Below are 62,223 nucleotides of genomic sequence, written 5' to 3'. Positions count from 1 at the left end.
GAGCCACGGATGCTGTGCCAGGGGTCCCATGTGCTCCACTGGCCCCGAGTCCCCGTGGAGACACAGCTGCAGGCACCGGGGCTGTGGTAGCTGCAGGCAGCAGTGGTCAGGCATCCATGAGCACAAGCCTGGCACTGTTCAGGTGTTGGTATAATTTTTTCCTGGATCAGCAGATTTAAAACTGCACTGTGCCGTACGTGTTAAAATTAAACTCAGAGCTGATGTTAAAAATGCCACTGCTCAGTCATGTATCCTGCCTGGTTTTTGTCTTCCTTTAAAGAGCATCCCCACGGCTATGGGATATCTAGGAAGCATGGGTTTCTTTGGGAATCCGAGCTTTATCAAATACTCAGTACACTCTTAAAATATTTCGTGGTTTGGAAGTGGCCTTGTATGGCTAATGGGTGGACACTGGGGACAGAGAGTTTGGGGACACATGAAGCCTGTGTTCCCATTCGACAGCCCACTCAGGAACACTAACACAGCAGAGGAACTGCTGATGGAGCAGATGGGGAAAAACCACCGACACAGACCTGGCTCACAGGCATCCACCAGCCAGAAATGGAGGACGACTCTCACCAGCAAAATCCCTCCGCTGCAAGGCCTCACATTCCTTGTGCTTTACAGGTAAAATTGGACGTGTGATAAATGTAAATTTTTTGATTGCTTGCAACACGCTGCTGAGCACAGAAGCCGAGCAGGCCAGCCTTTCCCTGCCCTGTTTAGAGCAGCTGGGCAGGAGCCTCCTGAGCTTTGCAGAGTGTGAAATCACTGGTTCAGGCAGCTGAGGGTGCCAAGGTAGGAGCAGAACCACCGCAGATCAGGACTTGTTTGCGATGCATTAAAGTGTTAATAACCATCAGCAGTGCAGGGCGCATTCCAGGGCGTGAGCTCTCAGAGCACCTTGAAAGCACTTCCTGAATGCTCAGGGACTTCTCTTTCCCCCCAGTGCCTCCCAGAACACCTGAAGATGTGTCTGGGTGGCTGCATGTGCACCTCCCTCGCCCGCTCCATCCGACACTTCGGCAAGTGCCAGCCTGTTTGTGTTCTGATCAGGTTCCTTTGGGAGGGCAGCTCTGCATCTCAGGGAACCAGGCTCTGCACCTCACTCCAGTCCGGGTGGGATCTCCAGAGGGAAGCCATCGGATGCAGAAGTCAGCACTCTGTCCCTCGGATTTCTGCTCTTCATTGACCCTGCAGATCCCGGTGTTTTTAAGGAACGCTCATTGGAAAGGTAATGGCAGAGTCTGACTAATGCTCTTTCTGGGTATCTATTAAATTGTGGAGTGACTGTTTAAGATGTTTTCTTCCAGGCATTCAGAACCTCCTCAGACTTGACTTTACATCCTTCTCTCTCACTTTTCATCTCATTTTCTGCCATGCCTTTGTCTCACAGCTTCACCCTGCAATGAGGCACGCGGGCTTTAGGCACATGAATAGTGGAACAGCTGGAGGTGACAGACCTCATGGCTTGCTTAATGCTCTTAACTTCCAGCACGTCTCTTCATTATCCTGTCTTCTCCCAGGGCTTTGGAGAAGGACTGGCTAGTCCATACTGGTTAGTGTGGACACAGGTTTGTGTGCAGTGTGGGTCCTTCCTCAGCCTTCACAAGTACACGAGGGCTGTGTGAGACACTCAGGTGGTACCAGGCAGAATATTCTTTACCCCTGTAAATGCTAACCTACATATACAACTACTACATCCATTTTCAGGGCGTGGGGAATGGTCATTTGGAAGGAAACCAATAGGAATCGATTAGCCATTAAGAAATAGTATTTGGTGTTTAGGGTTGGAGTTTTTTTGAATGATAACCTGAAAAAAAAAAAAAAGTAGTCCAATAACAACTCATTTGTTTCCTTAATGAGTGCAAAATACTTATGTAAAGCACAAGAGTTATCAAGCAGGATTCTCTTGCCACAGAACAGGTACAGCACAGACAGTAGGATTTAAATTTCCTTCATGTTGTCTTCCTGTCTTGAAAATCAACCTCATTCTCATGGGAAACACTTTTAGTTCTCATCATCACTTTTAGCTCCTCAGAATGCAGTGGTGATGAGCTGCTGGGAGAGGAGGCACTGGGGGCACTTTGCTCCTTCTGAAGGTCCCTGCAGTGACCTTGCCTGCAGAAGAAAACACTGCAGAGCTGAGCAAGCAAACACTGGGGCAGTGATGAGCCCAGGAGAGCAGGGACCGGTTTCTTGGTCACTGAAACTGGATGCATCTGTCCTCAGTTTGGATCTCTGAATGCATCTCGCTGAAGTCTGCTTTTATGATCAAGAGCAACAGGCATGCCTGGGTTGGCACCAAAGGTACCCACATAGAACACAGCTTCTCTGGCAAGGCTGGTTTCCTGTGTGGGCTAGAAAGGAAGTTTAAGGTGGCATCTCCTTACAGTCACATTTTGATTCTACCACTGCATTCCTTAATCCTAATCCACACTTGTGCTGCCTTCCCTACCTTCCACATCTATCAGCAAAGTCCTCTGACGTTTTCAGAAAATCTCTGCAGAAGCTTTTTCCTCAGGCCAGGCCTCTGACAAAGGATCTCTTCCAAAGCCTCTCTGGTCCTGCTGTAATCTCAGCTTTCCCCATCTTTTCCCCTCTTTTACCATGGATTTTTTTTCTCTTGGGAAAACAAGCACAACCTATCCCTCAGGTGTGGCCTCTTCATCAGGTGCTGAGTGAGCTGCACCTTTCTGATCCCTTATCTCTCAGCAGCTGCTCTTTGCCCTGGGGGGTGAAGGGCCTGCACTCTGGTCCTGCAGCAGGCTCTTCTCTCCCTGGAGGGCTGATTGCCATGTCTTTGGAGAGCTTGGAGAGTGGTGTCCCCCTCTCTTGGGATCACTGCATTGGTCTGCCCTGCTGAGCTGTGCAGGGGTTAATGAATTCGTGCTTATACAGCTTTTTGAAGATGAAAAGTGCCATGGAAGGGCTCTGTTATTGTTACCATGTATGAAGAGGTCTGTACCAGACCCAACCGTATTGTGTTTGGCCACTGGATGTCACAGCTGCTCAACACACAATGCAGAAAGGAAAAGTGCTTACCCAGCAATGGGCAGCAGCAGTTTCCAGAGCCTTTCCTTGTTCTGTGCACTGTTTGTTTGTTAAGGGGCTTGGGGTCTTCTCCTCTGTTTGTGCACTGCTGATGTTGATTTTCAGAGATTGAGCAGCAGTTGTGCTTCCTCTGCCTGCCATTACACCGTGAGATCAGGAGCAAACTGAACACTTTTAAGGGGAGCAGTGCAGATAGGTGTAATTCACCAATAGCACCGTGAACAGGTATTGGCACACGCTGCCAAGCTGCTTTGTCACAGAGTCATTCCTCCTCTATCCCATCCAGTGCACAGCACAGAGCCCTGGGATGATGGAAACATTTCTCTGAGACCCTCTCTCGACACAGCTCCTTCAATCCTCACACCCAATGCAGTGGGAAGTTTGGCCTCCCCCTTCCTAATCCTCCCTTCATGCTTTGCTTTCTTCCAAAGTCTCAAGCAGAGATCCAGAACGTGAAATCCCTTTCAGCAAAGTCTGTAGAGCAGCTCTAAAGAGGCATTACAAGAGCTGTATTGACGTTTCCTGGAAATGGAAATGAAGGGGGATTATTTGACCGTGTTCTCTCATTTTTATAGCATCACATTGTCCTTTCCTCCACCTTGGGGAAATGGCACTGAAAGGCTGCTCCTGCCCATGGTACAGCGAGGTGATAACCACCCCAGAAGTGATGTGAACATTAAAAACAGAACACTATTTTAAGATAATCCAGGGGTTATAGCTATAACTAAGAGTAATTGGCTGAAACTGAGCAAAAGAAAATTTAGGTTGACAATGAACTGCAGGTAGCTAATGCTGAGATCTGTTAGACCGTGAAATGGAATTCGCAGAGGAAACCTCTCTGCTTTCAAATGGGCAGATCCTGCCTTTAGGAGCACTGGTGTAGATCTCTGTCTCTGACTGCCTCAAAGCCCATTTCTACCACAAAGCTTCAGCAGAATCAATAAAGGTGTCTGAATTTGTATCAGAAGAAAGTAAGAAGGTGTCCCTGCCCATGGCAGAGGGTTGGACTAGATGTTCTCTAAGGTCCCTTCCAAACCCAACCATTCTGTGATTCTATGATTAAATTTAGTCAAATACATCAAAATATTATATAAGATGAAGGAGGTCTAAAGGGATTGTGTGAATTGGAGAAATGAATTCCAGCGCTTTTCTACCTCTGTGATCTCTGTATGTACTTGAAAACCAGGGGCAAAAAGGGGGGGGGAAAAAAAAAAGTGGGCAAAATTTCAAAGAAAAGAGGGCCAGTTTTGGAAATAAGATGTAGAAACATTACAGGAATTGTTGAATAAAAGAATCTCATGTTTCAATCTGCACAGCTATTGTCAGCTTTCCTCAGGGGTCTGGGCCTGCCAGCACTGGCTGATCTTTGTCTTTCATAAAACTTGTGTAGGCTCTGGATACTTTCACTCATCCAGCACAACCTCAGCAGAGAGGGCTCTGTTTGAAGAGGTTTTAGACTCACTTAGAAAAACCTGGATAGCCTGACTGAAGGTACTCTGTCCATCTCATTTCAAACAGCCTGTTCCTGGTCAAATGTTTGCTGGTCTGGGGAGTGATGCAGCTCTTACTGCAAGCCCTGCCCGAATTCCTGCTGATGCAGAGGCAGAGGAGTTAACCCTTTCAAGTTCTGGGTCAAAGGAGCACTGAGGTTTGAGCCAGCTACTTCAATGCCCTGTCAAGGTTTTAATGTGGCCACCAATACTCAGAATGTCAGACTTGAGCTGAGCTTTAGGCCAGTGAGGACAGAGAGAATAGCCTGGGAGAAGCAGGATTTAAAAGATGGCAAAGAGTCAGGGAAAACTGTAGAGATAAAAGTGAAGTGCATGGAAGCCAATGATGTGGGATAAAAGGCTTATTTCCTACTGCAGTCGAGGTGGGAGGGGGAAGGCTGGAGTCTGTGTGAAAGTTCCCTGCCCTTGGGAAGAAATCATGCCAAGAATATTCATGGCTGATATATACAGCATCAGATTTTATCACTGGCTAAATCTCAGCGCAGAGTGAGTCCTGTTACAGTCTTCACCTGTGAACCCCCAGTTCACCTCAGGCATGGAGTTCCCAGGCACTTGGTCCATATTTCTCTCTAGCAATTATATCCAGGTAGCAAAAGAGCTGACCAAGACAAGCCTCAGGCCAGCCAGGTTTAACACCACATACATTAAAAAAGCTCCAAGATCCAGTAACCAGTGGTGGACATGGGCAATACGTTATATGGGAGAAGGACTTCCATAATATTCAGCTTGTAGTTAGAAGCTTAATATCCAAATACATTTAAATCACTTAATTAGAATTATTGTTCTGTCCTAACCCCAAAACAAATTCATGCTTTGTGCCCTTAGTAAATCCTTTCCACAGACTGCTGTCTTCATAGAATCACAGAATGGTTTGGGTTAGAAGGGACTTTAAAGACAATAATTTGAGCTAACAGAGATGTGGGGTTTGGATGTGCTGAGCACCCACAGCTCCTGCTGATGTCAAGTGAAATGTCACAAATGTTGCAAAAGCTCCATTAAAAATTAATTCACTGTCATCTCCAGTTTCCTGGCACTGGTACATTCCCGAGTGGGCTTTAGTTCAAGTCCTTTGTGCAGACTGGGCTGGCTGATCAATAAAGCACAGGCAAGGGAAGCAGCTTGTCACTGTGTGACATCCATTTCCACTCCCCTGGTGCCCTCACAGGCAGGTGACAGGAGAGGTGCTCCAAGCAGAGGTGAGCTCCTGTGCCTGACTCTTCACACCCTCCTGTGCTGCTGTGCAGAATCCTGAAGTGCAAAGAGGTATAAACCCCCAAAATTTCACCCTCAGCTAATTTCAAAGCCTATTTACACAACTGGATACACAAGGATTAAGAAGTGCATTGCAGGGCATGTTTGCTTAGTTTGGTCCATACACAGTTCAGTGCAACCGTCAGAATAAATGACTTCTTTGGAGGAGAGAGGGGAAAAAACACATTTGGTTAATCAGCTCAATATTGCAGCAGTTCCCAAAGATTAAATAGGCACTGCACCAACAGCAACCCAGGAAAGGCCTTTTAGTGTTAACAATTCACTTGCAAAGAACAAAATTTTAAGTAGAAGACCTGCTTCTGTTCTGCAGCACAGAAACCTGAGTTCCCATGGCACCTGTAGCTCACCTGTGGCTCTTAGTGTTGAATTGCTGTTATTATTCATAGAATGGCTTGGGTTGGAAGGGGATCCTGAGGAGCAGCTTGTTCCAACCCCCCACCATGGGCAGGAACACCTTCCACTATCCTCAGTTGTTCCAAGTGCTGTCCAACCTGTCCTTGGACACTCCCAGGGATGGGGCACCTGGGGCAGTTGTGCCCCAGGTACCAACTGTGAAGAAAGAAGTGAATGGAGGGTGGTTCATACTCAGGGAGGCAGAAAAATCTTTCCTCACCCACCTCACTGCCCCCAACTGCCTGTGCTGCAGCATCTCGGGGCCTGTCCTGCCCAAACTGCCACCCAAACTGCCCCAAACTGCCCCAAACTGCCACACCGGGCCTGGGCTTGGGACCCTTCTGTGCAGCTCAACTGACCCTCACCCCTAGACTCACCTGAGTCACCTCGCTGAGTGACTGAAAATCACCTTGCTCCTGAAAATAATTGCCAATTTTATAACAAGGGGCAGGCACACTGCGAACAGAAGTGCTGAAATATCACTGATCTGAGCTGCCTTGCCTTGTGTTTAATATTGCTGCCTGTCATCTAAAACCAACAGCCAAGCTATGCTGCTTTTGTTGGAATCTCTAGTTCTTTTCCATAGAAGGTAAAAATTCCATTCCTGGGGAGATTTCTGCTCCCCTTTTGTTTTGGAACCGTGGGTTTAGGAACTGGGGGCCACGGCTGGGAAGAAAGGGCTGGCAGCAGTGTGTCATTCCTGGAGGGAGGAGGAGGTTTTTCAAAAGGAATGGCATTTGCCTGGTGACAGGATACAAAAAGGCAGGCAGAGAATCCATGGTCTGTTCCCTGTTCTGCCGAAGGACTTTTACTGGACCATAGACAAGTATATGCTTGGGACACATTTTTAAGGAAATCAAGTGTCTGAAGAGATACAGAAGTCCACAAGAGCATTTAGACACCTGTCACCTGCTCGTTTTTATTTGCATTCCTGTATGTTTTTTGAAAAGCCATCAGGGTTTCAGTCTCTTGTATGGTGCCTGTATCTTTCAAGTCTAAATGGTTTTTGAGAGCTCTGAGTTTTTCAAAGGTTGCAAATCTCTCCCATTCAAAACTGGATTTTCAGTGATGAGGGAAGGTGCTGAAAGTTGAATGCTAAAGCTCAGGGGTGTGGAGTGCTTTTAAACGCAGTCTCAGGAGTCTGATTTTCAGACAAGCTTATAAGTGTCCACAGTTTTGATTTCTGGTAAGATTATGAATGCTCTGCACTTTTGAAATCCAGTCCTCTAAATGCCTTGGCTCCTTGCTCTGTGTAAAGGGAAGCAGGTCGGAGAGCCGGGCTGGGTATTTTTGCTTACAGAGCACTGCTGCACCGGTACTTGCAGCGAGCAGCTTTTCAGCCCATTCACGGGGAATGAATGGACAGGAAAAGCGGGCAGAGCTGTGCAGCAGCCGGGGTCAGACAGCGACCCCGAGGGCATCAGCTTTGGCCATCGGGGGAAACGCGTCCCCTCTGCAGGGCCAGCTCAGTCAAGGGGGTCAGCAGAGCTGACTGGCCTGTTGGGGAAGATGAAACAGGAAAGCCTTATAAATATGATTGCCTGACAAAAGATTTTGGGAATATGAAAACTATAAGCGACATCGAAATGAAAGCCACCTTTTGAGATACCAAGTCTTAGTTACTGAACAACTGGAAAACAATGGTATGGCCGACTGAAGGTAATCCCCTCTTGATTGAACAATACCCTCTGCTTGCAGGCAGGTCCAAGGGTCAGAGCAGACCCTACTAGCTCAGCAGAAGGGGTCCAAAGAGTAGTTTTTAGGAGTTAAGATGTAACACTCTATGGTAATATAAGAACTCTTATAGGCTGTATGTAAATGCTATAGGATTTGTATCTTGTATTAGATTGGTTAGTGACAATTAGAATATTCGGTACAGAAGATGATTTATTGTATTGTAACCAGGACTTCACACTCCACTCTACTTACTCCCTTACCCGCTTACTCTCTTATTTACCTCCTCTTCGCTCACTCTTACTCCACTCTGACCTACTTGCTCTTACTTTTACTCTCTTGCTCTCTTGGGCCTGCTCAGAGCTGCCAGCTGCAGCTCTAAGCAGTGCCCCTGTACCCACGCCCTTTGCAATAAACCGCATGTTCCAAGATCTGACTTCAGAGATCTCTCGTCTCCGTCCGTCCCGACCCTCCGACCCACCCAAGCTCCTACACTGGCCCAACAGATTGTCTGCGGGCATCGTTGGTGTTACTGCCTTGGGTGGGCGAGGAGAAGGGCAGGAGGGCTGCTGGAAAGGCCAGACCCGCAGTAAATCAGCATTTAGTGGGGGGTTTGTCAGCATGCTGAGGGTGTTCTGCAGCAATCACTCCCCTGGGCTCTGGCTGCAGGTACAACACGGACATGCTGATGGCAGCGCTCCTGCTCCGCCTGCTCCTGGCGCCTCTCAGTCACACCCACGAGGTGCCCTGGACATACAAAGGTAACGAAAAACGGGGCTGCTTTGGGGCTGCTGCTGCTCAAGAGGCTCCCTTCCTTCCCCTTTGTGCTGCAGAAGCAGCTTGGCTGTCCCTTAGCGAGAGATCACAGAGCAGCTAATTTATTCCACTTTATTGATGCCTCTGTGTCTTGAAAGTGATTCTCCTCAATGTCACCTCTTTTTACTCCTTTGTGTGGTTAGGACACATTATCAGGGTTGGCAGCACAACGAGGTTCAAACAATGGGGGAAACCTTCAGAATGTGTTAGAAGAAAAGCTGCCCTTTGGGTGATCCTGCAAGGAAAAGCTTTAAATACTGCCTGCTTCTTATTTCATTGTCATATCCCAGGCAGTACAGAGCACTGAGAAGTACTTATTTAGGTATTTATATTTTTGGGGGGAAATTTTATCTAAATTTCATTTGTCAGGGGGTTGTTTGCAGAACTCACTGAAGTAAGTGTTAATCCTTTTATGATCTTCAGTGGGCTAAGCTAAAACAAAGGATATTGCTGAAGAGTTGCAATAATGCAATTGCTCTCTCTGGAGTTAAAAATAACTAATTGCTGTCAGTTCCTGATCCTAAGCTGAGCCTTCCTGCCTATTGCTCTGATCCTATTCACACACTAGTTAAGAAGCCAATTCCACACCTCTGGCAGTCGGGACCCGTTTAAATCCCCATTTCCATGTAAACACTGCTCCTCTTCTGCTGGAGGTTCAGTCTCCAGCCATCACTGAGCTGCTGCTGCAATGCAGGTTTCTTACTTTGCAGCACAGTTGTCCTGCAGACACAATAACGTGCATTTTCACTCTGGGGAAGGCAAAGCAACCTTTCATGGCTGCAGTTCCTGGTGTTACAATAATTAGATTGGCATTTCCTGCTGGCAGGTGAGGACAGTTCTCTGATTCCTGACTAACAGCACTTCCCCCCACGCCCCTGTCACCTCCCTTGCCTCCCCTCCAGGAGAAGGAGAGCTGGACGAAGAGCACTGGGGACAGCACTTCCCAGACTGTGCTGGCAAGCAGCAATCTCCAATCGACATCCAGAGGAGAAAAGTGAGGTACAACCCCCTGCTGCTGCAGCTGGAGCTCGGTGGCTACGATGGGCCCTTGCAGGGGCAGTTCAGGATGACCAACAATGGCCACTCTGGTAAGGCTGGGGGGTGTCAGGCTCAGGGCACTGCAGGAGCAGATCTCTTGTTTTAGCTATGGAAATGCACTCACAGACAATGCCCTTTTCTTGAACTCACTCTGCCATCTCACTTCGTTCTGCTCTCTTGGGTTTGCTGTTTTCCTCACTCGCCCAGGAAAGCTCTCCAGAAATATGTAAATAAACCAGACAAATAAAAGGCAGTTAGGTCTCTGCAAGGTGTTTTCTCTGTTGGACATGAAAAAGGGATAAAATGCATCTGGAGAATTCTAGATTGACCCTTTCCTTTAATGTGCTACGAGACAACAGGACTGCAGCAGTGAGTGGTGTTTGGGCCACACTGACTCCTCTGCATTCAGAAAAATGCATCTCTTGGCCTGTATGTTAATAAGAAGTGACAGGAATGGAAACCTTTGCATCCCAGGTTTCGTTGGATGTAGGTCACCCAGAGTACCACACAGAGCAGGATCCCTCCCTCACAGCCAGAGGATTGGTATTTTGGGGCTCAGGAAGGGAAATTGAAGCACAGCACATGTTAAAAGCCTGGCCTTTGGCTGCACAGTTTCAGGGCAAGGCTTACAATTTAGGAGATCCCAGATTCCCCTGCTGCAATCTGTAATTCTTTGCCTAAATAATTCATCAGCTGGTACTGTTGGGATAATGCCTTTGGACTACAGATAAGCAATGAGAGAATTTTCTGGCGGCTGCAGTGGAGAGAGGATGAGTGCTTTTGGGAAGGCGTTGGGAACATAAAGCTGTCGGCTCTTGAATGCTGCACAACAGCTCTTCCTTGCTCTCTGTAACAAGGAGGGAGAAAAACTGTGTGAGGGCAGGGCAGTGGAGAGGTGAGACAAAGTGCCAGCAGAGGAAGACTGTTGTGATTGTGTTCCTGAAAATTGTACCTCCTTTTGTGTTGCCACACAGACTCAGCGTTCAGCTCGAAGCTCTCCTGTCAGCACTACTGCCCTGCCTGCCTAGACATTAATTCTTGCAGGTTTAGCTTTTTTGACTGCGTGTGTGTATTTGCCCATTCTTTTGTTAACTTCCCAACAATGATTTTCTGATGCGGGGCAGTTTCCTAAAGCACAAAGACAAACGAGTGTCCCTATTCACAGCTCCTGTGAGTCAGGCTGGGGTTTTCTATTGGCTTCAGTGAGATGGGACGGGGCAGCAGAACCTCTCAGGGAAAACACTCAGCAGATTTGAAAGGGACAGGCGAGGGATTTATCAGCAGGACTCTCCTTACAGGCTCTCAGAGCCAAACCCCAAATGTCTTACCCAGGAAACCAGGTTCATTTTCTCTGTAGCTGTGTTAGCACCAGGCTAAACCCCACCTGCTAAGGCCTGTTTGCTGTGGTGTGAGTCTGGGTGCAGACACTCACACACAGAGCCTTGGGTTAACAAAACCTTTTGTATTTGGACCTTTCTTTTCATTTTAAAGAGGGTTGGTCCTCCAGCTGGTAGCGAGGACAAGCACAGCTCTGAAAAATTAAAATATCATCTATGTGTGCATCTTCCTCCAGGGGCAGGTTTAACTGGGACCTGAAGTGTGCCCCTCGTTCACTCGGCCTCCTCAGGGGCAGAGCTGGGCAGGCAGGCTGGCTGTGTGCACTGTGCCTGCAGGGCAGGGGTGGGCAGAGTCCAGTCTGCAGAGCAGGAACGCTGGGGAAGGCTCAGCTGCACTCTCACTGCACAGCCCCAGTTCATCCTGATGCCTTTTCCTGGTCTTAAAATCAAGAGGCACACACGGTTAGAAGGGGAAAAGGGATTTTACCTTGGTATTTATTTTTAAGGATCCTTAGGTGCACACGTCCAGGTCATGTGCATCGAGATGCACCCCGCCCAGTCTGTCTCTGTCTGTGTCTCTGTGTCTCCCAACATTGGGTATAACATTCTAGGTGTTACTAATTAGCAGATCTATCAAAGATTCCCCAATGAGAGGCTGGAGTGAGCCCCCCTCCCCAAGGAACCTTCCCCTGGATGGTTCTATCTTGGTTTACAGGATGTGTTCTGGAGAGGACCTTGGGCTCTGGGGCACACTGATCCCTGGCTAGGAAGCTTCTAAAATGTTGAGTCTCTGAGCTTGACAAACGAGTCCAAGAATGGAGGCAAAAAGCACTGGGAATACAGAAGTTGTAAAAAGGTATAACAGGGGTATAAAAGAAAAGGCAAAAGTCTTCATGGCATCAATCCTCCACCACCTGGCAGAGCCAGAGCAAAGCAGGAGCGAGGCACTGCCAGCTCAGAGCAGTCACACTTCCCACTCACCTCCACATGGGTGAAAAGTAGCAGCAAACCAGGCTATTCCCTACCTTCGTGCTTGCAGCAAATATTTGCTTAGAATATCTTAGAGGAGCCTTAAGCTTGTTACAAACTCACAACACGATCCTGGCTGTGTTTTGTAGAAAGTAGAAATCCTGGTGAGGTGCTTGAAGTAAATAACCCTCATTATGGAAGGCAGTCAGCAGGGAACTTGTGGAGAAGGTAGATTTTTTTTATCCCTCCCACTCTAGACCCTTTGGGATATTACAAGGAAGCATGCTTTCATCTTGTCTGTCTATAAACAGTTCACAAACAAAAGCAACTCCTCAGAAACCCAAACTATGACTAATGAATAATGTGCTGGGCTGCATTTTGCAAGGAGGGTTGCTAGTTTTTATGACATGCTGGGGGCCTCCATTTAGATGAGGCAATTCTCCACTTTTGCTCCCAGGTTTATTAACATAATCTATGATTTGTGGCAGGGAATTAGCAGAAGACAAAGGGTTTGTGACTACTCCTTGGCAAGGAGAAGAAAAGAGGTTTGTCTCCATGAATCCTTCAAGCAGTGACACAGCCTTTTCAAACCTACAGGGCTCTCCCAGAATGGCTGGGCCTCAAAAATGCAGAGTCCAGAATACTGGGAATTATGGTGACAGATGAGGCCACGCACTGTGTTGATTCCTATTCCCCTTTTCTGCCTTGGAAAGGAAGTGGTTAACAAATGTGTGCAAGATGCAGTGTGAGAGCTGAGCATTAAAGCCTTTCATTCGTGCCTAATGCCAAACCCAGAGCTGCTCAGGGAGAAGGAGTCTGCAGGCACTGCTGAGTGCCCAGTCCTGGTGTGCTGCACGAGCCTGAGCCCAGGAAAGGTTTTAAGCACACACCCAGCTTTAAATTTCAGTGTTTTCCCTCCCATACTGGGGTCGTGACTGTGCCTGCTCATTTCAGGGGTGCCTCTGGCACTGCAGGAACCACCACAGGGGTGGGTAGGGCTGCACACTCTGCTGTCTCCAGTGCTGTTGTTTTTCAGTTCAGATCGATTTGCCACCCACCATGAACATCTCCAGAGGGCTCCCAGGTGTCTATACAGCTGTCCAGATGCACCTGCACTGGGGTGGGCTGGACCTGGAGACCAGTGGCTCCGAGCACACCATTGATGGGATGAGATACTTCGCCGAGGTTCGTGTGGTACAGGGGCTGCAGGGAGGGGGCTCTGGGCCTCTCACACTGGGAAACTGGGAGCTGCAGGAAGAGCCTGCAGGAAGCAGTGCAGAGGCACGGGGGGAAACCAGGGCTCCCACAAGGGTGGGTGGTTGGTGCAGTGGGAGGGCTGAGCCTGATGGTGCTGGCACAGAGGGCTCCAAGAAAAGCCAGGGCAAGAGCACTCATGTCCTTCAGAGCTGGAGCTGCTCCCCCAGAGTCACCACAAACCTGTTAAACCAAAGGTCCCTTTGGCCTGCTAGGAGGCACAAACAGCAGGAATTGGGGTGGTGAATGTCCCTTCAGTTTGTTCCTCTAAAGCACCCAGAAGCCATTCATCACTTTTTGGTAAAAGACTCTCTGTCCCGACAGCTGCACGTTGTCCACTACAACTCTGCTAACTACTCAAGCTTTGAGGAAGCCAAAGACAAGCCCCAGGGGCTGGCTGTGCTGGCCTTCCTGTACTCGGTAGGTGTGACCCCGGGCTGGGGGCAGGGGGCACTGGCTAAAACCTCCCTCAGGCACAAGCAGCCGTGCCACCTTTGTACAGCTGTCCCAAGAGATGGTGCCTGACACCTCTGTAGGAAGCTGTGCTGCTTCCCCTGGGCCGTCTGGGCTTCACAAGCACCAGCCAATACCACTTGGGAGCCCCAGAAAACTCCCCCATAACTAGTATTATATACATATATATATATATATATATATATAAAAAGCAGTATCAGGTGTGGCAGCTGGGGTTTCCCTGCTGTGCCTCCCGAGCCTTGCTCTGCTTTGCAGTGGGAACACTTGATTCAGTGTGGATTTAAAAGTAGTGAAAAAGAGTCCTGTTCACTGTTCTACCCAAGCTGTACAGGGCTGACCACGCCTTGCATTGCCCGGCCTATCAGGAGATCTGTGGTGGTCTCCCGGTTCATCAATTAGCCCCTCCCAGCTGATTAGCAGTGAGAAGGACAGGCAGGTCACGCCTTTTGACCAAGTGTCTGTGCTGTGTTTAGGATGGGCACTTTGAGAACACCTACTACAGCGAGTTCATTTCCAAACTGGCAAGAATCAGGTTTGCAGGTAAGAGCTGGGAACGCCCTTCTCTGTCCCTGATGCTCTCACAGCCCGTGTGTACACGCTGGGGCTGGGAACATCCTCAGCCCTGCACAACTCCAGCCAGCCCAGCCCATCCCAGCCCAGCCCAGGGCGGTGGGGAAGGTTCCCAGGGCAGCAATAAATACATCCTGGAGGTCTGTGCACTGCACTGCAGCACCAAATATCAGCTTCCTGCAGCCTGCACACCCATTAATGCCTCCTGGGAGCACCCCCAGGGACTGGCAGAGCACTGAGAGCAGCTGCCACCATCCCCGGGACCCACATATCTCTGACTGACAAACCACAAATCCAGAAAGGGCCATTCATTCCTCTCCATCTCCATCCAGTTGCACCAAAGGTCTAATGAGCCAGTGCTCTGGGCAGGGGGATGTGCCAACCCCAGCTCTGAGAGCACTTTCACCTCTCTTCCCTCCCCATTATCTTCTAATACCATCTCTCTGCTTCCTTTTGAGGTCAATCAACAATGCTCAGTTCTCTGGATGTCCAAGCCATGCTGCCAGAAAACCTTGCACACTTCTACAGGTACCAGGGCTCCCTGACCACCCCCCCGTGCTCCGAGAGCGTCATCTGGACCATCTTCCACTCCCCAATTGTCCTGTCACATGCACAGGTCAGTGCTGGCTGTCACCAGCTTCTCTTCCCTCCACACATTTCCTTTTCTGTCCTCCAGGGATCTTGGGAACAGAAGAGCTCTTAGGGCATCTCTCATACAGAGCTTTTGGGATGGATTCCTGAGCAACTGGAGTTACCGGTGGCTGTGATTCTACATCACAGCAGGGTCAGGCTGTGTAGCAGGTGACCCGAGGTCTGGTGACTGATAACAAAACTCTCTGCTCAGTTAATCTCAGGCACTCTGAAGCACTATAAAAAGGAAGAGACCAGTGAGAATTAACAAGGCAAAAACTACTGCAAGAGAGTCCCCCTGAAAAGAAAAAAAAACAAAAAAGAGCCATTCATAACATTAAAATAATTACAGAATAATTGGCAGATTTTAGAAGGTATTTCAGGGGGTTTCCTTGTCTAGACTTACACTGAAAGTAATGCTTTAAAGTTAATAAATAATAAAGAAGCATCAGAAACATTTTCTTCCAGGAGAAGAACAAGATAAAACTGAGACCACAGTAGTGGGGGATCACAGTGTGCTCTCTTTGAAAAAGAAACACTCTTTTTGGCAGGGAAGGCTGCAAGGCACTTGTGAGAAAGGTACAGAATAGCAGCAAAATCTCCATCCATGCATATCATCAGGCAGGTGTTCAGAACTCCCCCCAGGCCAAATGCCTTTATCATGAATTACCTGATAAGAGCCTCACGTTCTGTTCCTTTCCCTCGCTGCTACTCAGCAAGAGACCCTGAGGACTCCTCTCTAACGAGTTGCTCAGCCTCATCCCGAGCTGCAGGATGTGCACTGCAGCTCCAGGCAGAGCTGCTGCTGTCCCCAGCCCTCTGTGATGTCCCTGTGGTGTCCCTGTGCCATCCCCAGATCCGGCTCCTGGAGAACTCCCTGCTGGACTGGCACAACCGCACCCTGCGCAACGACTACCGGCACGTGCAGCCGCTGCAGGGCCGCGTGGTGGAGGCCTCCTTCCGAGCCCACCGTGCCCAGGGTAAGGGCCACAGGACCCAGCACACCTGGGGAAGGTGGTGAACTGCAGATGATTTCAGCTGGATGTGCTGGAACCCCCCATCCCGGGAGCAGCAGTGTCCCTGCTCGGGTGGAGGTGCCTGTTGTGTTCCTGATTGTCCTCAGGTGACCCCATTGTGTTCCTGATTGTCCTCAGCTGTGCCCATTGTGTTCCTGATTGTCCTCAGCTGTGCCCATTGTGCCCCCAATTGTCCTCAGCTGTGCCCATTGTGTTCCTGATTGTCCTCAGGTGTTGCCCATTGTGTTCCTGATTGTCCTCAGCTGTGCCCATTGTGCCTCCCTGCTGGCACCCTGTGTTTAAGGTGTGTGCCAGCCCTGCCTTTTGAGTGTCACACACCTCCAGGGTCGCTGGTGCTACCTGGCACCACATCAGGACCCTCAGCTGAGGCGTGTCTGGTGCTTGGACCATGTGGGAACAGCTCTGGCTGAGCAGCCAGGCACCACACAGAGGAGAGAAGCTGCATTTTAAAACTAAGGGTTTGCTCAGACTAGAAAATGTACCACATGTAGGCCCCAGGCTTCTGTAATTTCAGCTGTCTGATTGCTCTAGCCCAGTGTCATCCAGAGGAGTTCACCCTCAGGCTGGACCAAATCCAGATGCAGCTCCAAGACATGAAGACAGAGCTGCTGAATGGACTGAGCCACACAGGTGAGAAACGCAGGCTGAGTCCAGCTTACCTTGTGAGGATGAGGAGCCTGTGCCCTGCCAACCCTGGTGGCCTAAATCATTGACAGGTTTGGTACTGACACCCACAGGTAGAATTTTGTCCCATATCTGGGCCTGCTGATGGAAATCCTATATCATGAGGGCCAGCCCTAACCCAACTACTCCCAAAGCAGCTGCAGCTTTCTCCTGCCACATGGGAGCCCATTTTTACAGACAGTGAAAAATTTCAGCTCACAGTTCCCCCGGGATAAACAATCATCCTCTCTATTTTACACAATATGAGAAAAGAGGAGGAAGGAGGATTTCCCTAAACAGTTTGGTGGGGGAGCTCAGCACAGCTTTTCATCATTTCCAGCCCCTTCCCTGCTGGCACAACACACACCAGTAACTGGAAAGCTCAGACTACACAGCCCTCAGTTCTGTGGGTGTATTCTCCAGGATTTGGACTTATTTACAGGAAATGTAACTGCTGGCTTTTTGGTTATTTCAGGTACGAAATCCAGCACCTTTCCAGCTTTCTACTTCCCCGTGGAAAACATTGAGAGCTTTGTGGAGGTCCATCCCCTCCGTGCTGTGTCCCTCCAAGCCTTCACCCTGTGTTTCTGGAGCAGAGCCCAGCCCGCCGGCAGCCAGACCATCCTGTCCTACTCCACTGGGGAGAGTGACCACGAGCTGCTGGTGACCGTGGGCGCAGAGCTGGGGCTCTGGATCGGAGGCCACTTCCTCAGCTTCCCCCTGCAGCACGGGGCGCAGGACTGGCTGCACCACTGCGTGACCTGGGCCTCCCAGGCGGGAGCGGCCAACCTCTGGCTCAACGGGGCAGCTGGCAAAGCACAGAGTGTCCAGAAGGGGTACGTGAGCCAGGCTGGGGGGACACTGGTCCTTGGCAAAGACAGGGACGCTCTGCTGGGGACGTTCTCCAATGGTTTTGCAGGGTGGATGACGCAGGTGAACCTGTGGAGCCGAGTCCTCAGCGCCGCAGAGGTTCGGGCGCTGGCGCTGTGCAAAGCAGGGCAGCTCAAGGGGGATGTCATAGCCTGGGGACAGACCCCCATGGCCCTCCTCGGGGGGGTGCTTCTGCAGAATGACACCAGCTGCCACTGATCCCAACCTCTGGGGTTTTTTTGTTGGGAAAACTGAGAAAATCTGAGATTGTTTGCTTGTTTCTGCCCCTGCTTTGTGTAGGCTCACTAAGCACTTCCTGGTGCTCTGGCATGTTTTTCCAAGAGAGCAAAGCCTCCATCAGTGAGATAGAGGCAAAGAACTGCAGGATTTGGCACAGTCCAGCACCCTGGGTTGTTACATCCCTGCCAAGGGGTTGATTTAGGTCCCCATATATGGATCTTTCTTCATGCCAAAGAGCTGCTCTCTGGTCAAAGGAGCCACTTCCTCAAATAAAATTTCTCTCCCATCCTTCACGCAGTCTCAGTGTCTCACCATCTTCCCTGCATGTGTCCTTCCTTCCATTTGTCACCATCAGCTCACCACCCCTTTCCCTTGCAGTCGTATCCCACAGGAGGGGGGGATGTAAAGCCCTGGCAGGACAGGTCTTGGGACAGGCCCTGTGCAATCTCTGTGTCTTGGCTGAGGACATGACTTTGCCTCCTTTTCTGTAGTGGATGTAGAGACAGAGCATAGAAACAGCTCCTTTTCCAACATTTACATATCACAAATTTGAGGGCAGAGATATAATATATATAACCTAATTTTCTAAGGTTAAAGCAAATCATGTGAAGGATTCTCTATCAACCACACCAAATCTGTACCAGGCTGTTCAACATTTCTGCTTTTTTCAAAAAAGAGGGCGGCACACTGATATAACAAATTAAATTTAATTTCCCCTTGCTGGACCCTCAAACACACAAGTGCCAATTCCTCAGAGGAATTTAGTGCACTCCTTACACACGACTGCCCCACACCCAGCCCAAGGGCTGGCCTGTGTCCCCCAGGACGTGTCAGTCAGGACACCAGGGACACACATCACCTCAGGTCATCGGCTGCTTGGTCACAGAACTGAGCTGGCTGAGGACATTTCCCTTTCCTTGGGACAAGAGGAGGACTTGGCAGCATCAGGTTTTCGGCTGGGTTTGATTTTAAATGTCTTTTCTGGCCTTAACAGTTCTGTGATTCTCAGATCAGCATCAAAGCAGGAATCCCTGTATTTGTTTTCCTGCTGAACAGATCGTGTCAGGCCAAACACAGCTGGGTCACATCTCAGTGCTGGAGAGTGCTTCCTTTTCCTCCTGCTTGCCTAGGGGGATGGAATCTTTAAGCTCTTTGTCTTCCTGAATCTCCACTTTGTTCCTCTTGGCCATGATCCTGTTGATTTCCATGAAGGTTTTATTCTTGGTCTCAGGAACAATAAAGAAGATGTAAATCATGGTGGAGAGGCAGATGGCACAGAAGATGAGGAAGCTGTAGGGCCCCAGCCCAGCCTAGGGCAGTGACAAGAGAGAGCAGGGATCAGGGCAACATTCCAGGTGGGAATTACCTGCTCTGGACACGCAGGACCCTGCAATGGCTACAGAAAATGCAGCTCATAGTTTGAGCTGAACGACTCAAAGTTGGGGTGGGTCTAGATTCTGTCTTCTCAAACCACCAGCGTGGGTTTATTGGGAACTGACTGGGAAAGGAGGGTGAGGGCCTGCTCCACAACTCAAACCCAACTCAGCAGCTCCCTTTGCCCAGGTTAAAGTCAGGGACTGCAGCAGTTTATGGGTTACTTCCTGGGGGCAGTGTGAACTGGGCACCCAGATTTCAGAAGCTAAAATTGTCCCCCCAAGGCACATCCTGCAGTGGGAGATGGGGAATTTGTCATTTTTTCCACGCTCCTGAGCTCAGGATGAGACATTTACCTGGCAAAGAAACTGCTTTCTTTCAAAGCCTGTGCAACAGCCAGGTGTGATAAGAAAATGCTGATGAACATCAGTCTCTTGCCCTTAACACAATCCCACACACAGGTTCTGGGAACCAAGGAGTGCCTTTACAGCTCCTCAAAGCCTCTCTGTAAGAGCACAGGGGTGAAGAGGCCGATTTTCAGATGAGGTTTTGCCCTGTGGTTGGTTCTTACCTCCATGTAGAGGAACAGCAGCCCCACGGTGAAGTTGCTCAGCCAGTGCACAGAGCCCCCCACCATGAACGCCGCGGGCCGGGACGACTGCAGGAACATCTCCGTGATCATCACAGCAGGAATGGGACCTGCAGGGCAGCTGCAGGTGAGGAAATCCCAAAGGCAATCCCCTCACTTGGAATTGCTAATCAGACAGCTCATTTTAGTGGCAAACAGTGGTTTCTAACTACCAGTGTTTAGAAGCACCCAGCAAATTAAACAAAGATTAAATTCAAAGAAAACAGCGGGGCAATGAAATGACTTGCATGGGGCATGGCCACACAGAGATGAAATTCAGCCTCCCTGGATGAGCTGCACAAAGGTTTTGGTTTGAAACTGAACATACCTCTTGGCTTTACTCGGCTGGTGGGGGAGACTGGGCAGGCTGTGGGTACTTACTGGGGCCAATGGCGTGTCCAATGATGTAGATGATGACACAGGCTATGCTGAGGTAGGACATCCAGGAGATAGTGGACTGCAGGGATTGAGTGACAGGTTAGACGTGGTTCCTGTCTGAACATCACCAGCACACTCGAGGCACTGCTCCCAGTAAGATGTGAGGGCATTCTGAAGGCAGTGCCACCCTCCAGTGCCAGGTGTGTCCACGATCAGACACAGAAATCCCAGCCTGGGTATGATCCTTGCTGCCAAAGGGATGCAACAGGGACTATGAATGTGACATCCTGGAAGGAGCATTCAGGCAAGCAGGATCACAGCTTTTCCTGGCTTTTCTCTTGGTAGATACACAGGTACAGAGACCTTTCATATTGTCCCCTCCTCCCCAGGGTGTAGAACCACCCTCAAAATATTCCAATGGCCTGCCCCCTGGGAAGTCCAGAAATCATGGCTGGGACCACCTGAGCCATTCAGACACACCTGGAGATTGAGAGCCAGGGTTAACACTGCACAGGAGGCAGAGCACAGCACAAAGCCAGCCAGGAGAAGGATCCTCCTCCCCAGGGATTCCACAATGAAAACCTGGAAGAGACAGGAGAGGGATGACACCAGGGGCTCAGCACTTGCTGCAGATGTTTTCATCCACGGGCACCACAGGGCATCTGTCGTGGAAAGCATCTCCCAGCAAATAACTCTCTACTGAAAGGTTTTGGGATGAGATGATCTTTAAGGTCCCTTCCAGCCCAAACCATTCTGTGACCGTAGGATTCCATGAGCACAACCTAATTTAAACAGAGGCAGGGGAGACTGCACAAGTCTGAACTCAGAGAGCCCCAGCACAAACTTACAGCAAGCAAAGTCATGACGACGTTGATGGCACCTATGGACACCGTGACGTACTGAATGCTGCTGCTGTCCACTCCTGCTGACTCGAAGATTCTGTCTGCGTAGTAGAAGACCTGCAGCAGAACCACAGCTGTGTCTATACGTGGCCAGAGGCAGAACATGGGAACCCCCTTCTGGCTGCTTTAAATCCTGGCACTGGTGCACAGAAGCCTGAGGACTGAATGAGTCCCTTTCTGGAGACACTGGTTTGGACGTGGGCACAAGCACTTCACTCTAAAAGCATTCCAATCATCCTAAACAGGGCAGCTCGACCCTGTACCTCGTCCATGGATTTGGTACTGGCCAGGGTCGACCCACGCCAGTGTGACACTGGGTGTGTCCTGGGTGAAGAGGCACTCCCAGGTTTGTCTCCTGTGTCAGCACTGCCCCCATCAGCCCCTCTGCAGCCCCACCCCTTTGTTTGTACCCCCCCGACCTTCCCCACTCACCGCATTGACCCCCGAGAGCTGCTGCCCCATCATCATGACGATGATGGAGATGAGCTGCCACCTCAGGCCCCTGAAGGTGAACAGGCTGAGCACAGAGAACTGCCCCTCCTCCTTTTCTGACCGGTCCTCTTGGTACATCTCCTCTATCTCATCATCCACGTCCTCCCAGCCCCTCAGCCTCTGCAGAGCTGGTGGGGAGAGCACAGGGAGTTGTGAGCCCCAGGTTTACAGAGAGCTGTCCTGCTTCAGACCAGAGCAGAGCAATGTGTGACCCCGGGCAGCAGTGCTTCCGTGGTGGGAACCCGGGGATCCACACATGCAGGGAAAGGAGCAGTGTTCCAAGAATTCCACCCCCCAGCAACACATCAGTGGAGAATTTCACACTCTCTTGCTGTCAGCCATGTCCCACAGTCAGATTCATCCCACCCCACCTCGCCTTCCAAGGGAGGATGGACCGTACCTCTCCGTGCCTGCTCTTCGTTGCCCTTTTGGATGAGCAGGTACCTGGGGCTCTCGGGGAAAAAGGGCAATGTCAGGAGCTGAAGCAGGGATGGGATCCCAGTGAGCCCCAGCAGCACAGGCCACCCTGCAGCAAGGACACGAGACATCAGCTGAGAGAAATCCTCCCCCTGTGGAGCCCACAGAGAGGCCCTGAGCCGGAGCTTTACCTTTAGCATTGCCAAGGATGCTGTTGAGACCAAGGATCTGAGCTGCAAGGATGCCAATGGTGATGAAGAGCTGTGGGACCACCCCAATAGCACCTCTCAGGTTTTTGGGGGACATTTCTCCAAGGAACATGGGAACCACATTGGAAGCCAGACCTAGCAGTTAAGAGAGCGGTGTTAGACATGCAGCTCTGATTTCCCGTGGGGGCAAAAGAGATTCCTGATGAACCACAGGACATGCAGAAACTTCACACTCAAACCCTTCTGCTTTGAGTGCCTGGATAACCAACTGCTGGGCAGCAAAGCATTTTTGGAGTCTGACAGAGTTAGCTGGAGCCTGCCTTGCCTACAGAGCCAGCAGATGATTTGGGGGCTGTCAGTGTTTATCCTCCTAAAAGCAGCTTTCTCCCAGCAGTGTCTGCCAGGAGCAGCACAAGACACACAAAGAAAAATGTTGCTGCTTCAGATTTGGAAACAAACTCCAGATGTAAGAGAGGAACTTTTGCTTCCTCTAAAACAAGAGGAGAAATCAGCATCCAAACACGCTGATGTGAAAGTGGAAGGAAATGATTTTGTGTCGGCTTTTAAAAATTCCCTGGTCAGTAACGCAGTGCTGAGAGCTTTGCTGGTCGGAGGTGGCTTGCAGGTGGCTTGCTGGAATAGGTATTTATGCTCTAATAAGGACAGCAGGGACATGGGTTATTTTGAGGAACGTTCTAGGGCTGCCCACAGTGACCCCAGCGAGCTACCAGCTCCTGTGCTTACGCTGTAAATCCTGGCAGCCCCCAAATTCCTGGAATCAAATGACCACGGTAGACTCTTATCTGACATTTCTAGAGTTCCTAGGCTTCAGGAGCCAGGGGTTACAAAGGTAATCAGGCTGATATTTGAAAGCTAAAAGGCCTAAAAAGCACAGAAACAAGTGCCACCAATGCTGGAGGGTGACACTTGGATCCTCCCAGATCCTCCCCAGGCACAACATCCACAGTTCAGGTGAGGTCAGCCTGAGAAGGACAAGTCAGGACAGCCAGGCTGGATTTGTTTGTGGGTTATAAATAACTGGAAAGAGAGATCACATTTAACAAGACCCTTAACATTTATTCCAAGCTCCAGTGCTGAGAGCAGCTGCCAGGTTTGAGAGTCAAAAGCCAAAATAAAACCATTGGACTAAAAAAAATGGAAAACAAGAAACTGGCTTGGGAAAGCAACTTGATCTGTACATGCAGCAATTACCATTGGTGAGCTAAGGCAGGAAATTTATCTCTACAGGCTACCCCAGCTCATTAACAAACCATGGAGTGTGCCAGCCTCGCCAGCCCAAAGCCAGATAATTGAGTGTAAATGCTCTCAGGACCCTCATAGACCCGGCTCTGCTGGGGTACCCAGCATGGTTCTGTTTGTTCCCTGTTACCGTAGCTCCAATAAAGCCACACCAGCAACACACAGATGTCCTTGGCTTCCCTCTGCTCTGTGGCTCTGAGCCCTTTGCTCTCCCTTTTAACATTTCTTTTCTCCTGCAGAAGGAACAGTCAGTTCCAGAACTGGATTATCGGACCTGGCAATGATTTTGATGGATTATTCTGGTTATGTTAAAAAGGAAAAAAGTAGACTATCTGCTTTGTCTGGGAAAACAGGTTATCCTCAGCAGGTTTGCTGGCTGTGGGAGCTGCAGTGCCCAGCAGATGTTTATTGCTGCATTTACAGACACACATCTCCTCCCTGCAGCTTCAATCCCAGTCCCAGGGCCGTTATCTCCCGAAGATCTTTAGTACTTCTGCACCACTGCTAAAGCACAGCCTTGTCATGCAGATCCTAAAGTGTGCTACCTCTGAAAGCATCTGCTGGGAGAATGAAACACCTTTACAGAGCCCAGGGAATATTTATTGCTCTCCCTTTACCATCCACTTACCAGCAAATACTCCCATGACAACACGGGAAAGGATGATTACTTCAAAGGTTTTTGCTAGCTCTGAGGTTCCCATGAGGATTGCAGCAGCGATGGAAAAGAGGTTATTTATCAGCAAAGTGCCCTTTCTGCAAAGTAGCAGGAAAGGAGACAGAGTCAGCAGGGTGTTTCTAAGTTGCAGATAGATCCCCTCTGCGTCCTGCTATCCAAAACCCAAACGAATCATCATCCCAAACACTGAGCAAGGAGAGAAAATGGCAATTGTCACATTTTTCCTGCAGGCAACGAAGACTTCTAGGAAGAAAAGTTTCTCAGGAAACCTGAGCAGCAGATCTGGGCCTGAGCTGGGATCTCAGGACTTTCCTCCCTGCTCTGCCTGGCTCAGTGCCCAGCCCACAGCCTGGCCTTGGCCATACCAGAACCACATAAATTCCTTTACACTGGGGGGACAACGCTTGTGGCTGAGCCCAGCAATCCACCCTCATCCCACCTGCTTTAGCCTCAAGGGGTGTGTGGCAGTGTCATGCTCCTGAAGGGCTGGGCAAGGTGGAGTCACCACGGGATGAATCTTATCTGATCCCAAATCGTGGGGCAGGACCTCGGGCACGGCTCCCACTTACCGGCCACAGTTGTTGACCAGAGGCCACACCATGAGGGACCCAAACAGGCCACCCAGGGGGAACATGGACACGGTGAGGGACCAGAGCAGCGTCTGGAAGCTGCTGTCCATGGGCACTCCAGTCCGGTCCAAGTAGGTTTTGTTGTAAAAGTCTTGCATGTACTGGAATGAAACACAAAGTGTGTTTAGAACAATAAATACAATTTCGTGCTGTAAAAGCCAGATAACAAATGCCATAAAGCTCTAAACTACTGTCTTGATAAAAAAAAAAACAGGTGGGGTGAGCTGGGAAATGACTGCAAGAGAGGGATGGAGAAGGCTGGGCTGGGTAACTGTTCCTACAGGGTGTCCTGCCCTATAGGATGTGCCTGGTTCCCAGAGGGGGAGGCACCCCATGGCTCATCTGTCCCAGGCACAAAGAGGGGACAGGCCCCTGCCCACAAAAACCCACAAAGTACATTTTGGGTACGTAATGCTACATCTGCCTTGCCCTGCTCTGACCCTGCTCCCAAGCACAACCCACCGGGGCAGGAGAGTTGATCACAGACACGTTGTAGCCGTACTGGAAGGAAGATCCAAATGCAGAAATCAGAGCTACCAGGGCCAGGGAAAGTGTCATTTTCTGTGGAGGGAAAGAAAAAAGCATAACCACCACCTTAGAAGTGGGTCTGGCTTTTAGGCATTAATAACATTCAATGAAAACAAAGAAATACCCAAAGTCTTGCTTTCTGTGTTTTTCCCTTCATTTTACTGCATATAAAAGCCCAGTGGGTAGTTTTCATTACAACTCATTTTGTTCTGCTTGATATGCCCACAGTCATTACAGTCATTCACTCTGCTTTGCTGGTATTGATGAATCATTTGGATGATTAATTTTTTTTCAAGTCATCATTCTTAAAAAACCACCCCGCAGGGAAAAAAAGTTGTTTGCAATTATTCTTTTTCCAACATGCAAATTGGGTAGTGGAATAACACAGGATATTGGCACAGGCAAGCTTTAAAAAGAAGTGATTTTGCATCAAGTGGCAAAATCCCTTTCCTGTTAATTTCTTCTTCCTCTGCATTTTGGGATAGAGCTATTTATGGATCTAATTGATTGCCACTGAAGCCAATTAGAACTTCTCCAAGCAGCTCACGGAGGCCTTGGTTGAGGGGTACAAGAACTTTGCACTTGAGCAGAGGAGGGGAATTGCCATCTGGAGCGGGATCAAACCCCGCTGTGGGCACCCATTCCCAGCGTTACAAACAGCTCAAACAACTCCCTTTGCACAACAGTTTAGTTGCTGTTCAGCCCCCAGGCTGTGTTGACAGAGCTGGGTTGTTGGGGTTTTGTCTGGCTGGGTTTTATAGCTCACTAATGCATCTCGTTGCTGCTACATCAATAAAGTCACTTTCCATTTTCATCTCGTTTGCTGCCACCGTCACCAGCCTTAATGTCTGCGAGGTTTTCCATCCCAGCACTCAGCTCAGGTCCCACATGAGGACTCTGTCATTTCCCTAATTGAACATTTGTCCAAAAAGCTGCTGGTGCTTCTTTCTATTCCTCAGAATCTCTGGCAGTTCAGCTCCAGGGATCTGCAGAGTTTAAGGTGTTATGGGAGATCGAAATTCAAGTTGATCTCACACAAAGGATCAGGGGGAAGCTGAGGCTTCCAGGTCCATTTTCTAGGAGGACACTGCTGACATTCTCTCACTGGTGATGAAAAGCAGCTGCCTTGCTCCCAGTTAACCTAATCCCAGGAGCTCAAAAGAGCCACTGGTGTTAATTATTGACATCCAACACCTTCAGGAAAACCTCTGGCATCCCCGAGCAGCGCGTTGTGCAAGACTCCCCAAACACTGCTGTGAAAGGCAGCCCCATCCAGGAGCATCTGCAGCCTAAAGCTGATTAGAAAGTAGGAAAGAAAACTCACACACAGAAGGGGAAAGTGACACAGAAGTTACAGGGTAGGAGAGCTGCAGGCAGTCACCAGACTCGGTGCAACACCGCGTGCAGACAGACACAAACTGGGCTCAGGAACAGAAACATCTCTGCTCTCCCTGTGGGTATCTCAGCCCAAAAGACCGTGGTCTTTTCCTCTCTTTACAGGTACCCACAGGTCTCCAATGCTTATTCTGTATCCCTGTGGGAGACTCAGGTTGGAAGAAGGCAGCGATAATACTCACCCCCTTTGCACCTTCAGTGCCCTCGGAGCCCTCCTGCTTCTCTCCTTTCAGCTTCATTTTGGTGTTTGAATCTCAGATGCTGAGCACAGGTTCTTCCAGCCGAGGCAGCCACGGCAGGGGATGGAAACGCCCTGCACAGAAAAACAAACCCCTTCTGCTGATACACGGAAAGACTCCACTACTGGAATAAGCAGTAAAGTAGGTATGTTTATTCCAGCGCTGGGATGCATGGGGGGATAGCTCCTCCGAAATCATGTGTGCCGACACCTGCGTTCAGCTTGGTGTAGATCGGGTTACAAGCTCCATGTTCGTTAAGTTTCTCAATACAGCTATACATATTCATTATCTGGCCCCGCCTAGCATTACAATGAGCCCAAAAGTCATTTACATCCACGTTGTGCTTGTGAAGTGTCGTCTGGTGGTCGTGGGCAGGGGTCTTCCTCAGATGAAGTAAAGGGTCTTCCTCATTCTGAACTGTTCACCTTGCTTCCCTGCACAACTGGCCCAAGTCCAAACTTCAAGGCTGGTTTAAGTTAGTTTTAGGTTAAAACCAGGATTTTTGGTCAAGATTCCTTCCCTTTATCAATAGTGTTATACCTTCTCATCCTGCTTTGGAAGCACAGTAAGTGTTGAGCAAGCTGTATGCATTGCTTCTAACAAACTGCTTCCCAGCAAATCATTTAACCTCGGCTTCCCCCCCTCCCCTGATCCACTGTGACTCTTCCAAACACATCCAATCACCCTCAGGCGCTACCGGCGGGGTAAGGCACTGTGCCTCATCGTTCCCTTCCTCTGCCTGACTCTCCCATGTGTTCAACTCATTTTTCTTTCAAGTCTGTTGCCAGTGTCAGATGTTCTTTATCAGATCCTATCTCAAACAGAGGTGCTGCCCAGCTCCAGGGAGCACAGGCTCACCTCTCCAACCAGACGGGGCAGACTTATCACCAAAGTCGCTAAAATGAGCCCATTTCCCCCGATATCTCTGCAAGGACAAGGTGAGTCTACAGAGCTGCAGCTCCTGGGCAACCGTGGATGGCACAGCTGGAGATGTTGCCCAGCAACTGCGGCATCAGGGAACACAGGGAGCAGCCCTGGCAACAGAGAGGGTGTTTGCCCTGAGCCCCAGCACTGCAGCTGAGCCCCACCAACCCCCCTGCAGCCACAAATTCACAGATCCATCTGCTCTTGTCCTACCTCGCACGGACCAGCTGGTTCAGGCGCTCCTGCACTTCTCAGAGCTCATCCTCCCGGAGCTGGGGTTTTGACAGCCTCTCCTCCAAAGCACTTTGGTTCCTTTCCCTCCTCAAGCACAAGATGCACCACGTGCTGCTGGTTCAGTATTAACCTCCTCTGTTATGGGCTTGCTTTAACAGCCCAGGACCTTGTTAATCATCCACTACAACTCCTAGGGTTTATCAGAGAGATGCAAAGTTCACAGATATCCCCAGCAGCCGGAGAAACTGGAACCAAACCTGCTGTTTATTGGCTGTGTAACTTTAACAAAAGGCATCCTCTTGAGCAGCAGCTCCTTTCCACGTGTCCTGCACACGTCCTCTGGCTGGCTGCAGCATTCCTTCCTCCACGTGGAAGCACTGTGCTCCAAAGCAGGAAGAAGAACAGAGCCCTGCTGCTCTCAGGGTGGTGGAATTTAGTCCCCAGACTTCTTGGCATTTCTCTTTTATTGCATTTGTTTTCAGTGAACAGCCTGAAGGACACTGTTCCCAGATGTCTTAATTGGGATCGCACCTCAAGGACGCTCCTGTGTCACAGCTGCCGAGCCCACAGCTCACTCAGCAACTCCTGTTGTCCTCGCCTTTGCAGACCTTCAGCCAAGATGGAAAATTCTGCCCCAGAGGTGGGGAAAATGCAAAGAGTACAAATTTCCATCATGGAGTTCCACATATCAACCTCTGGGAGCTCTGGGCAGAACGACAGCTGCTCTGACACTCAGTAAAGACAGGGAAGGAGAATTCTCTGCCACGGTCTTCTGTGACCGATAGGTAAAGCTCTGTCCAGGGAAGGCCTGGTAAAATCATGGCTCTGTTACTTAGCCTGAGTAGAAATGGGCTGAGGGAGAGTGACTCAGCTGGGATAGAGGAAGGGAGGCACGCTGGCTGCGTGAATGCCTCGTGCCCGCACCGTGGTGTGTGGTGGTTGGTTAAATTCGGTTTGCTGTGCCTTAAAACTGTGTAAACTAACAGCCGACTAACAGCATAAAAAGGCCGGGTTTTTGCAAATAAAAGTCCTCTTTTGCACCTGCATGGCGACTTCTCGCTGCTCCCTGGTGTTACAGTCTTTAAAGTCTGTTCCTGAACTTGAAGAAATAATCTTGAAACATACAGGAATCAAAGAGAACACGTATGTTTGTCATCCAAGACCCTTCGCCATAGTAAATATTTGCTTATGGCAGCAGAACAGTTTGAGTATTTTCCAAACGCAGCAAGAACCTGATAAAAACATCTGCAAGGTTGTAGTTGGCACTGGGATGATGTTGGAAGAGGTCGATGAAGGGAGACAGGATAGTAAATCAGCTTCTTGGATTTTCAAAGCAATTGCAGGGGCATGACATCTTCAGCAGTTGGGATCCTGTTGGACTTGGGCAAAGGACAGAGCCAGGAACAAGCAAAAAGCTGATTTTACAGGCATTTTACAAGCACGTTTTCCATTTCAGCTACAGCAGGTATCAAGGTTCTTACATCTGCTCTTCACCCCAGCCCGTGCTGGTCTGGAGACTTAAACTCCGCTCTGGTGTCACCCACCTCATGGTAAGAGTTCCCCTTTATTTATTTATTTACTCTCAGCCTAATGGTCTGTGCTCAAGGCTGGATCCTATGAAACCCTGATATCTTTGGGGGAAAAAGATGATTAAGAGGGCAAGCTTAGTTTCCAGGACAGTAAATCTGCTGGAGAACATTAGTGGTGAGCTCTAAACGGGGATGTTTGAGCAGGAGCTGGCAGCCAGCCATGCTGCAGAGTGTTCATTGCAACTCCCACCCTGAGGAGGCAGCCCACAGAACATGTCCACAAGTGACATCAGCACCTTCTCACCTGCATTTTGGGAAGGAATCACATGTTCAGGCAAGGCCAATTCAATACTCTGGGCCCCTGAGCTACAACGGGCCTTGGGGTGAAACAAGGATTTAAGAAATAAGTTATCTGCCTGAAAGTAAGTGATAAACAGACACTGCTTTACCAGCGGTACAAATGGCTCCCAATCAAATAAGGAAGAGGTAGATTTGGCAGTCTGATCCCCCAGCAACAGGAAAGGGCTGGATCCATGTGGACTGTGCAGGGAACAGCAGCAGAGCTGCGGCTCTGGAACCAAGAACCAACCCAGATCCTATTCTTGCTGCACAAATGCAATGCTGGGCAGCGTCCTGGTGAGGAAACAGAACTTTATTTTGTAAAACTTGGAGAAAATACTTAAAAACCAAGCAAGTGAGGAGCTGTAATTAAGGCAAAACATTATCTCCGAACAGCAAACAAAGCCCCATGCCCTCCCCAGTCCGATACAACACTCCCAAGGCATGGACAAAGCAGAGCACCTCTGGGGCTCAGAGCCAGGCTCTGTCCTGCTCCTGGCAGGGGCTGTCCCTGGGGGTACATCCCGATCTCCCTGAGCACCAAGGGAGCCTGGAGGGCTCCAATTCTCTCAGGAGATGCCCCCGTGCTGCCACCACAGACAGCAGCCCCCAACCACGGAGGAGCAGGGATAAACCATCCAGAGGAACCATCCGTCCAGCACCAGCTCAAACCAAACTTGTCAGCACGGTGCTGCCCACGTTCAGGCGAAGAGCAGGAGCCAGGCTGGGGCTCCCGGGAAGGCTCACACCCCACGACTGAAATCCATGCCCAGGACAGTCGGTCCAGCAGCTCCTCGAGTTTTCCCCACGGTGTTTGTTCACCTCAGAACTCACCACACATCGGCCTCAAAAACCCCAAAGCAAAACCCCAAACAAGTTTTTACAGTGGAGGGTGAGGGGAAGGAGGGGAGATAAACCAGGAAACCGGAGTACAGCCTGTCGCAGAGCATCCTGAGCACAGCTGAAGAGCAAAGACTGGGACCTCTCCTCGGCTCAGCCTCTCCAGCGGCGCTTTCCCCGGGCTGTAGCTCCCTCTGTGGGGCTCTGGCTCCATCCCGCACCTGCACAGAACCAGGCACAGTCACGCTCCGGGGCTGTCCCAGCGCCCTGCAGCCCGGGCACGCTTTGCCCTGGCCCAGGAGAGCGGGCTGGATGCAGGGATGTCACCTCGCAGCAGCTCAACAGGCACAGCCTGGCACCCCAACCTCAGCCCCTCCTGCTAAAATCCCCCTGCCCATGGTGACAGGGAGGAGGTCAGGGACACCTTCAGAGCCAGCTGAGGCACCTCCCCTGCACTCACACCTGGTGTGGGGACAGAGGGGGCCCTGCCAGGAGCAGCCAGGCACTTCCACACCCCTTCCCTGCTCTTCCTCCTCTGTTCGCATTTAGGCTGCCCTCAGCTGCAGTGTTAGGAACCACAGACGTTTCTAAGAGGTTTTCTGTTGGCTGCTCTCCTCTCTCTGACCTCTCTGATCTGAGGATGTCAGAGATGTCCCAGACTTTCCCCGTGTGTGTCAGTGCAGGTGCTGCAGCCCAGAGCTGGTGTTCGCAGCCCAGTGCTTCCCTGAACCCCTGGAGCTGGAAATGTGACCCTGGCACATTCCTCCTAAAGCATTTCTCAGAGCTCTGTAATGGAAAAAGGCAAACTGACAACATGGGATCTGTTTTGATTTTTTTTTGGTGTTGTTTTTTCTGCTGTTTTGTTTTCCCTTAAGCCAAGTCGGTAACAATTTTACTTTTTCTCTTCAGGGCTGGCTCCAAAAAAACTGAATATAGCATAATACTAAGCTGGATAAAATTAAAGAATTTCTATCCTACTTTTCTGCAAGAAGTTTAACACAGCTCCTCTTTCCAAGCCTTGTGGGATTCACAAGAGGTTGAGCTATCAAGGTTTCTATTTAGCTTTTAGAAGTTTTAAAAAGCTTTTTGAAAGGAGAAAAATACCTCTTGAAGTCATCTGTGGCAAAAATAAGATGCTTCCAGCTACCTTTCAAAGACTCCAGGGATGCTGAAAAGCAGAGCCATTCAGCAGCCCCATGAAATTGGGCTCATGAGCTCTTGAGGACACCCCACGTTTACACAGCCTGTGCACAATAGGGCTTAAATATACTAATAAAATTACAAAGTTAATGCCAAGGCTTCAGGAAATAGCAGGACTCACCTCTGCCCACAGACCCCTAGGACTCTGTGCCACGTAACTGTGCTGCCTGCTGTAAACTTGACTAACATGGGCCAATAAAGCAGCTTTGGAACAGCTGGGGGCCTGCAGCTGCCCTCCCTCCCCAGACAGCTCACGAGGCTCCTGTTCCCTTTGCAAAAACCTCTTCTACAAATTAAAAATGTCAGCTGATGACAAATAAAAAGTCCTTTGCTTTTTGAGACGTGTGGTCTGGGAGGAGGAGAAACAGGTGTATGGAGAGAGGTCTGCCATTCCCAACAGCCTGCCTTCTTCCCAGACTCTGATTCCTGCCATGCCCCATGGCCCAGATGGGCATCCTGCCCTCCAGACTCACCCTTTGGACTGAGTGTGAGCTGCAGGGTGAGTACAAAAGTGCCCTTTCATAGCAGGTTTCACACTCTGCCTGAAGAGACAGCACATGCCAGCACATCCATCTGAGCAGCCAGGACAGCTGCTCTGAGTTTTACCTCCTTCAGCTGCACTCTGGGACTGCAAAGAGCTCTATCAATATCTGATTCACAGACAGGAGCCCACATTAAGTTTGACACCCCTATAAATTCTGCCATGATCACTCCTGAGGTCGAGCTCCGGGAAGCGAGGTGCTTACACAAATAGACCAATCCAAGGATTCTGCACCTGCAGTGAAGAGCTTCTGTCAATTTTTTTGCTCCCAGACACTTTCTAGGCAAGCTTGGGTGAATCACTTCCCCTCTGTCCCCCTCTATGATGATGGCAGCAGGGGCTGCCATCTGCTTGTGGGGAACTTGGGGCCCTGAACAGCTGATCTGTGCAGTACTGACGAAATGTGTGTGCATGTGGCATTTCACACTAAAAACAGACACCAATTCCTCTTCAGTTTTGACTGGTGTCCTGTCCTTGTGGGCCAGACAGCCCTGCAGTTTAGTTCCTCGTTTTGCAGGCTCGAGGAACAGCTCAGAGGGAAAGGAGCAGAGCAGTTCTGTGAATGGTTTGGGAGCGTGATGGGGGCTGCAGAGTCAGACAGGGACCCCCCAGAGCAGCAGCAGAAGCCCCCTGTCACTGGTCCCAGCCCTCAGATCTGTGCAGGCAGAGCAGGAGGAAAGGCTCACTCTGGGTTTTTACCATGAGAGAAGGAATCAGCAGCAGACAGAGGCAGCTCAGGTGCTGGAGAGCAGCGGCTTCGTCTGTTCAGGGCCGGGCACATCCTTGTTCTTGTGGGGCCGTGGGCGCTGCCAGGAGCTGTTGGATCCCTGCACAGGCCAGTCCAGCTCGTCACAGTGACCACAGCAAAGGAGGGAGAGCAGCCGAGCCCGGACCACCCGTGTGCACAGCACGAACATGATGCAGTTGGCTCCTCCTTGGAACGTGTTTCCAATTCCCTGCAAAGGCAGAAAAGGAATCACCCAGGGCTGCTCCCACGGGCAGCCCCAGAGAGGAGCAAACGCCATGTCAGAGCAGCTGCAGTCCTGACAGTCACCGACTTCGACCTCAACGACAACAACAAATTCCGAAAAATGAGCTTTCTTTTTCCCAAAAAGCACCCGAAAGCAGACCAGGGGGCTGTTGCGGGCCGGCCCCGGAGTCGGGCAGCAGCAGGCTGAGCCCTGCTGGAGGACAGCCAGGCAGCACTCCCGCCGGAGCTGCTTTCCCTGCCGGCTGCGCGCCCTGGCCCTCCCTGCCAGCGCAGCTTTCCCCTGCAGCCGCCAGATGCTGCTGGAGCAGCTCCTGCCTGGAGCTGCTGCTGCTGCTGCTGCTGCTGCTCTTGCAACCCTCCATCCTGCCAAAGAAAGGGATACTGCGAGCACCAAACCCTTCTCTCCCTCCCAGCTCTTGCAACCCTCCATCCTGCCAAAAACAGGGATACTGCGAGCATCAAACCCTTCTCATCCTGCCAAAAACAGGGATACTGCGAGCACCAAACCCTTCTCATCCTGCCAAAAACAGGGATACTGCGAGCACCAAACCCTTCTCATCCTGCCAAAAACAGGGATACTGCGAGCACCAAACCCTTCTCATCCTGCCAAAAACAGGGATACTGCGAGCACCAAACCCTTCTCATCCTGCCAAAAACAGGGATACTGCGAGCACCAAACCCTTCTCTCCCTCCCTGCTCTTGCAACCCTCCATCCTGCCAAAAACAGGGATACTGCGAGCATCAAACCATTCTCTCCCTCCCAGCTCTTGCAACCCTCCATCCTGCCAAAAAAAAAGGGATACTGCGAGCACCAAACCCTTCTCTCCCTCCCAGGCACCCTCCTGGCTGCGTTTGCTGGCAAACACTCACGTGCAGGACAACCAGGACGGAGTTCTGCACGGCGGGGGAGTTGCAGAGGGTCAGGATGAACCGCACCGTGCTCCAGATGCGGAGGAAGATGAAGATGACGGGGATGAGGATGAGCTTCTTGTCTGCTATGGAGGTGCGGGGCTGCAGGGCCGGGGCTCCCGGGAGGATGGGCCGATACTCGGAGAGCGCGGCGTGCTGCGGGGAGCGGGGGAGACAAGGATGTGAGCAGAGCCTACAGACACGGGACCCCGGCCCCAGGGGCTCCTGCCAGAGCAAACTGGATCCCTGAGCCCTGCAGGAGGGTAACAGGGGCACAGCTGTGGGCAGCAGCCACACTCTGCCTTCAGAAACACAAACATTCCTGCTGCGGCCAAGGAGCGACAGCCCAGGAGGCTCCGTGTGCTGCTGCCCTGAACCCCCAGACCCCCGAGGAGAGAACAGGGGCAGCTGCCTGCCCTCAGCACAGCTCCCAGAGTGGGGTGGGGAGGGACAGCAGCGTGCCCAGGAATCCCTGGCACAGGCAGCAGCCCGGCAGGGCAGGGTCAGGTTTCCAGGAGGTCAGGCTGCTATCTCTGACCACGGCCGGGACAGCGTGTCCTGCCTGCTGCACGTCAGGTGATGCTGACAGGCACCAGCAAACTCTCCCCGGCTCCCCTTCCCTTCCCAGGACGCTGGGGCTGCTGGAAACTGCCTCGCTCTTCCACCTCCTCTGCAGGATCCTGCCCTAAGCAGGGCTGTGTTCATCCCCAGCACCGCCACAGCTGCACCACAAGCACAGGCAGAAATTTCCAGAAGGGCATCTCTCCACACGGGGGGCTTTTTTCCCCTAACACAACCCAGAGAAAAAAGGGATCTCTGGGTGCAGCTCCTTCTGCCACTCTCATCTGGATCTGTCTGCTGTGCAAATGCTGTCCTAGATGCCTGGATTTTGTGTGTTCACAAGGAATAGCAACAATTGAACCTCTGAATTCCAAACCCCTGCTAGGGCAGGGAGTCTCCTCTGTGGTGCCCAAAGCCATCCAGTGCCTGGACTTCCAAATGGAGCTTTAAGCTCCAGTACAAAATAAATTCATAAACACAAACTTTCATTGGAGATAGTGAAAGGACTGAGAATTCCAATCTTGGTACAAGTGGAACTGCGGAAAACTGATTAAAGCTGAATTTGTCCTTCACATTGTGTTTCAGTTCTTACTGTAGCATTGAACATTTCCCTCATGAACATCCCACATCCCTGCTCGTTTTCAAAGGGCTTTTACATCCTGCTTGTGCTAAGTCACTGTGTGATGGTGCTGCTGGATCGGGGCACTGCTTCTCCCACAGGTGGAGACATTTCAGTGTCATGAAGCAGCTCCTGCCTGTGCAGCTGCTAAACAAGGAGCAAAGAGCATGGGGGGATGGAATCACCCAGCAGAATACTCACTGCTCTGTTAATGTGCTTCTTGATGAGGATGTAGAGCACTGGCAGGGTCACATAGGCAAGGATCTCCCAGACCTTCCCTGTCAGCAGCATCCACAGGAGCCGATCCTCAGCATCCAGGTTGACCCAGCACCAGCCCACAGAAACATTGGAGGCGTCGTAGCCGATCTTCTTCAGAGCCACAGCCGCCACCGTGATGGCCAGGGGGACACCCCAGCTGAGGGGGGGACACAGAGAACGAGGTTAAGCCAAGAACATCCTCAGCTGAGCCCCCCACACCTCAGGAAATGGGTGGCAGACCCAGGGATTCTTCCCCAGACAGGATTCCAGTGCTTTTCCCAGACCATTGGCGCTGCTGCAGCAGGTGAGGGCAAGTGGCAAACAGGCAGTGTACGAACGAGGACTGCAAATCCACCTCCTGGGGACCCTCTGTGGGAATGTGGAGCCCCAGCCCCGAAGGGCAGAGGTGCAGTGATGTGCTGCACTCCCCCCTGGCCTGCACAGGGTGCAGCCAGGGCAGCAGCACCCAGCCCACCTCGTGCCCTTCTCCCACTCCCTCCTGGACTCAGGGAGGTTGAGGATCTGACAAGGCCAGGGCACTGTAAAATGTGATTTTCCCGCAGGACTCAGCCAGCTGATCCCGAGCTTTCCGAGCACAAGCAGCCAAGTCCCACCTTCTGATTCCAAAGTGAAACTCAGCACACAAAGAAATCCACAGCTTCATTCCATCAGTGGTTTGTTTGTTTGTTTGCTTTTAAGTGAAGGTGTAGTCAGTATTTTGGGAGCAAATGTATAATTTCTGAAGGACAAAGAGCCAGGGAAAAATACTGGCAGTAACAGCAAAAAGCCAAGAAAGCAACAAGGAGCCACACTCACACAACTTGGAGCTGTGACTTTGGCTTCTCACTTGACAGCAGAGTCAAATACAGGGAAGCATTTAGAAGAAAAATAACTGTGGTGACACATGAATTAAGTCACTCAGCAGTGTAGGCTGCCCACAAGAAACCATGAGGAAGAACAGAAAAATCCCACCAGCCCAAACAAAAATGACACCACAACAGTGCCCTGCATCCAGCTGAATGTGTCACCTGCCCTCCCCACAGCCACCCTGGAGAGAGGGATGGGGGCCACAGCTCCAATAAAGGACACAAATGCTCAGAGTGCTCAGACTGAGCTTCCAGCATAACCCTCCTGGTCTCGCCAGGTGCAGAGAAAACAAATTCATGACTGTCTTGCTCTCATACAGTCTTCCACTGACAGCCTGGAGCAGCTGCAGGGAGCATGGGAAGGATCTTGCCCCCAAAAATCAGTCTCAGAGACACCAGGCTATGCAGGCAAACAGCAGTTGCCTTGACCAGATTATCTGAAATTCCATAGCCAGCAGGGGCCTTGACCAGATTATCTGAAATTCCATAGCCAGCAGGGGCCTTGACCAGATTATCTGAAAGTCCATAGCCCAGCTGTAGAATCAGAGATAATCCCATGATATTAGATTTCAAAAATACCCCATTTCCTACTCTTAAACAATGTATGGATTCACCGACTCATGAAAGAACCAAATGTAAATATAATACTGTAAAAAAATTCAGAGTCAACTCTTCAGCACATTTAGAACATTTTGTTTCAAGGTTCAGCTCAGAACAGGCAGTGCTAATCCAAGCCAGTGCTGTTATTTAAGGACAGTTGTGCTGCAGGAAGCCCTCCCCACTCTGTTATCAGAGCAGACTTTCTAAAAACATCCCAAACGTCACCACCACCATGAAAGTTTCCACACAATTCACGAGTCATTTTGGTTAAACTGGCAATTTCTCAGAAAACAACTGCACATGCAAAGACATTCCATTCTCAGCACTCCTGGAAGAACTGAGCACTAAGGTAAAGAATTCAAGAGAAATGGCACTTCCTTAGAGAAACCATTTTAAGGCACACAGGCACCAAGAAAAAGGAAGTGAATTAAAAAACGCATTTGCCTAAATAATGATCTCAACAGTGGCCTGAAAGAGAATTAAGACAAAACCAGGTGAAATTATGGTGTGTGGATGTAAGACAGGACAGTGTAAGTACAGACACAGAGAGGCCACAGGAGGCAATAACACACCACTGAGCAAGGGACTTAAAACCCTTCAGGAGATAACTGGTGAAAGGAAGAATAGAACTGCTGCATTAACAGGCAGTAAATTTTCACTGGAACAGCATTCTGGGATCAGATGGATATTTACCACTAACACCAAGCACAAAGGATTACCAACAAAATGAAAATAGAAAGGATCTAGAAAGGAATCAGACATTTCCGTGAACTTCAGCTCCATTTCAGCAGACTGGAAAGGAGAACTGAGACTGGTGATCTGGTTGTTCTTAAGAGCTCCTAAATGACAGATTCAGGAGGGCTGCAAAACGTCAGTGCTGTTACTGAACCAGGAGAATGCAGGAACTGAAGAATCAGGATTCATCACCCAAGGTGTGAGTAAGGCCTGGAATAAAAAGGATCCAAGATCACAGAGAGGCAGAAATATTCCTCTGAGCCCCAAAGAGCAATTATGTAGGCTGGGCCTCTCCAAAGCACACCTGGATCTAGGCACAGTGTGGGAGAGAAAGGAAAACGATTCCTCCTTTCTGCAGAAAGGCTGGAAATCCCACCTGTAAGGCAGACACAACCGTACTTACTCCTTCAATACAGCTCCTGGCCATCTGTGAATTAAGAAATCATCCATCCAACCCAGCATATCTTTGCACAGTCACACCAAAACAAGGCAAGGCGAGGACCCTTCAGTTCCAGCAGTGTTCACCTCGACTTGTCCTGGTCTTCTTGGGTCAGCTTGCTCAATACCCACGTTTTGATTTATGCTGCACAGCTGCTTTTTCCTCCCTGGAGGCTCTCAGAAGCAGGTGATTTGCTGTGACCTGCCTGCACAGGTTAGACGAGGAGCCATCCTGCCAGCAGGCCTGCAGGCAGTTCCTTCAGGGGACAGGAATTTTTACTCTGTGAGGAGTGAAAAATCAGGCTCCTGGATATCCCAGCCAGTTCCAGGAAGGAGCTCTGAGCACACATTGTAACCAGAATTCCAAATCTGCCCCAGTTTAATCCTGCAGGAGGCAGCCCATCAAGGGCTGAGATGAACAGTGCAGCAGTGCATGAAATGACCCCAGGCACTCAATGAACATGCATGGTTATAAATGTAAATACATATATAAACACGTATATTTTAATATATAAGCATGCATATGTTATAGATACATATATTTTTTAAAGTATATTTATGCTTATAATGATCTGCACAGCCTGATCATGAAATGAAAACCCTTCAAACATTGGCAGCAATTGGTATCAAAAGCCAAGCAGGAAACAATGCCAAGGTGGGTTCTGTCTGTCTGCTCCATTCCTCACCCCAAGTTTGGATCAACTTCTCTGACAACAAAGGTGATGTTACCCAACCAGAGGACGCCTGACACCTGGAAATTCAGGAGCAGCGAGGCAGCCTGGTCGTTTGCACTCTGGATGCCAGAACTCACATTTCACAGCTACGTAATTATTTCCAAAGCTGATGTAGGCTGGTTTTCAAAGCTCATTCGAGATCGACAAGTTTAAAACCAAAGCAGAGGCTGCAGCTCTCCAGCCTGGAATTGGTGGATGTGTTACCACAGGAATCCCTGTGGCACAAACCTGTCTGACAGGTCCGATCCACTGTGACATCCTGACTTCCCTCAGGAAAATTTCGGGTACTGACTTCCAGCATGTATTTAGTCAGCTCCACTCAGCTAAAGAATCAGGAGTCTCTGGTTAGAGCCAACATTAACCAAGTACTCGTCTTTACAAGCACTTTGCCCTTAGGAGCTTGTGAAGAACAGGGAACCTGCCTGACAAAACTCCATCCTGCCTTGGGTCCCTCCCAAAGGTATCTGGGGATGACTCTCACCCCATGGTCCCTGCATGGCTCTACTGGCAACCTACAAAGCTAGGAAGGGAAAAAAATTCCAGGTTCTTGCCTAGGCTAAAATACTGGAAATTTAACTTTAAATCCTTAAATCCATCTTCCTTTGCCACCTTCCCTTTTGCTCTAAACAGCTCTCCCTCACCCACCCCTTGCAACTCACATACAAAAAGACACTCTCCATACACTGCTTGAAGCAGTTCTACTTGCGTGGTTCTAACAGATTTTTAGCCCACCAGCACCACAGCCAGGGGACCGTGAAATGCTGGAAAGGGTGAGGGGGAGCCATCTCCAAGCATTATGTCTGGAATTTTATTTCTCAGGTAACTGAGATAACAATAAAGGTGCAGGGAAGGAAAGCAGGATGATGTGTCACGAGGGGATGGGCAGGGAACACGTCCTCGCTTGTTTTCTCTGGCTTTTCAGACAGATCATAAAGCAGAAGCAGCTTTAAACACTGGCTCTGCACAGAACAGGAGGCATTTACAAAGCAGAACCTGATCAGAGGTGCTCGATAGCCTTTAAAAGGACCAAGTGGTGCTGATCAATTCCAAGGACTGAAGGTGGCATTTCATTTTCATTGTGAAGAACTGAACATAAACCTAACAAATTCACCCAGAAGCAGCTCAGTTTGAGCATCTCTCCCTCCATGTCAGGGGTTAGAGCGATCTTCCAGGATTTTTAGAGTTTTTAGAGAGTGCACAGATTGCACCGGCGCTGTTTCAGTGGCTCTGTTCTTTCCACGCTTGGTAGCTTGGTAATGCTGAGGAGCATTAAACCAGATGGAGAAACTGAAGTACAGACAAAAGCCACACAGGCAATTAGCAGACAGGAAAATTACAAACAGGCCAGATTTGCCTGAGCTCTTTGATGTGCCTGATGGAGCCAGAATGCCCAGGAAGGAGTCAGACTTGTTTTTAACATCCATTAAGCGACACGTGGCTCTTTACCAGCACCCCATCCTCACCACAGCTCTCAGAGTGCAACTCTCTATTTACTGGAGATGAAATAACCTCAAAACCCTTCCACTGCATCTTCCCTCAGCTTCACCACCACCCTGGTGTGCCAGGGCCATGTGCAGTCCCCTCAGGCTCCCTCACACTGCCCCTGCTATCAAGCAGCAATTCCAACAGGCAGGGCAGGAGTTGAAGTTCTCCCTGGTTCACACTCAGCCTCAAAGTCTCTCTCTGGCCCATCCTCACCTGGACTCAGCTCTAGTTCAGTCATCTGCCAAATGATGCTGTTTGAAACTCAAAGGTGACAAATATTTGACTAAGAAACCTAAGAAAATTCTGTACTTGTCCTGAGGGCTTTTTTTCCTTTTAAACCAGATCACTCCTCATAATTTATTGCAAAAGCTTGGCAACACAGAGGACTAAAGGATCACTGTTTTGCTCAGTGTGGACGTAGCACATGATTCCACAAGCTCCAATTGCATAATGAAAGCCTTTACTAAACATGATGTGGAAAATCAGCGCCCTAAATAGCAGAAACTGAGACATAAAGCTATGCTGTGGTCTGGTTTGTCTTGCTTTCAATCAAACATGCCAAAACAACCTTCCGAGTGCTTTTCTAGCAGTTTCATCACTTGTAGACAACATTGTCCTATGAGTATGGAACTACAGCAACCTGCCTGGGGAGAGGGGAAGGATCCACAAGCCAGGCTGACAGGGGGAAGTTGGGGACCCATGGAAACAGATCCCAACCACGGAAGCTTGGGCAGCAGCAGACAGGTATCACAGACACAAGTTTTGTTATATTATTTCTAGAACATCAAAGCAGACTGGAGGGAAAGCAGAAGCCAGGATTTTCAGTCATTAGAACTTGCCAGAGATTTTTCTAAGTGACCTTGAACAAAAAATTTTTAACTTTTCCATGTCTCCAACCCTTCACTTGGGGAGGGAAAGGGGATACAAACAGGGTCGGTTAGTTAAAAGACAGCAAAATCCCTGTTGAAAAGGAATTTGAGAGGAAGAAGAGGAGAAGAAAAGCACAGAAACTCAAGCGACACCCGAGGCTCCATCCCGAGCGGAGCACACGGCAGGAGGGGGTGCCCGGGGGTCCCAGCCGGCAGCAGCGGCTCACAGCACCCACCTCACGGCGTGGAAGCACCAGAGCAAGCCCGTGCCCGTGGGCGAGCCCCTGACGATGGTGAGGTACAGGTAGAGGGCGATGGCCATGGTCCAGAAGAAGGAGCTGGTGTTGGCGAAGGTGGACAGGGCGCCCTGCAGCACGCAGTCCCACGAGGTGCGCTCGAAGTCCTGCAGCACCCCGTAGAAGTAGGAGAGGGCCGAGAGCAGGTCCGCCAGGGACAGGTAGAGCAGCAGCTGCCGCGGCCGCGTCCGCAGCTCCGGCCACTGCGCGTGGGTGCAGAGCAGCAGCGCGGAGCCCACGCAGGACAGCGCGCACGACACCAGCACGGCCCCGCGCTCGGCCGCGAACAGCGGCGTGGGGGGCAGCGGGGCGGCCATGGCCCGGCCCCAGCCGGGGGACAGCGGGGAGGAGCGAGGGGACAGCGGAGAGGAGCGAGGGGACAGCGCGATGCAGCCCCGCGGGACGGGCGCGCTCTGCCCGGAGTGCCCGGCCCGCAGTGCCCGGAGCCCTCTGTCCGGAGTGCCCTGTCCGCAGCGCCCGGAGCGCTCTGTCCGGAGTGCCCTGTCCGGAGTGCCCTGTCCGCAGCGCTCTGTCCGGAGTGACCGGAGCGCTCTGTCCGGAGTGCCCGGCCCGCAGTGACCGGAGCGCTCTGTCCGGAGTGCCCGGAGCGCTCTGTCCGCGGTGACCGGAGCCCTCTGTCCGGAGTGCCCTGTCCGCAGTGCCCGGAGCGCTCTGCCGGAGTGACCGGAGCGCTCTGTCCGGAGCCGCGGGACCGGCTGGGAAGGCGAGCGCAGGAGCCGCAGGAGCAGCTCCGGGAGCGGCGGGGCCCGACCCGCCCCCGCCGTCATGTGAGGCCGGGCCGGCCCCTCTGCCCCCGCTCCCGAGGGAATCCCCGCCGGGACCGGGATCGGGATCGGGAGCCGCTCCCGCTGGGGCGGACGGAGCCAACCCACCGCGGCCCCGCAGCCCAGAAAAGCCCTTTTCTCTTTCAATCGAAAAACCCGCCCTGGCCGCCGAGAGCAGCGCGACAGCAGGAAGCGGGACAAATAAACGCCTGGGTTGCTGTCGCCTCCTTTCCTTTACTATCGACACCTCCTTCCCCAAGGACAGCGCACAACTCATCTCCCCTGCTGAGCCAGAGCTGCCGGGATTTATGGACACACACACGAGCACTCAGGGAGTGCTTTCCCCCCCTCCTCTTCAGAGAACTCCCAGGCTGGAATCGTGTCCTTGTTTGCTCCTAACCTGCCTGATCCCTCTGTGGCATCACTCATACTTCACACCTCTGATGTGAAGAGGGATGCGCTCCGTTTCCGAAGGACAGGGCTATTGTTTCAGCTGTCTTGTTCTCTCAAATAGTTTAATCATTTCCCAGCCACCCAGCCATGAAGGATTCCCACTGAACTCATCTTTTGACAAGGTTTAGTCTGACCTGTAAAACCAGGTGTCTTAGCCCCACCCAAGCTTCTCCCAGCACCCTGAAGCCATCCTACCACACCCTTGAAAAAACACCTGACAAAAACATCTTTAAGAACTACAAATGATTTCACGTTCTCATAGTACTTTTGGCCATTGTGTCCTTTCAGTTTCACCTTCCCATCTTCCAAACAGAGAGGATTCTCCACATTTTAAATCGCTCTGCCAGTTCTCAAGGGGGATTTCACTAACAAACAGCTCTGCCTTGGCTGCCCTGGGTTGGGTGCCAGTGAAGCCTTTAGAGCTTTATATCAGGTTGATTTAAATCAGTTTTGCCACAGCATGTAAAGGGGTGCCCATGGGTCAGCACCTCACAAATGGAGCATCTTAGAGCTGCCTCCCTGTGCCACCCAAAGACATTCCTGCTGCTCCAGAGAGGCAGCTCCAGGGACAAGTCACACCAAAACCTTTCCTAGAAGACACTGGGTAGAACTTCAGAGCCTTTTAAAACTCTCTTCACTAAATCTTCACCTGTACCTAGGCCTGCTGTGCTGCTTCTTGCTCACCTTGATGCACCTTTTGGTTGAAGTTGCTTCCTTTAGAAACAAGATCTTCTTTCAACGTACCTTAATTACCACCCAGTTAAACTTCTGTCAAGCAGGCTTTGCTTTTTTAGCAATTTATTTTGGAGCCTGATGCCCTCTGCATGTTCTTTATAGAAAAAGGAAGCTGCAGCAACTTGCATTTCCCCCCCACACACAATCTGACACCAATAGCTTTTTTAACTTTATCATTGTTCCAGGCTTTCTTTAGCTACCATCTGACCCCTCAAAAAAACCCCACGAGACAAAGCTTTGTCAAGGCTGCATTCTCAGTTGTTGCTCTTGCACATTCTTGGCTTCTTCCTTGTTCCCTGGTTTCCCTTTTCCCCACTTTTATAGCACAGGACCCACCTATCACAGACATCCAGACACACCAGGTCAGCAAACACCCTGGCTGCTGAGTGCTGTTTTATTTTGGGTGATGGATGTGGCTCCACAACACAGCTTAATTAAGTCTTGCCAGATAGAGAATCAAGATAAATCCAGAATGTGCATTTCCACTAACTTGTGGCTGTGATTTAGATACTCCTTTCTCCTCAGTTCTAAAATAGTGGCTTGTCAGGTCATCATAAATTGTGGAAATAAAAAACTGAGAAATGGATCTTTGCCTTAACTATCAGAAACAGCACAGGCAGAGGATTCGAGCATGGTAAGTTTGCACACAGAAGTCACCACTCAACAGCAGGGCATACTCAGAGTTTGTGCTTCAAAACTGAGCAACAAAAGGCAAATAATTCTTACTGAAGAGTCCCATCACCTTCCATTTTCTCGGCACCTCCACGTGCAAGACATTCAGCATCTCTGTGGCATTCCTGTCACTTGGTGCTGTCACCTCCTCACCGCCGGGCAGGGCAGCAGCTGTCCCTGCCCAAACACACATTCCTCCCTCCAGACCCAAGGAATCTGCAGTTGCCCAGAGAACAGAAATATCTGGAAACTGCCCAAAGACACATCTCAATTCAAAGGCAGCATTGTCTGTAGCTCAGGAATAAAAATCTAAGGAAGTGGCTTGTCATATAGCAACACACACAATGAAAATTCTCCCTTCAGAATTTCACCTTCAGATGCTTTTTACAGCACAGGGAGATAAAGCAACGTGGCATTTGGTGAAAAGACATAGGAAATCTTTTTTAATGACTTGAATTCACCCCACCAACTACTAAAAGAGCTTTCTGACACACAGGCTACACTCTGCATCTTATAAAGCACTGGTTGAGCTGTAACTACATAAATTTACCTCCACTGTGAGGCAGAATGTACTGACACAGCCTTTTAATTTTTTTTTCTTTAATGGCTTCTTCAAGTAAAGAAGTTTTTACTTTGCCTTTGCAGCTGGGTAGGAAGCTGGGCTGAGGCACAGCTCTCCATTAACTGGGAACCTGGTCATATGCCTTGGGGCTTTTAAATGATGATTAGGAGCTGAGACCCCACAGCACCTCTGCATATCACAGGCAGTGCCTTCACAGGGCCTGCTCCTCTCCTGGATTTAGTGCCACATCAGTGAGACACTTTCATCAGAGATGAAGATACTCAGTGGGAAAAGCACATGAGCAGAAGTTCTGCTCTTGCTCTGTTTCACTCCCCTGAAATGCTCAAAGGCTGGCTCTGGGCTCGCCTGGGAGAAGAGTCTGGGCTTCTCCTGAACCATTAAGACACCATCTCACATCCCAGCTTCGGGGCACAGACTGTGAGGAAGAGACGACTCTGCACCATTTATAGCTGTTTGTTTCTGATATCTAAGCCAGGAGGACCCGAGCTGCCTTTAGCACACTCACTTTAAGGCCACAGATGGAATAACACCTTCTGACTCCCAAGTCCCAGCTGCCAGCATCCCCAGCCAGCCTCACCACCCACAAGAGGTCACTGCTGGTCCAGGCAAAGGATTGTTTTCCCATCACCACCGTCCTGCTCCAACCAGCTCTTCTCCACCTCTGATGGACGAAGCTGCCTCTAGCAGCAGCAAAGGGACCTTGGTCACCTTGTTCCGTCCCTGCATCATTCCCACAGATCAGACAGCCCTTTCAAGTAGGAGCCGGGAAAAGAAGCCGAGTCCAGTTTCATTGAACCCATTAAAAAAAAGTAAAAAGCAGATGAGTACTGCAATAACCAGAACCCTTTAATGTTTTAGTTCTCAAACCACCATGCAGCCAATTCCAATCAAGGAAGCCAGAACAACTGCTTCTTACACTCATTAGCTTCTCAGGGCTCAGCCTCAGAACAGTTAAGGCACCCAACTCCCACCCTTCTCAGAGGAATCCAAAATTAAATGCATCCTGCACAAGTTTCCCTGGCACAGACCCTGAGCCCAGCCTGGCTATGCCCACGCAGGGCACGGGGTCTGTGTGAGACCCCAGCCAGGAGTGAGCAAACCTGAAACAGAGACCTGGAATTGCAAAGCAATCGTCAAAAAAAGCCAGCCAAGAGTTTTACCAGCACCTGAGCTCTTCATTTCCAGGAGAACAGGACCATTTTCCTAAGTCCTCACCTGGTCCTTGGGGTCGCTGCACCAGCTGAAAGGGAAGCCAGGGAGCGTGGTTAAGGGAAGGCTTCTGAGAGAGGTGAAAATCCTCATGCTTGCCCTTTGTTGCTTTTTCTAGCATGTGACAAAAAAAAAAAAGGTCCACATTTCTTGCACTCCTGGCACAGATTAAGGACCTAATCCTTGATTCATTAACCCCTTCCCTTCCATTTTGGATAGACACTAATACTGACAGCTTTTGATAGAGCACTGCTGAGAGACATCCAGGGCTGCTCAGAAAATTCCAGAATGATCACTCAGAGCCTTCAGAACCATCTCTCAGCAGCTGCCCCCTCCAGACACCCTTCTTCAAGGAGATTTAGAAGACCCAAGTAAAAAGCCCCCAAGGAAATACATTCCCTCTGTATCTACCAAGGAAAACGAGCAGAGAGGCAGGCAGGCAGTTAAAGAGGTGCAGACGTTCCGTCTGCTCCGCTCCCACTCTCCTCCAGGAGCCAGATGTGTCACACAATAAAAGCCAACGTGGGGGCAGTGCCACCCAAGGTGCCCTCACGTCATTACACCAACTGAAAATAAATGGAAATAAAGCTAGTTTTAGTTTATCCCAAGTCCTCTGGATACACTAACTGAAAATGAGTTGAATTAAAATTAGTTTTAACTTATTCCCAGTCCTCTGGAATTAGCAAATGCTGTATGAATGAATTCCTATTTTATCCTGATCATGCAAGACCAAACATCAGACTGCTGCTGCTGCTGCAGGTCAGTACCCCCCTTCTCCTGCCTCCCACCCCTCTGCTGAGGAGCAATAACACAGCACCGAGCCCCCCAAGGCAGCCAGCTCTGCTGCCAGGGCTGAGAGCTGACTCTGGCACCTGAGCTCCTCTCCAACCTGGCTCCTTGGGGCTCCCTGGAGCCTGAAATCCCCTTTAACCAGACCAACACAAGAGGCGGCTCTTGAAGACACACATCACCCAGCCCGAGCACTCCCCCTCAGCAAGCCCAGGGGCTTTCCTTGCAGCAAGCAGAGATGCTCAGTCATTTTAAACAGTTCCATCAGCACAAAAACGTGTAGTCAGGCTGCAGAGATGGCACAAGAATTCAAGCCAGCAGCTCTCAAGAAAAAGCCACGAGCAATGAGGATGTTTTTGCAGGCAGAATGTAATTAGTGACACTGCTGGAATTAAGCCAGCAACAATCAATGGATTAAAGGATGCTCCAAGTGTTGAGATAGTTATTAATTTCAAATTTAAATTAGGGGATTAATATGGGATATTCCTTCATGCTGCGGCTGTGTGGAGAAAAATAAAGATATTAAAATTGTACATTCATAATGAAACAGAGAATGCCACCAACAAACATCAAAAATTACACTTAAGACCAGAGCATTAGACCCCCCAGCTCAGACTCCAGCATGGAGGGAGGGGTGGCACTTTGGGAAAGGGCATTTCCACAGAGTGCAGAGAGGCTGCCTCTGCACTGCTCTTCGTGGAATTTTTCAATGATATTTTTCTAATATTCTCATTACCTACAGTACCAAAGTACTTTATATTTAGTAGTTGAAAAACAGGCCAGATTGTAGGATTTTTCAGGTGTAGCTTTTCCTGTAAATCAAACACTGCGCAGGAGAAAGGGCTGCCCACAGCCTGTGGTTTTAGCACAGGTGAGACAGAAAAGCTGATGAGAGCCTCAAGCTGGAAAACAGTCATGATGCACATCAGCCTCCCTGAAAACCTCGCTCGAGTTATTTCACACCAGTGACCTGGAACAGAAGAAGTGCAAAGCAGCAAAAGGACAGCTCTGCTACAGGGACAGGGTGCAACAGAGCCCTCCAGAGGCATTCGGGAAGGACAAAGAAAGAACAAAACTTGCAGCAGCGTGTTCATCTTCTCTTTTTCTTCCTCTCCGATGCAGTGACAGCACCCCGGGGCACTCCTCACATCAGCTCCAGCTCCACACAGATCACCTGGGCAGCATCCCAGCCCCGATCCCCTCACCCGAGGGCAGGGAGGTGAGGCAGCCCAACAATGTGCAGCACTTCTAGGGCAGTATACTTGCTGATTGCTTCCTTGACCATTGCTCACAACAACCAGCTAAGACACTGCCAAAGAAACACTCACAGCCGGCATCTCACAAGGGGGGAGTTGGGGCAGGGGGGGTGAAATCCTCCTCTCTTCTCATTCACAGAAGGTCAGAGCCTGGGGACAAACAGAGTCAGGGAAGCAACTGCAGCAGTACTGAAGAAAAAGCTTTCAAGGGAGAAGAGGCTCGAACTCATAAATCAACAGTTGTCACGTCCCTTACCCCCAAATCTTGGTTAGGGCCTCTAAAAGTTACCAATATTAACAAGATAAACACAGCTGAGTCGTCTGTAACCCACTCCGAGCTCAACGAGTGCCCAGGTCTCCCACAGCACCATTCAGACAAGACAGTGGAACAACAAAGTGTTTCCAAACGCTGAATACTTTAAGATACAAACCTGTTTAAACTGTCGGTGTGCTCACTGCACTGCACAGCTCTGGGGTCACACACGCTGGACAGAAAGAGAATTCACTGGGAACACGAAGGAGAAAGGCACCAATACTCACTCGTGCTAAAGCCAGCGGACTTTGCTGCTATACACTGGAAGGGCCTGGGGTACACAAGATACGGGGTTATCCAGCATTCCTGCAGCCCTCAGTTCCTGGAAACACATGAATATGTGAGAAGACAGCCTTGAGGACAAAGAACTCCCCTGCTCTTGCCCCACAGCCTCAGGAGCAGGAGATTGCTCGAGGGCCTCTTGTGCAACAGCTGAGTGCAAAGGTGCTGCACAGGAGGAGCCCCGTGGCATTCACCAGCCTCTGATTCCTGCCAGGGATCCACTGGCAACACCACACCTGTGGATTCTGAGACATCTAAGCCTCCTTTCCCCCTCCCAATGCACCAGGTTTTGAATTCCAAAACCTCCAGAATTTGGTTTGTGTTTGGATAGCAAGACAGAGTGAGCGGAGACTTTTGGTTCTTTTTTGCTGCCACCCTGTTTTGCTCACAGTGAAATTGTATTTCCTCTTCCAACAGGTTACCAGACCCCTGCCATCCTGCAGAGAAAGGGGTGAGCACCTGCTGAAAGGCAAGAGGGGGATGTTCAAGCCCCAAACTCCTGGCTCTCACCGAGTCCCCAGCATGGTCAGTGTTTGGGAGCAGATGTTTTTACAAAAGACATGCAGTGATTCAAGACAAAACTGTTGGGTTTTTGCCAGAATCACGACAAAGTTCTGTGGCTTCTCTGGCACAGGACGGCAGTGCAGGTGGTGGGGACAGCTCCTGCCCTCAGTCTGACACCAAAGGGGACAGACAAAGGTGACACAAAGTGCTGCAAGTGCCCATCCAACCAGCCAGGACAGCAGAGACCAGCGATACCCACCAGGCACTGTGAGGGCACAGCAAGGGCTCCATTCCCAGGAGACTGCACCAATTAATTAAAAAATCACTTCTTGACTGTAACCTTTTCACCCTGAGGAAAAAAGCAAGCAATTCCAAAACATCAGAATCAAGACCTGACAGCAGCACCCACCTGCCTGTCCTGCAAACACATCCGGCTCTGGAAGGAGCTGCCTTGTTTAAACAATGACCTCACCATCCCTCCAACATTTCCCACCAGGATCAGGACAAACCAGACTATCTCAAAGGCAATTAACAGGTCAGGGACAAGCACAGCCATAGGAGAGCAAAACAATCTGGTACAGAAGAGGAAGATCCTGCTTTATCTGTCCTCCTCCTCGGGGGACAGACAAGGCTGCAGAATTGCTGTTTTGGGAACTGTAAAACTTTCCTTTGAGCCACTAAAAACTAAGCATGACAGGGCCAGGGAATGATGTTTTGGGGAACATCTTTACAGCAGGATAATGATCCTGCTTTTAATTTTTCAAATGGTTTTAGTTCCCCTCTGCTGCTTGCTACCTATAAGAAACCCTAATGGTTTAGGGAAGGAGGAAACAAATAAATTCACAAGCACAGTTTAAAGAGGTGCCGCTCAAAGTTTACATGGTCATGCACATTGAGTTCAATTTTCCATTTAAGGACTCAGTTTGGCCCCGAAAAGGCAATTTTCCCTTTAGAGAAAAGATAACACATGACCTGTTTTACTTCACGTTGACTGTTGGGGTGCTTTACCTGGAGAGAGGTGCCCCAGCCTGCACAAATCACACCAACTCACCCCCAGCTGCTGGGGTAGGTGGCTGGATGCCAGCTCGTGCTAAATCTCACTGTAGGGGTGACAAAGCAGCAGGAAAAAGCTGCCTGGTGGATCATGTAACAGTGAATTAGCCTATGAAGAAATCATCACCATAAAACAACAAGCTGAGGGGTGTGGAAGGTGGAAATACTCTCCTGTTGCAGAAATTCTGCATTCCAAGAAAGGTAAAAGGTCCTGTCAGGTAAGACCTGCAGCAATCACTTTGTCAGCACAGAAATATGTGATACCACAAGCTTCATTTAACTCAGCACATTTGTTTCAGTTCATTCCCAGCATTGTGTCTTCCTCCTCTTGTCAACAAGTGGAGTTTTACACTCTGACCAACCCAGTCACAAGCCCTGAGCCAGGAACTGAAGAATTGCTGAGTTTCACTAAAGATTTGAGCAACTCTCACTGAAAATCTGATGTAAACGGATCATCTGCCTCTGAAAGCTTAAAATAATTCCTGCAGCAAGGCAAAACAAAGCTGAATTTTCATCTGTGAAATGTTTGGGTGAAACACAGCAAGAGGAGAAAGTTTGAGTGAAAAAGAAAGCAACAGTTTTCACACCTCAGAAAGATTTGGGTTGAAATCAGCTCCTTCAACTGCCTGTTTTAAACCAGGCTGACTTCGAAATGACACCAGGATGCCCAGGGTCTTTTATTCAGGCTGTTCTAATCAAGCCTTTCTAGCTCTAAGCCATGGAATTAGAAGTGATGTCTGAGCTGGGTCCATTATGCTCACTGGATGAACTGCCATCCCAGAGAAAAGTCAGCCTGAACCGAAACAATTCCGTTATTCCAGACCAAACCACTCGTGGTGGTGGCAGAATGAGAACAATTTCTCTCCTTTTCCCCAAAGATATCAATCTTTCCTGTTGTGAACCTTCAGGTAGGAGAGGAAGGGCCTTGCTTCTCCAAATACACTCAGTTTCCCTGACTTTCAACCTTACACACAGGCTTCCCTTTTTAAGCTGAGAACACATTTGATAAATTCTGCCTTTGGTTTGACACAAATCCTACAATGTGTGGGTCCTGAGTTTCAGGTTAGTCACCCCAAAGGTTTTCAGGTCAGTGCTGTGTTAGCCCACCTTCTGCTGCAACTCCTGCAACATCCCACCAAGCCATCCAGAAAGTGCTTCTGGGCTTTCATTCTTGGCAGTGCTTATTAATCACTGTTATTATTGTATTTTCCCCGTTGCTTTCTTCTCCTCCAAACTCCCCATAGCATCCTAATTCCCCAAATACAAGACACCAGCTTAACAACTCCTCTTTGCCTTTCTTAAATTAATCACATGGCAGAAACTTCTCTTAAGAGATGAATTGACACTCCCCAGAGAGGAGAGACATTTACCAGTTCCCTCCAGGGCCGTGGTAGGAGCTGATCCAGCTGGCAGCAGTCCCTGAGGTCCATCTGAAGGTCCAGGTGATCCCACCTTCGTGCTCCCAGGGCTGATCCGAGGCAGGGCAGCCGAGCAGAGGCTCCGGGAGGTGCAGGCACCTGCTCAGAGCTCTCGGTCAGTTCCGCCCCTCCTGGGGCTCCTCCCAGCACTGCCGCTGCTCCTGGGCCGAGCTCAGGCTGGGAAATGGGACAACACCTTCGCCCTGAGCCACAGGCGGCTGAGAACGGAGCAGAACTGAGAGCAGCACAGCCAGAACGGGCTGCTGCTTTCTGCAGAACAGTAAAACAGGCAAAAATCACACAGAAACGGCAAGGGAAGAGTCCTGTGAGAGCGGCCAGCAGTTCTGCCTGTAGGACAACTGCATCCCAAGCCCCACTGATGGTCAGCTGGTCACTCAGCTCACAGGGATGCGGCCACTCCGGCTCCCTCCATCTTATTGCAGGGACAGGTCAAAAGGCAGCAGCAGTTTGGCAGCCCTGGGATCACGTTGCTGATGTGTAGGAACCACAGCAGCTTCTCTCCACAAGCTTTCCTGCACTCTCTGATGTAACAGGGAACATTCAGGAAGGATTTCAGGTCATTGCAATACCCAAGATCTGCAGGACAGCCCTGTTCTGTCACTCAATCCCCTGCTCCAGGTAATACAGACACAAAAGTTCCATAAAACACGGTACAGGTAAGGATACTACGAAGAAAACCTAAAGCAACAGTATCCTCCCACCCCTTAAAAGGCGGCATATTGAAAATCCATCTCCTCTCACCCAAGTGAATCCTCATTTGGGATCTCACTGGGCCTGGCTAATATCACTGGCTTAAGCCATATTAAATCCCCACATCAAAACAAGCTGAAGCCACAGAATCAATCCAAGCATCACTTACTGAATTTCTCCACGTTCTGTGCAGGGAGAAACATGCTCACACAGTACCCCAGACCTGGGCCTTCTCCCCCAGCAGGGTTAAACAATTCAGTGAACCTTCTTTCTTTCTTTTAGATTTAATTTTTCTTTTTACATGAAGACAAGGAAAACAGCCCCTTGCTTTCCACATTCTAGGAAATTCTGTTCTTCCCCTTGCAGTAACAATGAGTAACAGAGCCTTCATCACCTTTGCCCACTCTCTTCTCTCCCAAATGGGATCAGACAAGTCCAGCAGCAGCATCCTAAGCTGAGTGCAAGGTTTTCAGAGCAGCCCTGTCTCAGTGAGCACAAGAGCACCTTTGTGTCACCCAGAATGTATTTCACACACGAGAGCATGAACTTAGTGCGTGTTCTCTTCCCTTTACACCATTCCCTCCCCATATCTTATCTAACTTAGATAAAACACACAGACTGAACCCAAAGGTTTAAGCAGAAGCCAAAACATTCTGCTTTGGCTGCTCTGCGGTCCCTTGTCACACACCCTGAACACCAGCTCTGCCTGTATTGCACCCAGAGAAGGTCTTTGAGGAGCTGTCATTCTGCAGCTCGCAGCTCCACCAGCAGCTGAGTGGGAGCTGTTAATGGCTGTGCAGACGTGGCCCAGACACCATCACCCTCCAGCCACCTCCGAGGCTGCAGGGATGCTCCTGGAAGCAAAGCTGCTCCTGCTCCCTGCCAGCTCCACTCTGCAGAGCCAGTACAACCTAAGGACACCACCAGGCTGAGGGATTCTGCTGATTCAGGGAGCAGCCTGGGCAGAGTCCAGGCCATTGCAGCCAGGGAGGACCGGCAGAGCCATGACTCATTAACCCAGCACTGCGCAGCATTAGGCAGAGAGCAGCAGCCAGGCAGGGCTGCCAGCAGCCAGCAGGGCTGTCAGGAGCCAGCAGGGCTGTCAGGAGCCAGCAGGGCCCTCAGCACCCCACCCCTGCTCCAGCTTGTCAGCCCAAACAGGAACCTGGGGGTTACAGCCGAGGTGGGCCTGCAAAAACAAGTTTATCCAACTCCAAAAGTTCCTGACCTGGCCCCCCAGATCAGCCAGCTGGGACAGAGGATGCTGCCACGCTGATCCATAGCAGAGATTTTACACTCACAGCACCTTTTTCAACTTTTTAAACTCAAGCTCTTCCTTCATCAGGACATGGAGGGGTCTTTAGAGAACCTCCAGGACATGCCTCTCTCCTTTCTTCCAAGGCCAGTCCCACCTATCTGTACATTTGTTACCCTCAGATGCTCCCCACATCTTCCTCCCCAGCCTGGCCTGGGCTACACCTCCCTAACAGAAAGAACCACCACCCCTGGAAGATGCATTTGTGGGCTCCCCAGGAGTGCACTGCAATATCCCAAACAAGGAAAGAGTCCTGCACCTCAGCTGCTTCCCTTGTGAAGGGGTACAACAGCAGACTCACATCACCAGGGAGGCTATGCAAAAAAGATTCCCACTCCATCTTCAGTAGTATACAATTTTTTAACTCTAATTCCTCTTACCAAAGCCTTCTCTTGTCCACTGGGTGAAGGATTCTTTTCTCAGGGAGAAGGTTGCTCCAGGCAGGCTGGGCATAGGTTGAATGCCTGGTCACTTCTCCTACAATGTATTCAAATGAAAACAAAAAGAAATATATAAAACTGAAGGCTGAATTAGATCCCCACTGTTGTATAAGCCCCTTCAGCTGAGTCTCTCTTTGGAAACAAAACAATGGTTTGTGTGTTATTAACTTCTCTCCATTTGCATTAAGAAATGATCTGTACCAGTTACTGGAAGATTACTGGTGGTTTACCTTCAAAATACAAAGAAACACAGACTTGCCTATAAAATGGACTAAGAAGTTTCATTGTACACTCAAAACATTTTCTTTTTTTTGCCTCAGATTTCTAAAGTTGCTCCAAATAGATCAATCAACTTCCTCAGGGGGCAAAACACCATGTGAGATGACATGACAGAGGGTGGTCACCAGAGCTGCCTGTCTGCAGCATCCTTGGGCCAGGTGCCCTGGGAGGGAAGGAAAAAGGAGCCTCGTTATTTAAGAATCCTTTGCCCCCCTGATGTACCAAAATGAACAAAAAAAACCACCTTACAGCACTTAAAAGTTACAAAGGCAATTACAGTCAACCAAACTCACCCCCTGTAGGTGGAAACTCCAAAATACCCTGGCAGATATACAGCTAATAAAATATCAAACTGACTGTACAGATGAGAGGTAAGCTGCTTACAAATGAATATATTTGACATCAGAGATATAAAGCATGGGTGGGCCTGTCTCCAAAATAAAGGCAAAACAGAGCTTTCCTCCCCCATGTGACCATTTGAGCTGTGTTATTTATCCTTTCCATCACAAAGGGAATGTGGAGGCAACACACCGAGCCAGGTAACAGCACTGGAAACAGGATGGAGAGGACACTTTGTGCCAAGTGTGGCAGGAGAGGGGAGCGGCTGCCAGCTCCTTACAAAGAATTAAGCATTCAGCTTTATGTTCTCTATGTAAACGCCTGACATGACAATGCACCACAGAGAGCCTAATTCCACATCAATCCAGGTACTTTGTCCCAGGCAGCTCCCCAGGATCACTCGCAGCTCCCGGGCTCCAGCGCTCAGGAGCAGCCGGCTCTGCCTGCGCAGCTCCAGCACGCTCGGTGTGAGCACACGGCTGCTTCTCTGGTGCTATCGCTTTCTGGGATCCCCCAAAAACCACACCAGCACCCCCAAATCCAACGTGCATTTTTGTACGAGTGGCCTGAAGGAAAAGGGCTACAGAAGAGGCAAGGAAAGAAAAAGAAAAGGAAACATTCTTTACCCCGACATGACAGACGAGCAGGGGCAGCTACTGTAATGTTCTACGGGATTCCCAGAGCTCCGAGAGCCCACGCGGGCTCACAGACCACCGGCAGCTCCTGCCACAGCCCCGGGGCACGGACGGGCCCTGCGAGAAGCTGCAGGGAGGGCAGGACAGGCAGGAGCATCAGTGCAGCGGCGGAGCGCGCTTACCTGGGGCACAGGACGGGCACAGAGCGGGCACAGAGCGGGCACAGAGCGGGCACAGCGCTCGCACAGCGCTCAGCTCCTTCTGCCGGGGCTGTCCCGGCGTCCCCAGAGCGGCTGCAGACCACGGAGCCAGATCCCCCGTGCTCCCCCGGTCCCGGACCGCACAGACAAAGGCGGGCTCAAGCCTGAACAAGCCCAGACAAGCCCCAGGGAAGGCTCTTCCTGAGCCTGCCCGGCCGGAGGCAGCGCCGGCCCCGCGGTGTCACCGCCCGGGGGAGCGGGGACGCGGGGACAGCCCCGCACGCCCCGAGCCCGGACAGGACCGGGCTGTGGCACAGCTCCGGGTTCCTGGCACAGCTCCGGGTTCCTGGCACAGCTCCGGGCTGTGGCACAGCTCTGGGTTCCTGCCCCAGCTCCTGGTTCTGCCCCAGCTCCGGGCTCTGCCCCAGCTCCGGGCTCTGCCCCAGCTCCTGGTTCTGTCCCAGTTCCTGGCTCCTGCCCCAGCTCCGGGCTCTGCCCCAGCTCCTGGTTCCTGCCCCAGCTCCAGGCTCTGCCCCAGCTCCGGGTTCTGCCCTAGCTCCTGGTTCTGCCCCAGCTCCTGGTTCTGCCCCAGCTCCGGGCTCTGCCCCAGCTCCGGGCTCTGCCCCAGCTCCTGGTTCCTGCCCCAGCTCCGGGCTCTGCCCCAGCTCTGGGTTCCTGCCCCAGCGCCGGCGCCAGGGGAGCTCAGTCACCCCGAGCTGCCACACACTGTGCAAGGCTGAATCCAGTCCATTTCACAGAGGAGGAGGAATGCAAGATTCCTCCAGGATTGCTCCCGGCAAAGGGATGTCACCCACAACTTTGTAATCCCCTCCGAGGCTCCAGGAACTGGGAAAGGGAACTGGGAGCTGGGATCCGTCATGCAGCGAGGACAGCAGAATGCCCCAGGTGCAGGGCCCAGGCTGGAGTGCACACCCCAAACTCACCCCACAGGCGCTGCACGATTTCCTCTGCTAGTCCCTGCAGCTCAAGGACCCATCTCCCGAAAAGCTCCCCCTCTCCCCCAGCACCGATTGTTAAAAATGCAGGGTGCAGAGGGAGGCAAAGGCACCTGGTTCACTCTCCAGAGAAGCACTCGCTGTGCACACAGCTAATTAATAACGAGCCCTTCAGAGACAGAGCTGCAGCAGCCTCCTCCCCACACACAATGCAGATATTTTCCCTCTCCTTTGTACCAGCGAGGGTCCACTTAACTTTTCTTAATACAACCGCAGGGCCAGATGCAGATGCCAGCTCAGCACAAGCTCAGAGTGCCCCTGGTGCCTCACTGGATGACCCCACGATTCCCCACCGTTCTCCAGGTGCCCTGGCTTCCCTTCTCTGCCCTCACCTGAAGATGCAGCTGGGGGAAAAAGAGGGTCAGGATACGCAGTGTGACAGGGGTGAGTGGGAGATCGACAGCTCCAAAGCATTCTTTTTATTTTTTAATGCATTTCTACAAATATTTCTAAAAAATAAAGTAGCTCTAAGCTTGTACTACAAGGGGATAGGCCCTTCACCCTTTCCCCTTCATCATCTGGGGAAGGATGCAGAGCAGAGTCCCCTGGAGAGGAGTGTGAGGGCTTGAACAGTGTTAACAGCAACAGGCAGCATAAAGGGCCAGTTCTGCACTTGTTCATGCAGTTCCTCAGGGCTCTCCTACTTCAAAGGAAGCGTCCACCTTCCTCATCCATTCCAACCCTTTCCCACCAGTGGTAGCCCTGTGGAGGCAGATTCCTGTGTGCTCGTGTGAACTGCCAGTCACAAGTCACTAATATATGATTTCTTTCCCCTCAAAACCCATCACTTTAACATAGAGATGACAAAATTCTTGACATAGAGGAGAAAAAAAATTCAGGCTTTCCCCAAAGTACATGTCCAGATCTCTTTTGCAAGGGCAGATAAGCTGAGGACTTTGTAGCTGTGCACCTGTAATGAGCAGAGGAACCAATTACCTTAATTGCAGCAAAGTGGCCTGTTAACAATGAACAGAAATAGTGTATGTGCAACACCAGTTCCTGTGTTTGAGCTTGTATTTATCACGTAAATACCTTGTGCCTACTCCACAGGCCCTTTCTCTCTGTGTGATGAGTAAAACCTGCCCAAGGTCTTCACAAAAACCTGACAAACCTCAATAACCTGTTTGGCACCTTCCCCTGCAGAAACACCTTGGGCAGCACCAGAGCTGGGAAACTCCAGCAGCGAGTGAGTGTGGAAGGCAACCAACTGCAGTGCCACGTGTTTGGACAAATTCCCCAGCTGGGAGCATTCCCTGCTCCAGCAGAGCTGGGTTCCCTGTCCCTGAGCACCAGCTCACAGCCTGTGCTAGCAGGGGTTAACAGCACACAGCAGCTCCCAGCCCCCTCAGCAGCCTCGAGAGTGCCACAGCGTGAGAGTGCAGAGGCACCACTCACCCACCAGCCCATCTCCAAACAGCCCCACTCGTGTCTGACCCTGTCATTGCTTCACCCTTGCTGGCCTGCTGCAGCTTTCACTGACAGCAGTGAGGGGGACAAGGGCTGGTGACTAAGGCACTTTTACCAGCTGGAACTTGAGCAGCAGCGCAGGAGAAGTCCTCAGGCTGCTCAAGGAACTTGAGCTGTCATGAACCCGCTGACTGGAACACTCAGATGCTGGTCCAGCTCTCCTCAGCTCCTCTGCAGATCCCTCTGGCACCTCTGCTGCAGCCATGCATGACTGCACACACACTTTGTAGAGGCAAATCACAGATTATGAGATGGGCACAAGTCTCTTCAGTTGCACAGGTGTAAACACAGGGCAAAGTGACCAGGAGCAGAGAGCTCTGGGATCACTGGCAAAAGCTCTCCCAAAACACTGCGGGTAGAACAGCCTGTGAACGCTTCCCCTTTCGCAGAAACAGGAAACAGAAGGATCAGCACAAGGAACTGAACCAGTTCAGGCACAGAGCAAGGGGTGACGTTCCAGGCGGTTGAGCGTGTTCCCAGTGACAGTGAAACATCTGACTGCTCAGACTCGAGTGCCTTCTTCCCCCTGGTACTCTGCTCTTGCTCAGACCCATACCAGTTGAAAGATGAGGACTTTTGTTCCTCAGGAAGATGCAGCTGCCAGGTGCAGCTACATCCCAACACACTGTCATGTCTTGCTGCTGTCCTGTTAGAAAGGACTTGCACCACTGAGGGACTGAGACACACTGAAATCCACTAGGCTGCAAAAGCCCAAAGCAGAGGGACGTACACATCTTTTCTGCTTCTTTTCTGCAGTGGAAAAACCTGTCCCTGTAGTCTCAGGGGGGAAAATGCTGCTAAGGACATAGCAGCCACATTACTGCTCCACCAAGCAGACACCCCTTAAAAAGCTGCTGATCTCCTGGACTGTGTCACTCCTCTCCAGGGTCACACTGTCACACTCACAGGAGCAGGGCTTGGATGGCACAGGGATTCTGCCAATTAGCTGATGAAAAAAATGGAGAGCAGCAAGCTGGAGACCCAGTTTCAGATCAAAAAAGAGGCAAAAAGACAAAAGAGACTTTTGGACTAAGGTCATAAGAGCAAAGAGTCACAAGAAACTGAAGCCATTCCGTTTTCTCCTTCGGGCTGAGTCAAGGCCAGCTACAGTTCCCCAAGTTCATCCATCTGCATTTTTACCACTTTCTTAGCATTTCCATCAGCACTGGACTTACTTCCCTCAGAAAAGCAGGGTCTCCATTATTCTCCTGCATAATGGAGAATAAAAGGGAAGATCCTTCCCAATCCACTCATCCCACTAATCTGTCCAAAGGCACAGACCAAGCCTCAGCATTTGCTCTGTCAGGAATCCAGCAGGGACTGAACTAAGAATAGCACCTGAGGTGAAGGACAGAGCTTGCAGGTAGGATTAGCTGGTGCAATTACAGGTAGCAATTCCCTGCTACTCAAAAGCTTTGCAGTTAAGCAGCAAGAGAAATTAATCTTTACTTGGGGAGGTGTTGTGGAGTTTTGTTTGGTTGTTTTAATGACGCCAAGGCTGGAGGAGCACAGAGCAGCTCAGGGCTGCAGGTTGGTGAGCTGCTGCTTCCCTCTGCTGGGAGCCAGGCAGAGGGGACACCTTGTCCTGGGAATGACATATCCTGGCCTCCTCCAAGCTGCTGGAGAGACATCCCCCACCCAGGGGCTCTGCAGATGGGACAGTCTCCTTCAGTGACATCTGGGGGAAGCTCTGACTGGGGGGTGGAAACAAAGGGTCCCTTTGGTTGATCAGTTTAAGAAAACTGGGCTTTTTGCTGTCAGCTTTTCTCCCTCCCCCATGTCCAGCAGACTGCAGGTATTTTTATTTTGTTCCATGCTCACATCTGCAGAACCAACAGTTTCCATCAAGAAAAGGGGTCAGGCTCAGTTCCTCACACGCAGAGGTGCTTAGGGAGGGCAGTCTGTGCAGCAGCATCTGCCTTTGCACCCAGGGATGCTGCAAGGCCAGCAGAAAGCTGCCAGCTCTGTCACCTGTCCACACTTCCTCTCCTGCCACTGCAACCCCTCGATTCTTCTTGAAATGACAGCCATGGAAAGAAATGCTCTTCCTGATCCTGCCTTCTCCAAACTCTCTGCCCGTTCCTACCTAAGGAAGAGCAGTTTGGCATTGCACAGAACAAGCATCAGGAGCAGAACTGAAAGGTTTTTCTGCAGCCAGGCTTTCCTGCAGAATTTGCTTCCCCAGTGCCAAAGCATCAGCCACTGGCACCACGAGAAGCTGCACCTCAGGTAACACCAGCAAGCACTCCCTTCTCTTCCTCACTGTTTTTTCTGTAGTATGAGGAGTTAACAGGTTCACTGCAGGACACCGAGTTAAAAAGCCCTACCACGCTGCCTTGTAACTCCTTGCAGAGCAAGGTGGCCAAGCTCTGCTCTGTTGTGCTGCCAAGAGGCCCAGCTTGGAAGCAGCGTAGCAGGATGCCCACCCTTAGGAGCACTCCTGTGGTCCCTGGCAGACTGTGGCCAGCGGCCCTGCACCTGCCCAGAGACCAGGGGGATCTTCTTCCATCCCTGGGTTGCCACTTTGGGTGTAATTCCCCAAGGGGGGAGGCAGAACAGATCACCTGATGGGGTGGCCTGCAGGTTGCAATCTGCATCTGCAGCAACAGGAAATTAATTGGGGGCCAGCAACTGAAGAGCTTTAACCCCTTTAGATAAGACGCATGAACTCCCCCTTACCTCACCTTTGCCCTGCAGTACACGCAGGGTACCCTGCACATGCTGCAACACCGAGCCAAGGATCACCTGCACTGCATCAGCAGGAGGCTTCTCTTTGGTCCTCAGCTTCCCTCCCGTCAGCACTGCTGCTCCACCGTGCGCTGCATCTGTCACTGCTGTCCCCACGGCGCTGGAGCAGCCTGGCCGAGGCGACTGCAGAGCTGCTGCAGTGGTGGCTTCTCACCCAAGCTCACTTCACCTCCTGGAGCTGCTCCCTCGCCCTGGTTGGTCCCTGAATCACTACCCTGAGCCCCTGGGGATGCACCAACACGCAGTCCTGTCCCTCCTGCGACTGAAGGGCATCCAGGGAAAGGACACTGCATTCCACCCACAGACACAAGGCAATGGGCTTGGCCAACTCAATCACCAAATGGGTGCAGGGGAAGCAGCACAGGCCAGGCTTGGCTGTCACAGCACTTGCAGCAGCATCTTTGTGTCCTGGGCGTCCATCGTCCCCCCTCCCCTTCCCCTGCAATGTCCTTTTTGCTGAGGAGTTTTCAGACAGGGCTTTTGCTGCAGTGCATCAAAGAGCGGGTGACTTGCCAGCAAACCACAGAGTGCTCCCTTCTCTCCCCCAGACACGGAGCTGATGCTCAGTAACCGGACACTGAGTCCCTGAGTGAGTGCCCAGCTCTGGGCAGGACTGAGCCTTCCAGGAGGAGCAGGTCTGGTTTGCACCACCCTCCTCTGAACGCCCCAGCAGCAGCCCAGGCTCCTGCCCCGTCTCACCCTCTCTGTGCCACAATCACACTGCCACAGCTCCTCTGCAGAGCACCTCTGCCCTGAGCACGCTGAGGTACCAGCCTTGGAGCCTGGGATGTTTCCTGGTGCTCAGCCCCAGGTCTGGCTCCTCAGGACTGCAGCCAGGGCTCCAGGTCACACTCCCACAGCCCAGGCTACTTCCAAGCCTTCAGCGTCCAGTTTCTCCTGCCCTTCACCTTGAAGACCTTTACCTGAGGCCCCTCTTTGCCTCGAGCAGGTCAGGGGGTGCTCTCTGAGGCACAGCAGCACTGTCAAACACTTCTAGAAGCCCTGCAAGGGACACAGGTGAAGTCACACCCTGCCGTGGCAGTGCCGCTGCATTAGCACAGCGACTGCTGCCAAGAAAAGGGTTCTTTGCCTTGTGTGAAGGCACACAGCGGTGTCCCCTGGGA

General features: G+C 50.7%; 1 protein-coding gene across 5 annotated transcripts; it reads right to left on the bottom strand.

Moving 5' to 3' along the window:
- Positions 1–18,495: 18,495 nt before the first annotated feature.
- LOC309581107 (solute carrier family 2, facilitated glucose transporter member 5-like) lies at positions 18,496–42,700 on the bottom strand. Of its 5 annotated transcripts, none has more exons than XM_082295537.1 (15): positions 33,236–33,257; positions 30,066–31,016; positions 28,067–29,920; positions 26,873–27,003; positions 25,230–25,328; positions 24,708–24,868; positions 24,091–24,215; positions 22,185–22,337; positions 21,977–22,102; positions 21,517–21,704; positions 21,031–21,141; positions 20,663–20,764; positions 20,186–20,261; positions 19,748–19,875; positions 18,496–19,112 (listed from the first exon to the last, which is right to left on the bottom strand). In XM_082295537.1, the coding sequence occupies exons 4-15, from the start codon at positions 26,927–26,929 to the stop codon at positions 18,885–18,887; spliced, it is 1,554 nt and encodes a 517-aa protein (XP_082151663.1). In that variant the 5' UTR covers positions 26,930–27,003; positions 28,067–29,920; positions 30,066–31,016; positions 33,236–33,257; the 3' UTR covers positions 18,496–18,884. The 5 variants fall into 5 exon arrangements, with proteins under 5 accessions (XP_082151663.1, XP_082151664.1, XP_082151662.1 ...); XM_082295538.1 differs by having other exon boundaries at positions 28,067–29,466; XM_082295536.1 differs by having other exon boundaries at positions 28,067–31,016.
- Positions 42,701–62,223: the final 19,523 nt, after the last annotated feature.

Source organism: Coloeus monedula (assembly GCF_965178545.1).
Source record: "Coloeus monedula genome assembly, chromosome: 22".
Classification (NCBI taxonomy): domain Eukaryota; kingdom Metazoa; phylum Chordata; class Aves; order Passeriformes; family Corvidae; genus Coloeus; species Coloeus monedula.
Note: the sequence above shows the minus strand (reverse complement) of the source record. Positions and strands in the feature narration are given on the sequence as shown.

What these genes read in the sequence shown, in the direction of transcription:
- LOC309581107 (XM_082295536.1), bottom strand. Translation starts at nt 26,929, where the DNA reads ATGAAGCTGAAAGGAGAGAAGCAGGAGGGCTCCGAGGGCACTGAAGGT. An exon ending in CGAAGAGCAGGCACGGAGAG is followed by an intron (nt 21,705 to 21,976) that starts GTACGGTCCATC and finishes TCTCCCCACCAG; the next exon opens with CTCTGCAGAGGCTGAGGGGC. An exon ending in CCCTGGCTCTCAATCTCCAG is followed by an intron (nt 20,262 to 20,662) that starts GTGTGTCTGAAT and finishes CAATCCCTGCAG; the next exon opens with TCCACTATCTCCTGGATGTC.